Raw genomic sequence first — 72,089 nt, 5'->3', positions numbered from 1 at the left:
ACATATTAAAGTGAATTTGTCGTCTCTGAGTACCCACCAACAGAAGGTGGTGGAAGACATGGGCCAGAAATCTGCTTTGTGATGGAGGAGATACTGATAACCTATAACTGGGTCAGGAGGTGGTGACTGTAGATTTTTATTTCACTTCCCATCACCATGTAGACATTCCGCCTTTGCCTTCCTATGACCTCCTCTCCAAAATCTTTCTGAGAGGCATTCCATCGAATTTTCCTCCCAAACCAAAGTTTAAAATAACAATACTGCTCTGTAAGGAGAGAAGAAATCATTAGCATCCCCTCTATTTATAAAGTAAAAAGATTAGGGTATTTTTCAATTAATATGTTCCACATGGACAACTCCATTATTCCTGCCTAGTGAAATGTGATTGTCCAGTACACTGATTCCTCCAGGTACACAGTTTAACAAGTAGGGCAGAAGCCTTAGGCAGACAATGTGGAAAGCCCTAGGTCACTGGTAAGAAGGCATTGCTTTACAAAAATATTTTTTGTTTGTTGGGTTTTGTTATTGTTGTTGGGCATGGAGCTGATGGATAAGGCAAACGCTGCCAAAGGTGAAAAAAATGAAATCCCTTTTCCTGACCACCACCTACCTGACAGTGTGCCAGGCACTTCTAGACCTGGGACCTTGTTTCAGCCTCACAAAGACCCCGTAAATAAAAGAGGTGAGGGCTCGGAGCAGCTGCATGGGGCAGAGAAAGAAATGGTGACGCCCCCTAGATTTCTAGCTTGGCTGACCGGGTAGATGTGATGCCTTTAACAGAGATGGGGAACACAGCAGGAGCTGAAGATTTGGGCATAAGTTAGGAAGAGTTAGTGAGTTCCATTTTCCACAGGATAATTGGTGGGTCACTAGGTCCTGACGGGTCACGTGGTGCACGGTGGGTCATAACCTTTAAGCCAGTGAAAGAAACAAGCCATCCTTTCTATCCCTCTGAAAATCTTAATTCCCACCATATGTTTTACTGCCTATGGCACATTACAGATCACTGGTCTATTTTTTAAATGCCAGAAAACTGTATTTCTATTGTTCTTGTCTTTATACGTTTACTGCTTATGTTAGCAATAGAAAAGTTTTTTTAAGTGCAAGTAACATAGAAGTGTGTTTCATTTACCATAATTGCTGTGTTCTCCTAAAGTGTATATACATCCATTCATTTTCAACTCTCTTTAGCAAAGTGTTTCTTTAAAGAAATACAAATATCCAGTAAAACATAAGAAAACGCTCAACATCACTCAGAGTTCAAGAATGCACATTAACGACTTCCCAGGTGGTGCAGTGGGTAAGAATCCGCCTGCCAATGCAGGGGACATGGGTTCGATCCCTGCCCTAGGAAGATACCACATGCCACGGAGCAACTAAGCCTGTGTGCCACAACTATTAAGCCTGCGCTCTAGAGCCCGTGAGCCACAACTATTGAGCCCATGTGCTGCAACTACTGAAGCCCACGCACCTAGATCCCATGCTCTACAATAAGAGAGGGCACTGCAATGAGAAGCCCATGCACCACAACGAAGAGTAGCCCCCGCTCGCTGCAACTAGAGAAAGCCCGTGTGCAGCAACGAAGACCCAACACAGCCAATTGAATAAATAAATAAATTTATATATAAAAAAAAGAATGCACATTAAACCAGCATTATTCACCTTCCCATGTTGGCAGGAGTGTGGGGGAAACCCATAGGCACGCTCCAAACAATAACAGTGAGAATATAAATCTTGGCAACCTCTTTGGGGCCAACGTCCATGCACGTAATCACTCTATACCACCCTGCTGTCCAAGTTTTGTGATTTTTCTCCTACAAAGCTATGCCCACCAGTACAGCAAACATTGTCTAAGAATGTTCATTACAATGTTGAAATAGCAAACAGCTAGAAAGAGCTTAAATACCCATGAATAAGTGACTAGTTAAACAAATTAAGGTCCATCAGGCAATGGAATAACATGCAGCTGTTAAAAATAATGAGATCTATTTGTATTAGACTCTATGTTTAGTGTGATCCTATTGGCATCCAAACAAAACAAAAATAAGCAAACAAAAAAACCCCTTACTTTCTCTGCTTGTATGTTGTAGAAAATTTGGGGATGAATTCGAAAGAAACCATTAATGATGGTAATACCCGGGAGACAAGATTATAGTGGAACAAGGACAAAGGAAGACTTTTCATTTTTTCCCTTACTCTATTGTTTGACTTTTTAAAAACGTGTATGTGTCTAAAACAATAGAAAAAGAAATTCTGAAAAAGTTCTTTGAAAATAAAATACCATAATTTTGTAACTTTAAAAAACCTATAGGGAATTCCCTGGCCATCCAGTGGTTAGGACTCCGAGTTTCCACTGCAGGGGGCAGGGGTTTGATCCTTGGTCAGGGGACTAAGATCCTGCGAGCGTGGTGTGGCCAAAAAAAACAAAAAACAAAAAACACAACAAAAACAAAACTCCTGTTCCTCTCTTTTGGTACATCTAAAAATGTCATGTCCTCCTTTAGTGCTATTTGAAATTTAAAAATAAATTGGACATTGTAACTACAAACAAATCATGGCAATGCAACAAAATGTCTTGTTTTCAAAACTCACACATGCCCCTCCCTAGAGATTCTAACACTATCTTATCCTACAATCTCCCTAAATTCTCTCCAGAATGCTCAATGTCCTTATACCTCTTCTTTTGTTGCTTATTTTATTTCTTATTGAGATATAAGTGACATGAAACATTGTACAAGTTTAAGGTGTGCAATGTATTGATTTGATACACTTATATATTGCAATGTGATTACTACCATAATTGCCATTTCTTTTTGTGGTGAGAACACCTAAGATCTAGTCTCTTAGCAACTTTGAAATATATAATACAGTGTTGTTGACTGTAATCACTATGCAGTGCATTAGATCTCCAGAACTTATTCATCCAGTTGCAACCTTTTGAAAATACTTGCTAAACAGCTTTATTGAGGTGTAAGTGACATAAAACAAACTGTACATATTACAAATGTATCATTTGATAATTATTGCCATCCGTATATACCCATGGAATCATCACTGCAATCAAGATGATGAACATATCCATCACTGCCTAAAGTTTCCTGCTGCCCCTTTGTAGTCCCTCCCCTCTTCACCCCAACCTTGAAAAGCTCTGACCTGCTTTATGTCCCTATAGACGAGTTTGCATTTTCTAGAATTTTTATATAAATGGAATCATATAGTATATAGTCATTTTGTCTGGTTTCTTTCATCCAGGATGATTATTTTGAGACTATCCATTTTTTTGTTTGTTTGTTTATTTTGTTTTTTTGGCTGCTTTGGGTCTTCATTGTTGCATGCGGGCTTTCTCTAGTTACTGCGAACTGGGGCTACTCTTCGTTGCACTGCACGGGCTTCTCAGTGCAGTGGCTTCTCTTTTTTGCGGAACATGGGCTCTAGGCATGCGGGCTCCAGTAGTTGTAGCATGTGGGCTTGGTAGTTGTGGCATATGGGACCTAGAGCACATGGGCTTCAGTAGTTGTGGCACATGGGCTCAGTAGTTGTGGTGCATGGACTCAGTAGTTGTGGCACATGGGCTTAATTGTTCCACATCACTTGGCATCTTCCTGGACCAGTGATTGAACCCATGTCCCCTGCATTGACAGGCAGATTCTTAACCACTGTGCCACCAGGGAAGTCCTATCCATGTTGTTATATGTAACAAAAGTCATTTCCTTTTTATTGCTGAACAGTGTTACATTGTGTGAATATACCAAAATTTATTTATCCACTCAACTGTGAATGGACATTTCAGTTGCTTTCAGTTTTGGGTTATTACAAATAAAGTTGCTATAAATATCTACGTACAAGTCTTTGAAATGGACATATGGTTTCATATCTCTTGGATAAATACCTAGGAGTAGAATGGTTGGATCATATAGTAGGTGTATATTAAGTTTTTTAAGAAATTGCCAAAATTTCTCATCACAAGAAAAAAAATTCTGTAACTATGTATGGTGACAGATGTTAACTAGACTAATTGTGGTGACCATTTTGCAATATATACAATTATTTAATCATTATGTTGTACACCTGAAACATATAATGTGGTTTGTCAGTTGTACCTCAATAAAAATAATAGTAATAAAATACAAAAGAAATTACCAGATTCTTTTCCAAAGTGCTTGTATCATTTTACATTCCCACCAGCAGTGTACAGGAGTTCCAGTTCTTCTACATCCTTGCCAACATTCAGTACAATCAATCAGTCTTTTTAATTTTAGTCATTCTAATAGATGTGAAGTAATATCTCACTGTAGTTTTAATTTGCATTTCATTAATGACTACTGACACTGAACATCTTTTACATGTGTTTATCTGCCATCCATATATTTTCTTGGGTAAAGTCTCGATTCAAATCTTTTGCTTTTTTTCTTTTTCATAATTGGGTTACTTGTCTTTTTGTTATTGAGCTGTAAGAATTCTATATATTCTGTATACAAGTCTTTTATCAGATACAAGATTTGCAATTATTTTCTTCCAGTCAGCACCTTACCTTTACATTACTTTTTTCAATTAATTAATTACTTTATTTATTTATTGGCTGTGTTGGGTCTTTGTTGCTGTACATGGGCTTTCTCTAGTTGTGGAGAGCAGGGGCTACTCTTTATTGTGGTGCGCGGGCTGCTCATTGCGGTGGCTTCTCTTGTTGTGGAGCACAGGCTCTAGGCACACTGGCTTCAGTAGTTGTGGCACATGGGCTCAATAGTTGTGGCTCATGGGCTTAGTTGCTCCACAGCATGTGGTATCTTCCTGGAGCAGGGATCAAACTTGTGTCCCCTGCATTGGCAGGCAGATTCTTAACCACTGCACCACCTAGGAAGTCCATGTTTACATTTCTTAAACTGGGTCCCATGAAGAGCAGAAGATTTAGATTTTAATGAAGTCCAATTTATAAATTTCTTCTTTCATGGATGTGCTTTTGGTGTTATATCTAAGAAATCTTTGGCTCATCTAAGGTCAACAAAGATTTTCTCCAAGGTTTTCTTTTATAAGTTATATAGTTTTAAGACTAGTTTAGACTAGGTCTGTGACACATTTGCAGTGAATGTATCTGATGTGAGATATAGATAAAAATTTTTTTTTGCATATGGATATTAAAATATTCCAGTCCCATTTGTTGAAAATACAATTCTTTCTTCACTGAGTTGCATTTGCACTTTGGCAAAAATCAGTTGTGCGTATATATTTATACATCCCATATGAATTTTAGAATCAGCTTATTGATTTTTACCAAAGAAAATTTGTGGGGTTTGAATTGGGATTGTGTTGAACTTATAGATCAGTTTGGGGGAGAATTGATATCTAAAGTGTTAAATCTTTCAATCCATGAATGCAGTGTCTCTCTCCATCTACTTAGGTCTTATTTGATTTCTGTCAACAATTTTTTATATTTTCCAGTGTACAGGTCTTTCAAATCTTTTGTCAGATTTATCCCTAAGTATTTTTATCGTATTATAAAAGATACTATTTATTTCAATTTCCTGTTGTTTGTTTCTACTATATAGAAATACAATTGTTTTTTTGATATTGTTCTTGTATCCTATAGCCTTGCTAAACTTACTTATTAAGTTGTAATAACTTTTTGTAGCTTCCATAGGATTTTGTACAAAGATTATCATGTATCAAAGAGTAAAACCAGTTTTACTTCTCAATCTGGAAAGATTTTATTTCTTTATCTTGCCTAGTTGCACTCATTAGAAACTCTAGTAATATACTGAATATAAATGGAGAGGACAGACATCCTTACTTTGCTCCCATTCTTAGTGCAAAAGCATTCAGCCAGGGCTTCCCTGGTGGAGCAGTGGTTAAGAATCCACCTGCCAATGCTGGAGACATGGGTTCAATCCCTGGGCTGGGAAAATCCCACATGCCTCGGAGCAACTAAGCGCACATGCCGCAACTACTGAAGCCCGCACACCTAGAGCCTGTTCTCCACAACAGGAGAAGCCACCACAGTGAGAAACCCATGCACCTCAACGAAGAGTAGCCCCTGCTCACCACAACTAGAGAAAGCCCGTGCACAGCAACGAAGATGCAACACAGCCAAAAATTAAATAAATAAATAAATAAATAAATAATAAAATAAATATTTTTAAAAAAGCATTCAGACTTTCACCACTGAGTATGATATCAGCTGTAGATTTTAATAGAAATCTATTCCTGATTTACTGAGAATTTTTATTAGAGATGAATGTTGGTTTTTGTCAAATACCTTTTCTATGTCTATTGTGATGATCATATTTTTTTCTTTTCAGTTTAATATCCTGAATTACATTGATTGATTTATAAATGTTAACCCAAACTTTCATTCCCAGGAAAAACCGCACTTGGTGAATTATTCTTTGTATAGTTTAATTTGATTTGTTAATATTTTATTAAGGGGCTTCCCTGGTGGTGCAGTGGTTAAGAACTTGCCTGCCAATGCAGGGGACACAGGCTTGAGCCCTGGTCCAGGAAGATTCCACATGCCGCCAAGCAACTAAGCCTGTGTGCCACAACTACTGAAGCCCGCGAGCCTAGAGCCTGTGCTCCGCAATAAAAAAAGCCACTGCAATAAGAAGGCAGCACACTTCAATGAAGAGTAGCCCCCACTCGCTGCAACTAGAGGAAGCCTGCACACAGCAACGAAGACCCAAAGCAGCTAATTAAAAGATAAATAAATAAAATTTAAGAAAAAATATATTTTATTAAGAATTTTTGTATCTATGTTCATGAGGGCTTGTGGTCTGTAGCTTTTATTTCTTGTGATTCCTTTGTATGGTTTCAGCATCAGATTAACACTGACTTTATACGAATGAATTGGGAGGGATCCCAACTTCTTCATTTTCTAAAAGAGTTTGTGTAGAATTAATATTTCTTTCCTAGATGCTGAATAGAATTCACAAATAAAGTCATCGGGGATTGGAGTTTTCTTTGTGGAAAGCTTTTCAATAAGTTCAATTTCTTTAGTAGATAGTTACTCAAGTTATATATTTCTTCTTGAATGAGTTTCAGTAGGTAGCTTCTTTCAAAGACTCTATTTCATCTGTCATTGAATTTATAAATGTAAAGTTGTTCATAACATTCCCTTTCTGTGTTTTTAATATCTGTAGACCTTGTAGTGATGTCATCTGTCTCATTTCCTATTAGTAATTTGTGTCTTCTATCTCTTTTCCTGATCAGTCTGGCTAGAGGTTTATAGGTATTATTAGTCTTCTCAAAAAGAATCAATTTCATTGATTTTCTCTGTTGTTTTTATATTTAAAATTTTTACTTATTTTTACTTTGATTTTTGTTATTTTTTTCTTTAGCTTAGTTTGAGTTTCATTTGTTCTTCTAGATTTTTAAAGCAGAAGTTGAAGTCATTGATTTGAGAACTTAGAACTGGCTTCTTTTATAACATAGGTATTTAGTGCTTTAAAGTTTTTTTCTACACACTGCTTTAGCTGCCTATAATAAAATTTTATGTGTTGTGTTTTCATTTTCATTCAGTTCAAAATACTTTTAAAATCCTTTTGGGCTCTGCTTTGACCCATATGTCATTTAGAAGTGCGTTATTTAGTTTCCAAATATTTGAAGATTTCCCAGATGTCCTTCTGTTATTGATTTCTAATTTAATTCCATTGTGATCAGAGAACATGTTTTGTTTGAAACCTTTTAAATTCATTGAGACTTATGGCCAAGAATATGTTCCATCTTGGACAATGTTTGTAATTAAAAACAAACAGTATTCTGCTGCTACTGGTGGAATGTTGTATAAATATTAACTAGGTCAAATTAGCCGATAATGTTGTTCAGTTCTTCTATATTCTTAATGATTTTCTGTTTACTTGTCCTATCAATAATTGAGAGAGGGGTATGGAAGTCTCCAACTATAATTGTGGATTTGTCTGTTTCTTTTTGCAATTTTATAAGTGTATGCTTCATGTGCTTGATATTAGGCACAAAAATATTTAGGCTTCTTATCTTATGTAGAAGAATCTACTGCTTTATCATTATGCAATGACATTCTTTACCCCTGGTAATAGTTTTTAATCTGAAATATACTTTGTCTGATATTAATATAACCACTTCAGCTTTCTTTTGTTTAGTGTTAGCACACAGTATCTTTATCCATCCATTTGGTTTTATCCTGTGTGTCTTTATATTTAAAGTTTCTTTAAAGTGACATATATTTGAAACTTTCCTTGTTATTCATTATGACAATCTCTGCCTTTTAATTGAGGTGTATCAACCATTTATATTTAATGTGATTATTGATATGTTTGGGTTTAAGTTTACCCTTGTACTATTTATCTTTTATTTGTCCCATTTCTTTTTTGTTCCTTTTTCTTCCTTCTTTTGGATTGAGTGTTTTCAATTATTACTTTTATCTCCATTGTTGACATTAGTTATAACTCTTTGTAGTTGTATTTTAATGGTTGCTTTCTAGGGCTTATAGTACAGGAAGTTGTCTCTCCGCATGGTACTGCTGGACTATCAAAATGACCATATAAGCTGAGCTATAAAAAGAGATCTTAATAATGAGAAAGAAACAATAGTTCTGTGAGTTTGAAAATTTTTATCAAATATTAAAACTCTTTTACTGTTGTTTACAAATGTATAGAGAAAAAATATATATGTATAGAGAAAAGAAAATGTAGTAAAGTAAATGTTTATTTAGCACACTGTAATTTAAAATATTAAAAACATTGAGAATTAAAATGTTTTGTTTGTTTAAAAAAAAAAACTTATCAAGAAGACTTCTTCTTCCAGGAATATGGTATAGACATACTTTTCCCTATTCCTTCCTCCAAGTACAACAGAAGAAGACTGAAAGTTGGACTGAAACAGACAAACTATACTGGTTAGGGACCTTGGGCCCTGAGGAATAACATGGCATTGAGTTTCTTGGGTTTTCTTTTTTGCCTCATTTTTCCCAGACGTGAAGATGAAGAAGTTGGCAACCCAGAAATGCCAACAGGAAGAGTTGGCATTGCAGTCCCAGTAAAAACCTGCACTCTTTAGCCAAAGGGGCAGCCTAGCAAGAAAGAAAACATTTTGTAGTAACTGCTCTACTCCAGCCAAATACCACAGAAAAATCTATGATCCCACCCCTAGCTCCAGCAGCAAATGCTCAGATGCTGGCTTAGAATTCCACACTAAGCAGGCAATAACAAAGTGCTGCAACACACCCACTAGGGTGGTGTCAGAGAAAGCCAACTCAGGAGCCAGGACTTTCACTCTGCTGACCCATAAAAAGCTTCCCCTCTTCCTCCCTCCCACAATAAGGTATCAGTGGTCTCCACTTGGACTTGGCATTCCTGGCAGCAATGAGATGCTCCTTCTCCTTCCCACTGGAGTGGTAGCAGAGGTAACACTAGTTTCATAAAGTGAATTGGGAAATGCTCCCCTTCTATTTTCTGAACGGGATTCTGCAAAACTGGAGTTAAATCTTTAAACATTTGGTAGAATTCTCCAGTAAAACTATCTGGGTCTGAAGATTTCTTTGGGGGGAATTTTTTTTATTATAAACGTATTTTGTACATAGAAAATCCTGAAGAATTCACACACACACACACACACACAAAACATATTACAGCTAATAAACCAGCATAGCAATGTAGCAGGATACAAGGTCAATATACAAAAATCACTCGTATTTCTATACACTAGTGAAAAACACTCCACAAATGATATAAAGAAAATAATCCTATTTACGATAGCATTAAAAAGAGTAAAACACTTATCAATAAATTTAACACGAAAGAAGTGCAAAACTGGAAACAGCAAAATGTTACTGAAAGAAAGGAAAGACCTAAATAAATGAAAAGACCTCCACGTTCATGAACTGGCAGACAATATTGTTAAGATGGCAACAGTCTCTAAACTTGAAGCTTTATTCTATGAAATTTTGAATATAAATTATGTTAAGTTTAAACAATTCCCTCAAATATTCCCTCTGATAGTCATAGCCTGAGACTGAAAAGTAACTTTATTTTATCTAAATGACAGTGTAGTGAATACTTTAATTACCAAAAAATTATTAGCACTCATTGACTAAAAATCCTTGATTTTGGGGGGTGAAATTTTATAAACACTTCAAAATAAGGAGGTCCTGTCTCATCAGAAGGAATAAAAACTTCTTATAAGAATGAATTTATGGGGTTTCCTAGGTGGCGCAGTGGTTGAAAATCTGCCTGCCAATGCAGGGGACAGGGGTTCGATCCCTGCTCCAGGAAGATCCCACATGCCTCGGAGCAACTAAGCCCGTGGGCCACAACTATTGAGCCTGGGCTTTAGAGCCCGTGAGCCACAACTATTGAGCCCATGTGCTGCAACTACTGAAGCCCACGTGCCTAGAGCCCGTGCTCCACAACAAGAGAAGCCACAGCAATGAGGAGCCTGCGCACCACAGCAAAGAGTAGCCCCCACTCACCGCAACTAAAAAGAAAGCCTGCGCACAGCAAAAAGGACCCAACACACCCAATAAAAGAAAAAGAAAAAAAAAAGAATGAACTTATTATGGACAGCTTGAGTTCATATGCTCATCCCTTAGCCTGGTGATAATCATTTCAGCTATGTGAACCAAGTAGGGCCTCCACCTTCTTGACATTTAAAGATAATTGGGTGGGGGACTTCCCTGGTGGCTCACACACTCCCAATGCAGGGGGCCTGGGTTTGATCCCTGGTCAGGGAACTAGATCCCACATGCATGCCTCAACCAAGAGTTTGCATGCCACAACTAAGGAGTCTGAGTACCACAACTAAGGAGCTGGTGAGCTGCAACTAAGGAGCCTGCCCACTGCAGCTAAGACCTGGTGCAACCAAATAAATAAATAAATATTTTAAAAAAATAAAGATAATTGGGGGAATAGGCCTTAAATAAATAAGCCCACAATAAATACTTAATTGCAAATTAGGATAAATTTCTAAAGGAAAAGAACAGGGTGCCAATGGATTAGATGGTCAGGAAAAGCCTCTGAGAAAGTAACAGTTAGGCTGGGATATGAAGTATGAATAGGAGTTAGTCATGTAAGAAGCATGGAAACAAAATCCCAGGAAGAGGGAATAACAACTGTCAAGAATCTGAGGTTAGAAACAGTTTGACATGTTTGAGGAACTGAAAAAACATCAGTTTGTCTATAGCATTATATAAGGGGACAATTAGGAATATATAGGCCCGAGTTAGATCATACAAAGTTTGTGGTTGTAGGTAATGGGAAACAGTTTGGAATTTAAAGTTCAAATGCTTTGAAGGGTTTGACCCAGGCAAAATGACATGATCTGATTTTCATTTTTATTTTTATTATGTTCTGAAAAACTTTATTTTTTTAACAATTTTATTGAAGTATAGTTGATTTACAGTGTTGGGTTACTTTCAGGTGTACAGCATAGTGATTCAGTTATATATATACATGTATCTATTCGTTTTCAAATTCTTTTCCCATTTAGGTTATTACAGAACATTGAGTAGAGTTCCCTGTGCTATACAGTAGGTCCTTGTTGGTTATCTGTTTTATATATATTAGCATGTGTATATTAATCCCAAGCTCCTAATGATTTTCATTTTTAAAAGATCACTCTGGTTGCTGTGAGGAAAATGAATTGGTTGGAGAGAAGAATGGGCAGAGGACATCACGAGGAACGAGTCTATTGAAGGCAGAATGGCAGCAGAGGAAGTGTAGAACTGAGAAGAGCCACGTGTGAGACCTGAGGATCCTGTGGTCATTGAGGAGCTGTATAGGAAAGTGAGGTGCTGTGAAAGCACAAACTGATTCCAAGAGAGAAGGAATATAATCAGGTGTGTCAGAAACTGTGGAGAGGCTGAATTTGACACGAATGAAAAGTATGTCAAATCGATATGGCAGCTTAGTGATCTTTTCTGACCTCTGGAAAAGAAGTTTTAGTAAATCCAGAAGCTATGTTGAAGTGGGCCAAAGAGGGAGTATAGGCTTTCTGTTTCTGGCATGTCATCACTGCTGAAAACAACAAAAAGTACGGTTCATAGATGGGAAAACATCTACTGGAAAGCCCTGAAGTTCTGCAAGGTAAGGAATTATTAGATTAAACCTCTGAGACTGTGAGAGCATAGAGAAGTGAAGTAATGAAATCAACTTTGTCTTGAAAACTATTGAGGAATTTGGGTGTTTGAGGATTTCAACTTTGCAAAAGCCATCCAAAGCATAGGGTAAAAGACACAAGCTCAGTGTCCAATGAAAGGTGAACAGTCTAATAGAAGTCCTTTTCCTGTTAAATTGGTGCCCCAAAGGAATAAACCATCAGTGAAGGAGAACTTAACTTGCTTTCCCACCCATTCCCCCAGGGACTACAAAGGAATATTTTCTTGGTAGTGCCAAGCAGGACAAGGAGGAAAAAACTGACCTAGAAGCTGTCATCAAGCAGCCCCAAATCACACTGCTGGGGTGACTCAAGATATCTCTAGTCATAAATTTAAAGTGATTCTGCCTTTATTATACAGGAACTTCCCACTAACTCTCTATTTTACAGTTGGTAGTATATATATGTCCATGCTACTCTCTCACTTCGTCCCAGCTTCCCCTTCGCCCCCCGCCCCCCAACTCCCTGTCCTCTAGTCCATTCTCTGCATCTGCATCCTTATTCTTGTCCTGTCACTGGGTTCATCAGTACATTTTTTTTTTTTTTTAGATTCCGTATATATGAGTTAGCATATAATATTTGTTTTTCTCTTTCTGGCTTACTTCACTCTGTATGACAGACTCTAGGTCTATCCACCTCATTACATATAGCTCCATCTCATTCCTTTTTATAGCTGAGTTATATTCCACTGTATATATATGCCACATCTTCTTTATCCATTCATTTGTTGATGGGCATTTAGGTTGCTTCCATGTCCTGGCTATCGTAAATAGTGCTGCAATGAACATTATGGTACATGTTTCTTTTTGGATTGTGGTTTTCTCTGGGTATATGCCCAGTAGTGGGATTACTGGATCATATGGTAGTTCTATTTTTAGTTTTTTAAGGAACCTCCAAACTGTTTTCCATAGTGGCTGTATCAACTTACATTCCCACCAACAGTGCAGGAGAGTTTCCTTTTCTCCACACCCTCTCCAACATTTATTGTTTCTAGATTTTTTGATGATGGCTATTCTCACCGGTGTGAGGTGATACCTAATTGTGGCTTTGACTTGCATTTCTCTGATGATTAGTAATGTTGAGCATCTTTTCATGTGTTTGTTGGCCATCTGGATGTCTTCTTTGGAGAAATGTCTATTTAGCTCTTCCACCCATTTGTGGATTGGGTTATTTGCTTTTTTGGTATGAAGCTGAATGAGCTGCTTGTATATTTTGGAGGTTAATCCTTTGTCTGTTGCTTCATTGGCAAGTATTTTCTCCCATCCTGAGGGTTGCCTTCTTGTCTTGTTTATGGCTTCTTTCACTGTGCAAAAACTTTTAAGTTTCATTAGGTCCCATTTGTTTATTCTTGATTTTATTTCCATGATTCTAGGAGGTGGGTCAAAAAGGATCTTGCTTTGATGTATGTCATAGAGTGTTCTGCCTATGTTTTCCTCATGGAGTTTTATAGTGTCTGGCCTTACACTGAGGTCTTTAATCCATTGTGAGTTTGTTTTTGTGTATGGTGTTGGGAAGTGTTCTAATTTCATTCTTTTACATGTTGCTGTCCAATTTTCCCAGCACCATTTGTTGAAGAGGCTGTCTTTTTTCCATTGTATATTCTTGCCTCCTTTGTCAAAGATAAGGTGCCCATATGTGCTTGGGTTTACCTCTGAATTCTCTATTCTGTTCCATTGATCTTCCTTTCTATTTTTGTGCCAGTACCATACTGTCTTGATGACTGTGGCCTTGTAGTATAGTTTGAAGCCAGGAAGCCTAATTCCACCAACTCCATCTTTCCTTCTCAAGATTGCTTTGGCTATTCAGGGTCTTTTGCGCAACTCGATAATGGGTGATGCCTTGGAGGGCCGGGACAGGGAGGGTGGGAGGGAGTCGTGGGAGGTAGAGGATATGGGGATACGTGTATAAATACAGCTGATTCACTTTGGTGTACCTCATAAGCTGGTACAAGCGTGTAAAGCAATTATATTCCAATAAAGAGCTAAAAAAAAGTGATTCTGGCCTGTCAATGGTCCCAGACACTTACCAAAAGCAAACATAAATTCTTTGTGAAGAAATTCACCTTTGTCCTAGATCTCAAAAAATTTGTTCAAATTGTTTTATAAGGAAAGTGAGCAGCTCAGAAAAAAAGTTAATAATCGAATAAGGAATTGAATTACCATAAGTGAAAATTAACAACAGTAACAGACAGCAGAGCCATATGCTGAAATGATATAGATTCGGGAATTATTAAATGCAGAATATGAAGATCTATACTTACTATGTTTAAAGAAATAAAATATGTGTGAGAAACAAGATTCTAAAGAATGACCATATTTGGAAAATTACTTCATTGTACTTCAGAAAGTAAAAAAAAAATCACGATTGAAATTAGGAACTCAATAAATTGAAGAGATTAACAGCAAATTAGACAATTAATTAGAGAATTACTGGATTGGAAGACATTTCAGAAGAAATTATTTATAAGACAATCAACTTTAAAATTCTCACAAGAAAAAAATTGTAATTGTGTGGTGATAATAGATATTAACTAGACTTATCATGGTCATCATTTCACAATATATACAAATATCAAATCAATTTGTTGTATACCTGAAACTAATATAATGTCATATGTCAATAATATCTCAATTTTTTAGAAAAAGAAATTATTCAGAAATCAGCACAGAGAGGCAAAGAAGTAGAATATATGAAAGAGGTTACAAAGTGACTTTATAGACAGGCTTTGCTATTGTTTTGTTTCAAACCAAGTTGTATAATATAACACCTAGTAGATGTTATAATAAAGCTTTTTTTTCTGACCAAAAAAAAAAAAAAGATAAAAGAAAGCAAACAAGAAAGAAACTTGGGGACTTCATAGGTGGCACAGTGGTTAAGAATCCGCCTGCCAATGCAGGGGACACGGGTTTGATCCCTGCCCCAGAAAGATACCACATGCCACAGAGCAACTAAGCCCGTGTGCCACAACTATGGAGCCCATGTGCCACAACTACTGAAGCCAGTGTGCCTAGAGCCTGTGCTCTGCAACAAGAGAAGCCACCATAATGAGGAGCCCACGCTCCACGGTGAAGAGTACCTGCTCACCGCAACTATTGAAAGCCTGTGTGCAGCAATGAAGACCCAACACAACCAATAAAAAAATAAACAAATTTATTAAAAAAAGAAAGAAAGAAACTTGGAATTTAGAGCGATAGACTCAGGTCTAAAGTGTACACTTAATCAGAGTTCTAGAGGGAAAATAGAGAGAGGCAATAGCTGAGAGATTTGCAGAACTGAGCAGAGACACCAGAGTAGAGCAGCCAAAGAAAAAACACAGATTACTTTCAAAGAAAGGAGAGACATTAGACAGCTGACCACTGATTCTCAACAGCAACAGGGGAACCAATAGACAGTCAAATTATAGCTTTAATGTGCCAGTGGAAAAGAACTATCAACCTACAAGTGTATGCCTTGCAAAAATATCTTTCAAGCAAGAGGGTGAAATATAATGAGAGGAACTGGGACTTCCCTGGTGGTCCAGTGGTTAAGACTCCACTCTTCCACTGCAGGGGGCATGGGCTCAGTCCCTGGTCGGGGAACTAAGATCCTGCATGCCATGCAGCGAGAGAAAAAAAAAAGAGAGAGAAAGAAAAATGAGAGGAATTGCCACCAGTAGAATCTCATTAAAGGAAATTCTAAAGATAGAATAAAAGTTATTGCAGATGCCAGAGATGCAGAAAGAACAGAGCAAAGCAAGTGAAAAATATATGGATAAATCTGAATAAATATTAACTGTATAAAAAAGTGATTGTCTTGGTTAAAGTATATAAATATATAGAATTAAAATATGATAGCAGTGCAAACTGTAAGGGAGCAGTAAATGAATCTGGTATTTATTTTTTGTAGTTTTATTTTTTAATTTTTTAAATTGTTTTTGAGGTACACCAAGTTCAGTCATCTGTATTTATACACATATCCCCGTGTTCCCTCCCTCCCTCGACTCCCCCCCACCCTCCCAGTTCCAGTCCTCTAAGGCATCACCCATCCTCAAGTTGAACTCCCTTTGTTATACAACAACTTCCCACTGGCTATCTATTTTCCAGTTGGTAGTATATATATGTCTATGCTACTCTCTCACTTCATCTCAGCTTCCCCTTCACCCCCCGCCCCCCCAAACCTCGAGTTCTCCAGTCCATTCTCTGCATCTGTGTCCTTGTTCTTGTCTTGTCACTGAGTTCATCAGTACCATTTTTAGATTCCGTATATATGAGTTAGCATACAATATTTGCCTTTCTCTTGAATCTAGTATTTAAAGGTCTTTTGTGTCTGAAGAGTATTGATTAGTTCCAAATTTTTGTAAGTTTTCATATTGCAGTCTCAGGAATGGATAACCACTTGAAAATAAAATCAGAGGGCATAATCTTGAAATTAAAAGAGAACGAAACTGTGGAATGAAAAAAAGATGAGAAAAAAGGGAAAGAAATGTGGAAAAGAGGAACTTAAAGAACAAAAATAAGGCTGTAAATTTAACCCAAATATTTACGTAGCTGAAATGAACAAAGATTGTCAGACTGGTCTTAAGAAATGTACAACCAGTTAAATTATTTACTGAGACATATCAAAAAACATAAGAAAGCAAAAAAGTTGAAAGGAAAAGAATAGGAAACATATACCATAAAATAGTATGCAACACAACTCCATCTACAGATTCAAGGCAATTCCTATCAAAATCTCAACTGGCTTCCTTGCAGAAATTGACAAGTTGACCCTAAAATTCAAATGGAAATTCAAGGAGATCAAAATATCCAAAACAGGTACTTCCGTGGTGGTCCAGTAGGTGCGAGTCCGCTCTGCTCCCAACGCAGAGGGCCTGGTTCAATCCCTAGTTGGGGAACTAGATCCTACATGCATGCCACAACTGAGTTCACATGCCACAACTAAAAGTCCGCATGCTGCAACTAGAGATCCCACATGCTGCAACGAAGATCCTGCATGCCATAACTAAGACCCGATGCAGCCAAAATAAATAAATAAATAAACAAATAAATAAGTAAATAAAATATTTTTAAAAATACCCAAAACAACCTTCAAAAAGAAGAACAAAGTTGAAGGACTCACACATTCCAATTTCAAAACTTACTACAGCACTACAGTAATCAAGACAGTGTGGTACTTGTACAAGATAGACATATAGATCAATGGGATAGAATTGAGAGTGCAGAAATAAACCCTCAAATTTATAGTCAATTAATTTTTAAAATTTATTTTAATTGAAGTATAGTTGATTTACAATATTGTGTTAGTTTCAGGCGTACAGCAAAGTGATTTAGTTTATATATATATATATTTTTTCAGATTCTTTTCCATTACAGGTTATTACAAGATATTGACTATAGTTCTCTGCACTATACAGTAAATCCTTGTCGTTTATTTTTTATATAGTGGTGTGTATCTGTTAACCCCATACTCCTAATTTATCCCTCCCCCCACCAATAGTCAATTGATTTTTGACAAGGGTGCCAAGACATTCAGTGGGAAAAGAATAATCTCTTTAATAATTGGTGTCAGGAAAATTGGATGTCCACATGCAAATGAATTGTTAGCCAATTCTATCTTTTTCTTATCCATTTTAGTAAAATGTCACTTGGATTTGCCACTGGGATTCATGGAATCAATGCAACTACATACTTTGCTGTCTGTGCATGAACTGAATACAGCTGTGAAGTGACCAATTACCAGCAAACTCTGAACAAAGTGCTGTGATTGATTACTGATCATAACGCACATCTGTTATTTACATAGTTGTTTATGTATTGAAGAGCTAGCAGCAAAGTCTGTAACTTTATGCAATAACAGTTAATACACTGTGGTAACTAAAATTTTCACCGTGTTGTTGGGAGACTGGTGTTATTTAATGAACTGTGGTAACTGAATTTGTGCATACTGAAACCAAGCAAAATGCGAACTATCTGTGTACACACTTTATTTACTAAAGAACCTTCCAGTGATATATAACACTCACAGATAATATCAGAACCTTTCAATATTATGCTTCCATTTCTTCCCTCCATCACCTGTGCTATTTTTGTCATACATTTTACTTTTACATATGTTATAAACCCACAAAATATTGATAATTTTTGCTTTAGAAAGTCGACTATCTTTAAAGAGACTCAAATAAGAAAAGAAGTCTATACTTACCTACATGCGTACTATTTCTGGGGCTCTGCATGTCTTTGCATAGATCCCAAATTTTCATCCTCTATCAGGATCAAAGGACTTCCTTTAACATTTCTTGGAGTTCAGGTCTTCTGGTGATGAGTTCTTTCAGCTTTTGTGTATCTGAAAAAGTCTTTATCTGCTTTTGCTTTGAAAGATATATTTACTGAGGAAAGAAATCTAGGTTGACTTTTTTTTTCTCTTGCACTACCTTAAAGATGTTGTTCCACTGTCTTCTGGCTTGCATTTTTTCTGATGAGAAATCTCTTGTCCTCAGTATATAATATGCCTTTTTTTCCTCTGGCAGCTTTTAAGCTTTTCTCTATCACTGGTTTTAAGCAATTTGATTATCACGTGCCTGGGTGTAGTTTTCTTCATGATTTTTGTGATTGGAGTTTGTTGATCTTACTAATTTTTGAGCGTCCAGTGCTTAGCAGACTACCTGATGTATTGCAAATAAATCAATAAATATTTCCTAAATCAAGAATGATTTTGTAAGGCAAATCAACTACATCAATGCATCTATTTGGACTTCCAAATCTGGTTTAATTTGTTAAACCGAAATCACTTTCACCAACAAATCTTATTACCTTTTTCTGAGGGCTCTTATTTTCACTCCAGCTCCTCCCACCTACTGCTTTGTACTGTAAATTCCAGGAAATCTGAATTATCTTAGATTTTCTAAACGGTCATGCTGTTCTGTGTTTCTGTGCCTTTGCAAATGCTATTTCCTCTGCCTTTACCTCCTTGGTCTGCCTGGAGAACTGCTATTCATCTTTCAAGACTCACCTTAGGGGTTCAACTTCTGAGGAACTTAAGACTACCTTGACTCAAACCCCTTTCCCACTTGATTGACCACTTTTTCATCTGAGCCCATCCTTATTTTATAAATATTACCATCATGCCATTTATCACATTTGTCTACCTGAGTGCTTCTAGAATTTAGCCCAATTCCAGGCAATTGTTGCTTGAATAAATGGGAGTTGGGGGAAATTTAAGAAAAAAAATAGAGAAATCAGAAGAAAGTCATGTAAAGCTGGATTCAGTTGTTTTTATTTATTTATTTTATTTGTTTAAAGTGGAAGAATTTTATTTTTAATTTTTGGGAACGTTGGATCTTTGTTGCTACGCACGGTCTTTTCTCTAGTTGCTGGGAGCAGGGGCTACTCTTCTTTGTGGTGCGTGGGCTGCTCAGTGTGGTGGCTTCCCGTTGCAGACCACGGGTTCTAGACGTGGGCTTCAGTAGTTGCAGCACGTGGGCTCAATAGTTGTGGCTCATGGGCTCTAGAGTGCAGGCTCAGTAGTTGCGGTGCATGGGCTTAGCTGCTCCGTGGCATGTGGGATCGTCCCTGACTAGGGTTCGAAACCATGTCCCCTGAGCTGGCAGGCGAATTCTCAACCACTGTGCCACCAGGGAAGTCCCTGGATTCAGTTGTTTTTAAATTGAAATTTTATTGAGGTACACAAACAGAAAAAATTTGCAAATCTTAAGTGTACAAATCATGATTTTTTACAGGTAAAAGCATCCATATAACCAGTGCTCAGATCAAGAAATAGAACATTACCAAAACCCCAGAAGCCTGCCTGGTGCCCTTTCTCAGTCACTATCTCCCCTAAGATAACTATTATTCTAACTTCTAATACCAGAGATAAGTTTTGCCTGTATATCAACTTCTATATTACAGGCAAGACTGGATCAAAATCTGATAGTGTTATTATACACAACTACCATTACCAATGGCTAAAGCTTGCTGAGTGCTTTCTATTTACCGAGCACAGTTCTAATTGCTTTACATATATTAACTAATTTATCCTCAAAGCCACCCTGTGAAGTATGTACTGTAATTACTCCCCATTTACCAATGAAGAATCTGGGATACAGAGAAGTTAAGCAGTTTGTTCAAAGACCCATAATAGCTTAGTGGTGGAGCTGGTATTTGAACCCAGATAACAAGTCTCCAGAGTTTGTGCGGTGCAATGTACAAACAACATCAAACTCTATCTCAGCAACATACAGTATGTCAACATTTTAAAACGGTTACCGTTCATCACCTGCATTTGCAAAATGTGAATGTCAGAACAAGAGATACAGGGTCTCCCAGGCACTTGTGGTCAGATGCCCTTTATATGTCAATGCTGCATAGTTGCTAAAAACCAGACTTGACTGAATTCAAACGCCCGCTCCACTACTCCCTAACCCTGTGACTTCAGGCAAGTTACTTAACCTTTTTGTGGCTCAGTTTCCTCACCCAAAAATATAGGTAATAATAGTACCTATGTCCTAACATATTCGTGAATGTTAAAGGAATCACTCCTGGCACAAGGTATGAGCTTCATTCATTCATTCATCTCTTCAACAAATATTTGTTCAGTGCCTACCATGTGCCAGGCACTTTGTCTGGTGCTTAGGATGTATCAGTGAACAAATCTAAGACCCCTGCCCTCTTGGAGGCTACAGAGTAGCACGACCTGCAAGGGGGGGTTGGATGGAGAGAACAGAAGAAAAACAACATAGTGTAGTATGTTCGAAAATGATAAGGGAGGTAGTTTTTTCAGAATCCCACAAACTAATTCTGATGGGGTCCATAACAAAATCCACGTTGACATTAGGCCCCGTCCTGGCTCCAACTCTTATTAACATTGGTCCTCTAAGGAGGAAAAGGAGACTGAGAACTAGGCCTCCGGGCACCTGAATGCAACCTTGCCAGCCACCAGACACCTGTTGGATCTGGTTCCCAAGAAGTTTTGAAATGTATCCTGGTCTTGTTTCTAAGTCACTCGCTTGCTAGGGCTTGAAAAATTAGACTGTCACTTTTTAAATGTGTGTAAACCTCCTTTCACTTGAGATTCCAGAGCCAATGTTTCCTTTTACCTTCATGCTTTCTAGAAAATACCAGCTTTCCTAAAGGTCACTATGATTACTATTTTGGACACTCCAGTTCCTCTCTGTTTCAGGCCCCACAACCTTTGTCAGGGCCATCTTTCGGTCAGGCCCAGGCTAGGTCCCAATCAGACTATAGCCAAGGTACGTTCGTTGTCAGTGTGTGGCCAATTTGATGATGGAAGAATCATCACTGGGTAACCAGGCTAATCAAAGTCTGAGAATGTCATTTATTTACTTAACAAAATAGTAGGACTGAAATCTATAACAAGACGAAGAACGTGGGCTTGTTCCCCCAACCAAATCCTGGAAGTTGTGAGCAACCTTTGAAGCTGGAAGAGTAGTTTGGGGACTGATCAAAGGAAATCACTTGACACTGCCAGTAGTGTAGGACTAGTTGCCTGCAATAGGTTTTAAATTCAAATAGGTGCAAGGGTGGTTTAGAGAAATTCCTGAGTGATGAATGAGGAAATCATGGGCAACCCGGGATACAAGCCCAGTCTCCCATAGGGGCATGACCAGGGGACATGCTCTTCTGACACAAGCGCTTGGAACTTCGGTCAGAGGCAGAAATTCTGACCAGACCATTGTGCCGGGGGGGCGGGGGTGTGCGTGGGGGTGTGCGTGGGGTGGGGTGCAATTCCCACTTTGTCAGGGACTCAGAACCAAATCCAGGCGACCTTGCAGAGCTCACCGTCCTCGATGTGAAGTTACTAAACTGCAGGCCGAGGGATTATCCCTGTGCCACTCCCTCCTCCCCCACAATTGCAACGTCCAGGTGGCTTTGTGAGTCACCCAGACCCTCCGTCATAAGCCCACCGTGGGTGGGGCTGCCTCACTGTTTCTCGCCCCTTCCCGCCCTGACTCAGCCCTCTTGCTCTTCGAACTCGGCTTTCGTGCAGACAGAAACCACCGCGGCTCCCGCCCCCGCCCCGGGCATGCTCAGTGCTTCGGCGGGCTGTGACCACCGCCAGGCAGCGCCCGGCTGGGCAGCGGCGCGCGGGTCCCTTTAAATCGGGACCGGCCGGTTGCCAGGCAACGGCGCGGCCCGCGCTGGCGCTGCACTGCGGAGGCTCTGCCCCGAGCCAGCCCGGCTGGGTCGCGGTGACCAGCACCGAACCCAGGGCAGCCGCCCGCCACTGCTGGCCGTCTTCGGGGAAGAGGGGCCAGGGCCCACCGGACCCCACCCACGCCGCCTGGTACGTCTGCGCCCGGCCCGGCTGGGCCCCCCCACCCCGCCCCGGCTCGCCCCTCGCCCCCCTGGGTGACCCCGGCGGAGGCACCGCGCTCCCCGCCTGGACGCCCACTGCGGCTTTCTTCACTCTTTAGGGCCCGGGCTGGGAACTGGCGGGCGTTTGGGAGGGAAGGGGACAGGGCGTGGGAGTCGGGGTGTGGAAGGAGGAGTGGGATCAGGCCTCGCCCCTGCTCTCTCCCCGCTGGCCTGCCAGGGGAGGGGAGGGACTGGGGAGGTGTCACCTTCGGTGGCTACCCGGGCAGCACCCTGACCCTAGCCACCTCCTCTCCACTGGAAGCAGCGGTGGCAGTAGTTTAGTTAACCATTTACAGAGAAAACCCCCAAACTATGCATGCTTAGATACAGCTTTATAGCAAGAATGTGACTTCCATACTAATAAAGTACTCAGCCTTTTGGAATTAAGGTGACTTCGTATCTTTTTTTCTAGAAGGAATAATTCCACACTAATAACAAAGAATTGGGGGTAAGAACCGTTCACAGGGCCCAGTTTTCAATGGTACTTTGCTTTACTCTCAATTTCTGCCAAACAATAGGGAAGACAGTTTGTCCCGTGAAGTGGACGCTTGGCTCATATGTGAGGACCCTGAAAGATTAAGGCAAAAACCGGGATCACTTCCCTTTTTAATGACTTTTCAAAATAACTGGACTCTGGGGGAGGGAGGCAAGGCCTTGGCTCCAGCCTCTGCTAACGTGGCTCTTGGCATGCTTCTTACTAACAAGCGTGTTGCTGTGGCCGCTGGTGGTGGCTCATTTGTTCAATAGTTACTAAAGGCGAGGAAGTACGGTGTTGAATAAGATGCCACCATGATTCTTGTCCCATCTGATAACTGCATTGCTTGGGGAAGGAAGACTTAGTGGTGTAATAGTTGGGAAATTGGGTTGACAGGTTAAAAAGAAAACTTGCTTCAAAGTATCTGACATCGCATTTCAGATAAGCCAGACAACATTAAGGCTATCACTTGTAATTTTAAGCTACATCTCAGATATGAACACAGATTTGGGCATTCTGGTTAATTATATATTCTAATTAAGCTGTGGCATTTACTATTTCAGTTCAGTCTGGAGAAGAAGAGCTGCATCCAATAGAGGACCTTGGATGTCAGGAACTGTAAGTACCACTCTTCTGGCTGATAGCTGATTATGGGTGTTTAAAAGCACAGCACCTCACCCAATGTAAATCTTCAACCTTTTAACTAGACCATTAGTCTGCACTATCAGTACACTATCAAAAGAAGCCTCTTAAAAATGCAAAAGAAAAGTGTCCTGAAGACTTTAGCTGAGCCAAATAAACTTTGAGGGAAAAATAAATGTCCTTTCCCTAAAATGTCACCCAAAAAACCTCATAAACCAAAAGAGAAATTATAAGTATTTACAGAAACTCAATTAGAATCAAAACATTATAGGATTTTCAGGAAGAATATTGAGTCATTCATTCAACAAATATTTATTTATTTATTTATTTATTTATTTATTTATTTATTTATTTATTTACTGGCTGTGTTGGGTCTTTGTTGCTGCGCACAGGCTTTTCTCTAGTTGTGGTGAGCTAAGGCTACTCTTAGTTGAGGTGCATGGGCTTCTCTGTGCGGTGGCTTCACTAGTTGCGGAGCACGGGTTCTAGGTGCTCGGGCTTCAGTAGTTGCAGCATGCGGGCTCAGTAGTTGTGGCTTGCAAGCTCTAGAGCATAGGCTCTGTAGTTGTGGCGCACGGGTTTAGTTGCTCCGAGGCATGTGGGATCTTCCCGGACCAGGGATGGAACCCAAGTCCCCTGCACTGGCAGGCAGGTTCTTAACCACTATGCCACCCAGGAAGTCCCAACAACAAATATTTGTTGAGGGCTACTAGGTGTCAGGCAACAGCAAGGGATACAATGATGAATAAGATGCCAGGGGATATAGCATATCGGTAGAATGAAACTGTGTATGAAATGATGTAGAAGCATAGGAAAAACTCAGAGTGCAGAGTCATCCTTGCTAATCTTCAAACTGATACCCCACTTGTAATATTTCTAAGATGTTATTGGTGGCTCTGAAAAACACTGGGATATTTGGAAAGTTCATGGTAAAGCAATTGGTGATTAAAAATGCAAATCTCTTCAGCTGTGGAAAAGACTGCTACTCTTCTGCTTAGCATCAATTTACCTTTGGAAATTTGGGGGCATCAACAACTTCTAGGATTAGGGCTAATGCTTCCATGAAGATGCAGGTTGAATTAATGTAAAATTCAACTTTAGTTTCCCCTCTACTTACCTTAATAGTATTTCCGTTTGTTTTTGTTTTTTTCAAACCAACTTTTTCTGAGGTCCGATGACTTCAGGCTGGCAACTTTGAAGCACGTATCTTTGGAGAAGGGTTGGGTTGCTTGGCTAGTTTATGTTCCAAGGGAGGGTAAGGAGGATCTAAAAAAGAACAAAACCCATTGTGTACAGTTTACTTTAAAATTGCTTCCATTTTCATTTTCATTAATTTCTCTTAACCACCTGAAAATAGGTATATTGTCCCTATATTACACCTGAAGAAACTGAGGTTCACAAAAGGTAAGTTTTCACATAGTTCTAAAGTATGGGAGCTGAGATATCTGACTCCTTTAGTCTTTTTTTTCACCGTAGTCCACACTTAATTCCTTTCTCAAGAACTTTCTTTTCCTTCTTCCCCACAATTTTGCATGGTAAAACATGTTTACCCACCTTCCTTCACATAGCTTTGGGGAGTCCTCATTTTTGTATTTAATAGTTTCTGTAAGCCAATGATTTTCAAAAGTTTGGGGAATGGAGAGGCTCCCCTAGAGGGGGCCTGTCAGAATCTTCTGGAGCAAGGAGAGAGGGTAATGATGGCAGTGTTTTGTGCCTGGGAACAGTGGAAGCAGAAAAATAGGTTGAGAACTACTGCTTTTATATGAGAACAGATTGGACAATTGAGCAAAGAAACAAGGCCAGTGACTTTCTTTGTAACAGATTTTTTTTTTTTTTCCTATTTTGGCCAAGCAGTTTTTCTGAGGGTTGAGAGAACCGAACCATCCATGAATAATGGGAAAATTTCCCTGGGCTAAGAAGGGCCTTTTGTCTTCCCCTTACTGCCCCTGAGCTGTGACTAAAAGCCACGCTTCTAGTTGAGGGTGGCTGAGGGGCTGAGGGTTGTGACAGAAGGTTGCCCATCACACGTTGGAGATGACCTTTTCTAAACATCACTCCCAATTTACTAAGTTTGGGATGAAGCACTGTTGTAAGCTGGGAAAAAGCCTCTGGAGGTTTCACAGTCCCTGCCTACCCCTGCCTGGAAGAATAATTGCATTTTGCAGACAGATCAAGATTTATACAAAAGAGATGGTCCTGAAATTTTGAAATCAAATCTAATGTAAATGAGATAAGGCAACAGAGAAAAAAGACCTTTGATTTTGATGCCATCAAATTTCCCCGAAGCATGGGATTTAAAGTATGAATACTTTGGAAAATAAATAGATTTCCCGTATTCGATCACTTATCCATCTTAATATGAGCATATCTCCCAGGGCCCCATACCTTGAAAATGAAAATGAGATGGTTTTGTGGGTTTCTCCTTTCACAATAAACAGTGTATTAGTTTCTGGAGCTGTTTGAAGACAGATATGCATTCACCTAAGATTTGAAACAGTTTACCTAAAGATCCATAGTAAGTGATCACTCTTTGCTTAGCTCTCAACAATTACATTATATTATACTACATTATGAATCCATTTTCAATTTATCAGTGGTTCCCAAATTCTTTAAGTGAATAGAAACCATTTCCATGAGTCAAGAAATTTCCTTACTCCACCAAAATGCCCTACTACTTTGCCACTGCAAAAGTAAGAAAGTCACCAGAGTATGAATGGTGATGTTTTCAGATGGGACACTAACTAGAACCAGCAGGAGTCTATTATCAATTCATGTCAGATGCAAATGAATAGATGTAGCCATATAATGGACAGCTATGCCTTAACGGTGCAGTCCCAAGGACTTCTGGGGGATCAGTGGCTTAAGAGGACCACGAATGTTATTTTTGTCATAGGATTTTATATTGTTTTCCTGTGGTCTGGCTATTTGTTTCTTTAAAATTTTCATTTCTCTTAGACCTCCTTCCCCTACCCTCAGTCCTTCAACACCCAATATGGTGTTGGGTAGGCACTTGTCATAATAAATATTCGCAATTGACCCACCGAAAAGGCATGCTTATACTTTCAATAATGGCTCTGGTTTGATTTGCCTTATGCTGTGACAAATTACCTAATCAAGTTTATTGAAAGCAAAATGGCTGCCATGCCAGGGCAGAGGAAGGAGTGTCATTGTCTCAAAGCATATTTCTTGTCTTTGCCAGAAAATACTAATGTCACACTGGTTCTGTGTAAAAAAACAAAGAGCGCAACTTGTGAAGAGAAAATGAACCTGGCACCTTGTATCCCTAATCTGGGCTTTGCCATACTCTGTGACTAGATTTGGGAGAAAGCCCTTAAAGGGCATCTTGCCAATGAAAGAGAAAAAGAAGAAAGAAAAAGAAATAAAGAAAGGAAGAAAGAAAGAAGGAGGTAGGAAGGAAAGGAGAAAGAGAGAGAGAGAGAGAGAGAAAGAAAATAAAAGAAAGAAGCTCAGAGACCTCTGACCCTGACCTGTGTAAGCCATGGGAGGGAAATTCCAAAAGGCTTTTCAGACCTTTCTCTTTCTGTCCTTTGATATGTGACCTGCAGTTCTCCTTACCCTCCCCCTTCATCTTTCCTCTTTCCTTTTGTGGCCCTTTAAAAATACCTAAGTTTTGAAAATAGTGGAATTTGTGGAGTGAAACCTAACAGAAAAATAAAGAGGAATTTTAGAATAAGCACTGACAGAATCTCACTTTTACCGCTACAGGCTGTGTGGGCTTGGACAAGTCACTTAACTTCTCTGAGCCACATTTATAAAATAACTCTTCCAAGTTCTGTGAAAAGCATTGGCTGTATCATGAAGTTGTACAGAGGCCCAGGAAAGAAAGGTAGTCACACTGAAAAAATACGTATATATGTTTTTAGCCAGAGATTTATGGGAGGGTTGGAGATAGAAGTCACTTTTTCAGGGTGCAAAAGCATTAATGAAAAGAGCTTTCTCTTTTAACCTTTCTCTACACCCCAGACCTCTAGCTCAGATTTATCATTATTGTTAGCTCCAGGTATAAAGTGGCCTCATCTTGCTTGCCCCTCAGCGCACCTCTTTCCTGATCAATCTCACTAATGCCCTTCATCCAGAATTAGGTAGGAAGAATAACAATCTCTCTCCCATTGCTGCCTGATTAGGAGCCTTTTTTAATTTTTACAGAGTTGTCTGGTAAAAATTTGATTGCTAAAAAACGTGACTGGCAATTAGCATCACCATCTTTTCTCTTTCCTCTGTTCCTTTCCTTTATGACCCCTGTAATAATTCCCAGCATTTGCATTCAGATTTCTAGAGAGGATTAATATCAAATTGTGCACTTTAAATATATGCAGTTTATTGTATGTCAATTATATCTCAATAAAAGTTCTTAAAGAAAAAACATATAGTTGATGTACCAAAAAAAAAAAAACAATTTCTAGAGAGGAGAGCAAGTGGAATTATGATCATCTTCCTCTTTAAGGACAGGTAGATCATCGATGCTTCTGATTGACTAAACTTAAAGCTTAGGTTATGGCTTTTGAACCAATCATTTTAACACCTTCACGGAATATTTGTACCCTGCCCTTCCCTCAAAGCCAAAGAGTTGTCAATGGAGATGTATCCTTGGGTATAGTGAGTCCCCTCCCTCTACTTTTAGGGGGAAGGTGTCAGGCATGTAGGTATCGAATTTACTCTCTCATTGTCTGTAGCAAGAAAAATTTGTTAGAGTTTAAACTATACTTGTTAAAAAGAAAATAATTGAGAGATCATATACTAAAAAGTGGTTATCTCAGGGCCATGGGATTATGAGGAAGATTTCTTTTGCTTTTTTGTGTGTGTGTGATTTTCTGTATTTTTCAAAATTCTACAGATAACATGCACTACTATTAGCATCTTTATATAATATGAAATATTGCAATTATTAAATATTATAATATATTATATAATATTACAACATTTATAATCTTTAATAATAGTAAAGAAAATATTAATTAAAAAATAAACACAACTGCCATTTTTTGTTACCAAGATAAAATTACATTTGTGTGCATGGGAAAAATAGATGCAGGCATACTTTGATTTTTCTCGGTGGTAATGTTACAAATACATTACAGTAAATTAATGTATAAAATGAATAAAGTGACCCCCTCCTTCTTCTTCCCACCCTTTAGCAGTAACTGCAGTCACCAGTTTGGTGACTTCAGATGCCAGCAGCCCTTTAGCATGTTGCTTGGATCCTTCGTTGTCCCTTCTTTCAAAAGTAGTTACTGATCAAATATTTCCATGATTTAGGAAAGCTGTATGTTGTGGACTCTCTTTGAATAGGGAAGAATCCTTTTGAAGCAAAATAAATATCCTCTAATTTTTGTAAATTTAGAAAGTTGGTGGTGATTTAGTATGCTAAGTTTTCACCTAAAAGCTACACTTGGAATCAGTATCTTGAGAAAAACCCATTTGGTGGCGTTAATATTTTCAATTGTTGACATTCGGTTCTCATCATGAAATTGCTGTCAAAACGGATAGAATTCTGTACACTTGGCAGTCTTGCCTGAAAGCAAAGCCCAAGACTGGAATAGCAGGAATTTACAGGTCAAGACAGAAGGGCGTTTGGCAGAGTTAGTCATAAGGAAGTCTGCATGGTATACTTTACCCAAAGCAGCTCACATTGCATTAAGCACTGATGTTTTAGTCACTTTAAAGAATGAATAAACGGTAGTCCAACCGAAAAGAACTAGAAAAAAAAATCAGGCGCATTGGAAGCACAGGTTTAACTTATTAACATTAACCTATTAATTTAAAATCGCTTTTACTGTTTTGAAGCAGTCTGTTTTCATGTTGTTCTCATAGAATTTTTTTCTCTACAATAAGTAGCCAAATGTGTCCACTTATTGGTTATATTTCATAGGATCAGAGAATTTTAAAGCTGGAAGGGTCTGTAGAACTTAGCTAGTTTAGCCCTTTCCATTTATAAATGAGGGAACTGAGGCCCGAGTCACTTAGTGAGTTAGAGGGAGTGCCAGCCCTCAAATATTTAGGTTCTTTCACCCATGAGCCAGGATTCTTAGTTCTTTCCACTACCCCAGCTGCCAGTGTAAATATGTGCCTTGATTTTAAATTTTGTTTTTCAGGAATTGGAAGAGGTGCCCGAAGAAATGGACACTAGAAGAAAACACTGGAAGGAGAATATGTTTGCTCCTTTTGTTAGTGCACAGGATATCCTAGATGAGGCTTCTCAGCTTGACTCTTCTTCTGGACAAATGACTTTAGATAAGGCCAAGAGAATGGAAAGAATTTTTAATTTGTTTAGTAGAAAGTTTCAAGAAGAAAATAAATTTAAAAAGAAAGAATTTATTTCTCAACCAAATGAAAATGAACAAGAACCAAATTTAAGAGAGAGAAAGATAAACATTTCAAAGAATGAGGCAGGCACAAATTCTGTCTCCTGTGAATCATCTAATTTGGACATTGCAACTGAAGAAAGCTTTAATAGCACAGAAGAGCCTCCTACCTGGGGTACAAAGGAATTACCAACTCCACCAGGAAAAGACAAGAAGAAGAAGTTCACCAAAGGAATGTCTCCAAAACTTCGCCTGAATCTTTTGAATGAAGAGCTGGAAGTGCTTAATATGAAATGCAGAAAAATAGAAGAGGAATTCGAAAATGCGGAAAAAGAACTTTTGAACTCCAAAAAAGAAGTCTCCTCAAAACCCCTAAATTTTCAAGAAGCAGGGATGGAAACTTCCAAGAAAGACTGGGAACTTCAGGCTTTAAGAAATGACCTCTCTGAAAAAGCAACAAACGTTAAAAACTTAACCGAAGAGCTCCAGCAAGCCAAAGAGGTCATCCACAAGTTGAGCCTTGAGAACAAGGATTTAAAAGAAGCCATTAGGAAGTTAAAGCAGCAAACTGAGGTTGGAAATGCACTCCTAAAGGAAGAAATGAAGTTGTATTATGAAGTAGAAATGGAAAAGATTCACGGAGAGCTCAGTGCCATCAAGAATGAACTGAAAGCAGAGAAGACCCTACAAGCAAGAAATAACAGAGCCCTGGAGTTGCTTAGAAAACACTTTGCTTCTGTAAGGTCATCAGGTACCCCTGACAGCTTTATGGGGGATTTTTTTTAAAACAACAACAAAAAAATTAAAAAAGCCTTTTATTAGGCAAATCATTGAGCCAAATCAGTGTTTCTTGTGCTTTCTTTGTGTACAACTTAAAACGTGGGTTCTAGGATGTAATTTTCATGTTCAGTGAATCAGGATATCCGTAAAAGGTGTAGATGTTAACTTCAAAGCTTCTGCTTTCTCTTTCTAATGAATTTGTTGCCAGACTTCAAAAAGAAATGAAATTTCAGAAATCTCTTTATACATACACATATATATATATATATTTTACTCAAGGACATGTAGTGATTCCCAAATCATTGATGAATACGAATCAACAGACATTTTGTGATCTTGTGAGCAATATGTCCTTGGCACGTGACTATTCTTCCATCTGTATGCATTGATATTAACAATAAAAATCTCATGTATGTGTGTAAGCATAACATGTGGATATGGGTCTTAAAACAGTCTGTTCAGACTCAATGGGATACTAAAAATGTATCTGCTTTCTCTGAGATCTAGCTCAATTAGGCATATATAAATGTCTCCCCCCAAATGCATGTTTTTCCTCCCTCCTGCTATATTCCCCATGTTTTCTCCCTTGACCTGGCCGTGGTTCCCATAGACTAGAAGCCAGCTTAGAGACAAGGGCTGTGACCTTGGCAGGAGCCCTGATTTTGACAGCAATAGCTTTTGCCTTTTCTTATGTTGACCAGCAAGGGGCGTTGTTGACACGGTTCTTCCAAAATTCTACCAGGGGAAAATTTATAAGCTTCCTGCCCAGTTTACGTCACCAGCTGGCCAAAACTGGGGTGAAAGGTGTTGGATGTCATCTAGGTAAGCTGTTAGTGAGCTGGCTTGATTTATACAGGAATCCAGATGTGTAAAGAGCCCGGACAAGGAAAATTTCTTTTTTACTTAAAAAGAACAAAAGGCCTTTGGTAGAAACTATGGGCCACTTGATTCTGTGCATTCATTTGTATCAATCAAGATTTATTTTTGTAATTGGAGCTCTATTTGCGTGGTATTTTTAAGTCCAGTGAACCAAATGTAATTATAAACTGTGACGGTGGGATACAATTGAAAGGGTTCAGGTATTTTCCCTGATGGGAAATGCCCAGACTGGGAGTCTGGACACTTAGGTTCTAGGACCCACTTTGTTATTAACTAGCTATTTAACCTTCTAGGCCTAAAAGTCCTCATCTATAATATGAGGGAGTAGATCTATCATCCAGATTCTGTTCAGTTCTAATGTTCTGTGATTTCACCACAGTGATTTTAATCACAAGTGTAACTACCTGTGAGGAAGTAAAACCCCTATGGCATTGGAGGCGTTCGGCTCTAATACTTCGGGGGACCTACTTTACAGACCTTCTTTCAAAGGAAATATGCAAAGGCTCCTTTTTATAGTTTGAGCATCTCCAAACACTTTTCCACAGGGTGCGCCTTGCTGGGGCCCAGCATCCCAGGTGTCAATAATAAATCAGGAGCGGGAGTAAATGAGGTTACTTCTCCTTTCTCGTGATTCCTTTTTACTCGATAAGGTCTGGGAAGGCACTGAATGGAGACAGACTAGGCTGACCTGGAGCTGAGCAAGGCTTGCCTGGCCTGGGAAGATTGGACTAAATTGGAAGATAATAATCTTTGGAACTTTCTGACAGCTTCCTGATAATTTCACCCAGGAGCTGGCAGCCTGCTCAAAGAGGAAGATGACTTTCAGGGTTTTGATGGTCACTGCTTCCCACCCAGGATCTAGGCACAAAAGCAGACTAGGAACTCTTTGCCCTGTTTGACTCTCTTCCTCATCACCCCCTTAAAGATTGCCCCTTGGTCCTTGCCTGAGAAAGACCCTCAGCCGCTAACTGCTAGCGTGCAGAGCAGCTTACATGTTTAAAATACTTCACAAATTGTATTCAGCTACTAGGCTCCATCCTCTTAGTATATTTCAATTTTTAAAAAGGAGCTTTTACTCCAGAATTTCTGTCAACCAACCATACATCAAAAGTCTTTGATGACAACTTGGTTTGTTTTATCTTGCATGAGTGTGTGTGTGTGCTTGGGGGTCGAGGCGGGAGTGTGGTGTTGGGACGTGCAGAAAAGATAAATGCATGGCTTAGCCCAGCTCTTGGGTGGGGAGTTTGTATTTCTAGGATGGAAGTGAAACACAGTTTCCTGCTGAGACAGCCTGGGATGCTGAGCCCCAGCAAGGCTCACCCTGTGGAAAGGCCCTTTAGAAAGCCTAGATCCAGATACTATCCAGGGAGACAATATACAATCACCAAGTCCAGAGGGCTAAGGAGTGCCAACAGTTTGGAGCCGGAAAGGGATCACGTCTTTTTTTTCTTTCCTTTTTCTTTTTTCTTTCTTTCTTTCTCTCTTTTTTTTTTTTTTTTTTTTTTGGCTGCCCCACACGGCATATGGGTCTTAGTTCCACCGCCCCCCCACCCCCCATCCCTGGACCAGGGATCAAACCTGCGCCCCCTGCATTGGAAGCGCAGAGTCTTAACAACTGTGCCACCAGGGAAGCCCCAGGATCGTGTTTTGATGCTTTCATTTTTAAAAGCAGGGCTGCAACAAGCTGGGAGAAAGCTAAGAAGTTCCTGTTCATCTTCATGGGCAGATGGGAACAGCAGTGGGTTGAACTGGCTTAAAGAACCAGAATCGAGGCAGATGCAAATACTCTGTCCCATTATCTCTGTAATCATGCTCACTTGTGTGATTGTGGGCATTACGTGGCCGCCAACTTAGGTCAGAACATATTGTCACTGTACCTTCTAGTCTACTGAATAGGCGATATGGAGGTGTTTTTTTTTTTTTTTTTTTTTTTTAACGGGAATGGCACATCAGGCCACAATTCATCCCTTTAATCTGTTGGGTAAAATATTTGAAATCAGCAATGCAACTGTACACCATTCCCAACCAACTCTGTACATATTCAGAAGCATGGGCTCTAGGAATATCTGCTCCACCTTGAGTTTACAACCCAGTTCTGAAAACATTTGCTGAGCAGTTATTACCGTAGTTAATCACTTCTAAGACACACTTTAAATATAACCCTGAATTTGGGACACATCTTTAAATTGACAGCCTTTGTAGTATAATTGTCAGGGTTTGGTTTTTTAAAATCTCTCTTAGTGGTTCATGAAATAACAGTATCTTACAATCAATGGGGTTTTGGATTTGATGAAATGTGGTATGTGCTAGGCCATGGATATGGGGATAAAAGGATTTGTGAATAAGACAGGTCCCTGACCTCAAGGACCTTACTTATACAACTAACTAAAACAACGTGGCGAGGGCTGTACTAGCGGTGCTAATACAAAGTGCTGTGGGAGCGCAGAGGAGGATCGATTAATTCTGCCTGTGGGGCTGGGAAGGACTTCATAAAGGAGGTGACATTTGAGCTGGGCCTTGAAGGATAAGAAGGATTTTTCCAGGCAAAGCATGGGGGCAGGGGTGGGGGCACTTCTGGAATGTAAATGTGGAAGGTCTATTTGGCTTCAAAGAAAACTCTTAACAGCAATGAATTACAGCGCGCCGCTACTCTGAAAACTACCTGGATTCCAACTCTCTGCAGATAAAGTGGAGAATGAATTTCTCATGACATAAACATGAGGTTCCAGATAACAAACCGCAGGAAAAAATTTTGCTGGTTTCACTGTACCTTTGGCTGCCATCATTTTTGCTTTGGAAACAAAAGAACTAAGAGATTTTGGTCATAGTATCCAGCTAAGTCCACTGTGAATGGTCTGGTTTCAAAGAGATGTATGAAAGAGTAACACCACAGTTGCTCCTCTCTCCAAGAAGCAGTATAGCACAGAGATCAAGTGCACCAACTTTGGTTATCCACTTACTAGCCATGTGACCTTGGGCAAGTTGTGTGAGTCCCTGTAGTTCAGTTTTCTCACTTTGCAGGATGGGGTTAATACATAGTGTTGTTGGGAGGATAAGATGAGATGACATACAGTCAATAAATGTCACCATTATTGTTATTATTATTACATACCTGACAAGGGGAAGTTGACTAAGTCCATCTGTCTCCTCCCAGCTATTATTCTCACTAAGCTTTTTACATTTATTGACCCTCAAATCGTGTTCTCTGGAGAGGATATGATAAACCCATTCATAAGATGTGTATCAATGATGTGTGATATATTTGGGAAGATAGAACAAGTTGCAGGGAGGATTTTTTTATTTTATTAGTATATGAAGCCTTAAGCCAAAGTAGTGAATCTGTCAGGATAGACTTTCTAGCCTCAAGACAGATCCTATAAAAGGAATTTTCTTGGGTCAGAGCCCACCCAGCCCCCCTCCAATCAGGTCAGTGTAAGGTTAGCCCCTGGCCTTGGCAAGCAGAATACCAGAAGAAGGAAGAAAGCCCTGCTCTAGTGCTCCAATGGGAAAAAGCTCATCTAGGAAGAGGGAATGGAGACAAGAGAGGCTATTATAGTATTTTTCATTTCCCCTTGGCACAGGGAGCCATGCAGCTGGGAACCCACTACTACAGCTGCTCAGATAAGAATAAGTCATTGTCTTCTTCTTTGTACTCATAAGACACTGAAGCTGTGGTTCCCCATGTATTGTAGGTGTGCCCTCCTTTCCATACTGAGTATCAAGGTGGTGTCTCCCCTGTTGAGCGGCCAGAGCTGCGTTCACAGAGTCTTTCTCCCTCTCTCTCTTTCTCTGTCTGTCTCTCTCTCCCTCTCGTTCTCGCTCTCTCTTTCTTGCACATTCTCTTTCTCACCATTGATCACACCCAAACTTTTGATGATTGAAACATTTCAGTGGGCTCAGGTTGCATTTCCCAGGAGATTCAGTTTATACCTGGTTCTCTGAGGATGTGTTCCGGGGTAACCTTGAAGCATTTCTTTGGGCTTTCAGCCCATGCCTGTTGACTCCACTATAGGTGCTGTCATGTATATTCCAGACCACGATAGGAAGCATAACCTGAGAGATTCTTCTTATGTCACTAGTACTGTAGCCTGCACTTGGACTGTTGGTTACAGCCTAGTTTGTTAGGTGCCACACACTTCCATGTACATCATCTTCTGTTAACTGCACAAAAATCCTTGATCATCAGATGAGGAAACTGAGGCTCAGAGATACTAAATGACTTATTCAATATCACACAGTAAGTAGTAGATCTGGGATTCAAACCCAGCCTGTCCAACTCCACATACGATGTTTGTTCCATTATATCAGGCCACCTTTTGTATTAAAATTAATGAACCAAATGTTAAATCACCATAGAGGTTATTTAACTTTATCAAAGATAAACTGGTTTATTGCTGCAATCTGGGCTCAACTTGAGTCAGCCATCTCTTAAACGGATAGGCCGAGTAGTGAAGATGCATCTCATTATTGGAAAGACCATAAAGTATGCATATTCTGATGGTGGGTTATTAGCTCTACGTGAAGGACACAGCACCCAGTAACATAAACAAAAACAGTTGAAATATGAAGCCCAATTGACAGCTCTCTAAAACAAACTCCAGAGTGATGGAACCAAATTAATAAACAACAAGAAGTCTTTGACACTCATTGTAGCTTTGGGGTCTGATTTTTTATTCTTTATAATTCAAAATTATCATATTTCACCCATTTTTTTCCATTGGAGCTTTGCTTCCTAAAGTGTTTTTATTGAAAGTTGACTACTTTTTAAGAAAAAAATATGCCCTAAGCCCCTTCACTGCTTAGAACTTGTTAAGTATGCTTGATGATTTATATATTTCCCTCTTATTCTTTCCTTGTTGCCCTGGTAAATTTCTCAAAGTTACAACAAAAGAATCATATTCTGTTCACTCATAACTGAAACAGTTCTTGGAAAAACCATTTCAAGATCTCTTTATTAAATATCTTCAATAACAAGACAAAATGTTTTCTTTACATTTGCAAATTTATTCAAGATTTTACAAAACAACATCTCCCCTTCATATAATGAAGTAGAAGAAAATCTGGAGAGCTGCTCTTGGCGTTCATAAACGTGGGTAATGTCAGCAGAGTGCCTGGAGGGAATTTCTGGTTTTAAGGTAATCAAGCTTTTAAAATGCATAATGTACTTTTATGTGGTTTTAATGAGTACAAAAAATATATTTGCATGTAACATAAGGACTTTCTCCCATAAAACATGAGTTATCTGAAATCTTTTCCTTTGGGTATATATTAGGGCATGTTTATAAATAAGCAGCTGAGAGCTGAAGGGCTCCAGTTCGTACGTCTGTGCCAGGGCAGGGCAGTGTACTAGAAAAAGCATGAGATGTGGAGTTTGCCCCATTGGGTGCATGTAGAAGATGCAGTTTGGGGTGCCAGAAGTTTATGAGGGATCAACACCTGTGAAGGAAAAGGGGAGGAAGCAGGGTTGAGCAGAGAGGGAATTGCCATGCGAACGACAGAATCTCAACAACTGGGCAAGGAGCTTTGGAGTCTTACCCATGAGTGACCCCCATTTGGTGGAAATGGCTGGGCCCTTGTACCCTGCCTCATTCAGTCACCAAATGCGGGCTTCCTCTGGAAAGCGGAGTGGCTCTCTGTGGATAAGGCAGCCCCTTGAAAGAGCTGACGGCTGGAGACGGTCTGCTGCCTTCACTCCCCTCTGTTGGGCAGTGAGTCCTTCCTTTAGGGAGACCTGGGAGGAGGGGTGCATCTTTGTGTCCACCACCCTCCCTCCCTCGCACCTCTCTTTCTGGCTTTTTTCGGGCCTCTCTTCCAGAGGGGAATCTTAGAAGAGTGATGTTCGTGGGAGTAACTACAGCCTCCACTTCTGCAGCTGCTCTTGGGGCTGCAATTGTCACTCGTCACCTCCTTCGTTTACTATCCATTCTAGATCACACTTGCCTTGAGCTACCGCCCTCTGGTGGACTCAGTGCCTTACTGGCAGGTCTGACCCGGACCTTCATCTTTGAAGTGACTGAGCCCCTGGTCATCATGCCCTTCTCAGGCTGGGGCGACCATACCTGTCCACCTACAGTCACCATGGGGCACGGGAGTACCAACGTAGGCCCAAGTGGCAGCATAGTTCCACACGTGCTTCTTCATGTCCCCATTGTGTAACAGCAGCTCTGCCTCCTGATAATCAGAGTCCATCACCCCTGCCACATCAGTGACCCCTCTTCTCACCTGCTGGGCACTGGACATAAGGAGCCCAAAGGGTTTAGGCAGCAGCTGTAGCTTAGAATTCAATAGGATACTTGCTGTGACCCCAGAGAAGTGTGCCTCCTTTGGCGACCAGGTCCTCTAGTCCTGCAGAGTTACAGGGAGGGTAGGCACAAAGTTCCTGCATTAGGCAGGATTCAAGCAGAGAAGTAGAACCATTAAGAGATTTTACTTTTATATCTATACCTATATCATCTACATTTCCCTATCATCTATCTATCATCTATCTATCTATCATCTATCTATCTATCTATCTATCTATCTATCTATCTATCTATCATCTATCTCTCATCTATCATCTATCTACCTACCTATCTGTCATCTATAGATAGAGACATCAGAGATTTCACCTTACTCGATTGTATGAGCTGGTCAAATAGTCTCTGTAACTTTCACACCTAATGCTGCCCCTTGAAGTCTGTAGAGTAGGCAGGAGGGGCAATGAATGTGAAGTGGGGGAGCTCAAAGAGAAACTAGAACTCAGAAGCATGAGCTGGAACCCAGGAGGATGAACTGGAGTCTGTATCAGTCTCTCATTTCCTCCAAATTTGATGAGGTGGCTATCCTGCAGAAGCTGGTGCTCCATGCCCATGACCACACACATGCTTGGCCCTGGTCTAAGAGTCTGAGAAGCTGAAGTGGGGTTGAGGGAGGGTGTAGCGGCAGCCGTAGGCCAGGTGATTGCCCCACACCAGAGAGGTGAGCTGATAGTGACAGTGTGCGTGAGCTAAAACTGTACCTGGTACCCCTGCACTGAATTTCCAACAGAGAAGCTCTATGGCTCCGGCTTCACCAAGGCCCATCAAATCTACAGAACCGCCCACAAGTAAAAGAATTCTGGGAAATGTAGTTCAATCTAGGCAAGTCGTCACATTACAAACCTACCGCATCTCTCAGTGGGTCACTGAAAGTAATGGTGATTGGAACCACTCTTGCTTCTACCACTCGATTCCCAGACCGTGGTATTCCTTCAACTGAGAACATAGTGCTACATAAAATTCTTTGACTCAGTGCATATACCGCATCCTGGAAGGTGGCACTCCTTTCTCACAAAATATTGCCTTCAAGCTGGGGCTTCAGCTGTGCCTTCAGCTGGCTGTTCCAGTGCTCTGTCAGAAAAGCAGCTTCTGGATAGTGTGGTATGTAATATGACCAGTGGGTCCCCTGGTCCTGAGCCCATTCTTTTTTTTTTTTTACTATTTATTTTTTATTTTTTTTATTTTTTTTAATTTTAAGTTTTTTATTTTTTAAGCTCTTTATTGGAATATAATTGCTTTACCTTGTTGTGCCAGTTTCTGCTGTACAACAAAGTGAATCAGCTGGATCTATACATATATCCCCATATCCCCTCCCTCCCACGACTCCCTCCCACCCTCCCTATCCCAGCTCTCTAAGTCATCACCCATCATCAAGTTGATCTCCCTGTGTTATGCAGCAGCTTCCCACTAGCTATCTATTTTACATTTGGTAGTGTATATATGTCAATGCTACTCTCTCACTTCGTCCCAGCTTCCCCTTCGCTGAGCCCACTCTTGCACTGCCTTTCTGCCAAGTTGGTCTTCCTGGTCTGACACGATGTCATATGGAATCCCATGCTAAGTCCTGAGAAAGAGGTGCTGGCTGAGGCCCTGCAGGCAGGAAAGCTAAGCCCATACTTGAAATATGTGTCTATTCCTATGAGAATGAACCATTGGCACTTTCAGGATGGAAGGGACATAATGTTGTAAACTTGCCACCAAGTGGCTAGTTGGTCTCCTCAAGGAACGGTGCCATCTTGGGGGCTCTGTGTTGATCTCTGTATTTGGCAGGTTGAACGTTCGGTGGTAGCATTAGCTAGATCAGCCTTGGTCAGCGGGAGTCCACGCTCTTGGACCCCTGCGTAGCCTTCATCTCTGCCACTGTGAGCACTCTGTTTATGTGCCCATCATGCCATCACTGGGGTGGCCAATGACAAAGACTGGCTGATGTCAACTGCCCGGGTCGTTTTGTTTATGTGGTTGTTCAGTGCCTCCTCTGAGCAATGTGCTCTCTGGTGGATGTTAATATGTGATACAAAGATCTTCACTCTTAGAGCCAATTCTCACATGTCTATTCACATGCCTCTGCCTCAGATCTCCTTGTTCCCCATCTCAGTCTTTTTCCTTCCAAACCTCTAACCAGCTAGTCAGGACATTCACCACTGATCATAAATGTATAAATATTTTAACCTCGAGCCAGTTCTCTTTCCACATGAGGTGGGTGATTAAGTATATCACCCAAAGCTCTGCCCATTGGCAGGATTTTCACCTGGCACTGTCTTGCAAGTCCCCCACTCCCCAAGTGAGGCTATATAGTACAGCCACTGCCCATTTTTTACTTGTGCCCGCATACTGACCCACCCCACCATAAACCAAGCTTTTCCCTCCTCCTTCAGTTGATCTGCTGGGGTCCCCATAGAGCTGTAGGCATGAACTGAGGGAGGAGCTCTGTACAACAGTGGTGCGTGCCAGGGGCGTCTGAGCTACCTGAGCTGGCAGTTTGCTTGTGCCCTTTAGTGCTATTCATGATCACCCCTGGATACTCCCCTTTCATCTTGTGATGGATTGTTGCTGGGTCTGCCTGACCTTAGGATTTAATGCCTCTAATAAGACCCAGTTCATGACAGACAGTTCTAGTTGCATGGTTACTTGGTGTCCCATGGTCAGGTGTTTCATCTTCACCAAGGCCCAGCAGCATACCAGAAGTTGTTTTTCAAAAGGTGTGTGATTCTCTTCTGCAGATGGCATGGTCTTGTTCCAGAACCGCATGGGCTGGCATTGTGATTCTCTCATAGAGGTTTGCCACAGATTCCAATGGATTCTATCCTGTGTCTTTTCCCGCTGCGACCTCTAATACTGTAGGATCTGCCAAGACTGCATGGCCGGGCAGCTTGCATGGCAGCCTGGACCTGCTGCAGAGCCCTTCGCTGCTCTGGGCTCCAGGCATAGCCGGCAGGCTGCCTTGTCACTTGGTATAAGGGATGGAGTAGAATCTCTAGATGTGAGATACGCTGGCTCTACAACCCAAGGAGGCCCACTAGGTGTCATGATTACTTCTCTGTGACAAGAGGTACAATGTGCAAGAGGTTGTCATTTGCTTTGAAGGGGATGCCGCAGCATACGGCTCACTGCTGGCCTTCTGAACATTGTATGGGTCTTTGTGGGGTTTGTCTTCCATCCTCAGGAGTACACGTGACTTACCAAGAGGTGGCACAATAGCTCCCTCTTGCGCTTCCAGTCTGATCAACAAAGCATCATCAATGTAGTAGGCAGTAAGATGTTCTGCAGGATGCCCAGAGGGTTCTGATCTTTTCAGATGTAATTACGACAGAGGACAGTGGAGCTAATATAGCCCTGGGACAAAACTATAAATGTATATACTATTTCCTATTGCATTTGAATGCCGACTCTTTTTGATTCTCTTTCTGATTGGGACAGAAAATAAAGTATTTGCCAAATCTGTGGCCATAAAGATGTCTTTGAGGTTATGTTCATCTGTTCCTACAAAGACATCACATCTAGCACAGTGGCTGTGATTGGAGCTAATACTTGGTTAAGCTTGGGGTTGTCTACAGTCATCTCCCAGATAATTTCTGCAGGCACAAGACTAGTAAATTAAGTGGAGATACGACAATCACCACCCTGCATCCTTTAGACCCTTAATGGTGGTATTAATCTCCACAACCATGTCTCACCATGTGATGATTTACTGTCACAGCCAGGTGTTGTGGCAGTGGTGGTGGTGGTTTAGTGTCAGAGCCTTCTACTTGGCCTTCCTCACTGTGATAGCTCTTATCTCACTGGCCAAGGACACAAAGTGGTACTTGTGCCACATACCCAATTGTACCCTTGGAGACTGGAGTGATGACCACTGAGTTCTTGCACCCAGTGGACCTCCCAAGAGCTGGATCTTGGCCAAGACTGCATTTATTACCTGATCGTCATATGTTCCTACTCTCACAGGAGACCATGATGATATTTTGGGTCTTCAGGTATCTATGTCAGCTCAGACTCTATGTCCAATAGTCCTCAAAATGTCTAAGTGTACTCTTTCTCCAGTACACAGTTACCCAAATAAATGACCAGAGGTCCCTTTGCAGAAGGGGAATCACTACAGTGCATACTTGCTGTGATATTGCAGGGTCCTTTCTCTGAGAGATTCAGCCACATCTTCTATCAGTGAGTTGAAAACTGGCTCAGGTCTGGAAACTGGACGGGGGATTATGAATGTTTATTGAAACAACTGCCCTTGGTCTCCCAGGTTTTTTCTGTTATTGCAAGCTGAGCAGTACCCTTTTCAGCTGCCCATAAATTTTTCCCCTAGGGATGCCACGTTCTATTCACCATCTCCATAACTCTCAGTGGGTTGGACCCCTTGGCTGCCATGTTCACTTTGTCATATTACAATAATTGCAATCTCCTAGCATCTGGATGATTAAGCACCACCACCTGGCCTCTGTTGTCATGAGTTTTTTCATCTACAATGCTATCAGTAACCTAAGTTTATGACAGCTTTTTCTACCCTCAGTCCTGGATGGCAGAGGAGGCCACGACTGAACTTTTGAGTGATGCTGGTGTCCCTCTCACTGGTGCTTTCCTGATGGCTTTGTTAAATAGTGTGCCCTCTAGCTCTTCCTATGGAAGACAATCTTCTGCTGGGCCTTGTGGCTGTACATGGGGATATCCATTTCAGCACGCCCACTTCCTTGAGCCTTCTAATCCCATCCTCAACTATTTGGCACCACAGTAATTGACATTTCAACTCCACTCAGCATAGGCTATCACATTTTCCATCCAGAAGCCATCCTAATAGAAAATTTACACCATTTCCTGGGGTCCTTAACAGGGTGTTAAACCTGTATCTCAGGAAAGTACTCAATAAATTCAATTACCTCTATCTGAGTTTATCCACTCCTACCTTGATCAAGCAATCTCAAAATCCAGTCTTATGTATATTCTCCCTTTTCCTGCTGGCACATGCCATCTACCTCTTGCAGCTTCTTTGGAGCATACTTCCTTTCCTCCATTATCAGGCCCAGCACATCCTCGGCTGAATTATGCTTAGACTTAGCCAAACTATAAGGGAAACAGAAAGGGAGGTTTTGGGGAGGTCATGAGAGGGAGCACATGCTACTGTTTGGGGAGAGGCCTCTGCATGGTCTTCCAGCATGAGGCTGGGAGGGTGTTAGCTCTTCATAGGGATGGGGTGTCCCCTGTCTACTGGCTCAGATGTTTCAGGGAAGTCTGGGGAGTCAAAATCCTTGTGAGTACTCATCTAGAAGATCCCATTGTTAGGATGCCAGGTTTTCCCAACCAAGGGTGTTGTCTTGGTTGGGTGTTTAACATTTGTTGAATGTTCAGCCACTTGGACTATTAAGTCCTGGGTTTGGTTCTGAGAGTTCTCAGCGCTCTCCATATAGGAGATGAGAACTCTTTTGTACTTAACCAAAGAGGCCTTCTTGGCTTTCACACATGGCTTTCAATTGCCTGTTAGCCTCAGCAGTTCATCAAATCTGTAGTCATATGATCTTCTTAACCACATAGTTAATATTCCCTCCCTAAATATATATATTTTTATTATTTCAATAGAATATAGGCATTGTTTTAAATTTATTTATTATTTTTAGGGTATACAACATGATTTAATATATATATACATTGTGAAATAATTACCACAATCAAGTTAATTAACATATGCATCAACCTGCATAGTTACCTTTTGTGTGTGTTTGGTGAGAACACTTAAGATTTACTATCTTAGCAAATTTCAAGTATATAATCCAGTATTATTAACTATACCCACCATGATCTAAAACTTATTAATCTTATAACTGGAAGTTTGTACCCTTTGACCAGCATCTCCCCATTTCCTCCACCCCCTAGCTCCTGGAAACCACCATTCTACTGTTTCCATGAACTTGGTATTTTTAGGTTCCATATATAAGTGAGGTCATGTTGGGCTTACTTTACTTAGCATAATGTCCTCTGGTTTCATTCATGCTGTCACAAATGACAGAATTTTCTTCTTTTTAATGGCTAAGTAATATTCTCTCTTTCTCTCTCTCTCTATGTGTGTATATATATATATATATATATATATATATATATAGAAATAGATGTAGAAATAGATATAGATATATAGATATAGATATATCATACTTCTATTCATCAGTTGATGGACATCATTAGGTTGTTTCCTTATTTTGGCTGTTGTTAATAATGCTGTATTGAATATGAGAGTGTAGATAGCTCTTCAAGATACTGGTTTCATTTCCTTTGGATATATATCTAGAAGTGGGATTGCTGGATCATATAGCAGTTCTGCTTTTTAATTTTTTAGGAACCTCCATACTGTTTTCCATATTTACATTCCCACCAACAGTGTACAAGGGTACCCTTTCCTCCACACCCTCACACTTATTATCTTTTTGATAATAGTCATCCTAACAGGTGTGAGGTGATATCTCATTGTAGTTTTGACTTTCATTTTCCTGATGATTAGTGATATTGAGCATCTTTTCATGTACCTATTGGCCATTTGTATGTCTTCTTTGTAAAAATGTCTATTCAGGTCCTTTGTCCATTTTCTAATTGGGTTGTTTTGTTTGTTTGTTTGTTTTTGCTTTTTTCTTTTTTTTGCTATTGAGTTGTATGAGTTCCTTATATATTTCAGATATAAATTCCTTATCAGAAATATGGTTTGCAAATATTTTCTCCCATTCTGTAGGTTGCCTTTTCATTTTGTTTATTCTTTCCCTTGCCATACAGAAGACTTTGAGTTTAATGTAGTACCACTTGATTATTTTTTTGCTTTTGTCACCTGTGCTTTTGGTGTCATATCCAAAAAATTATTGCCAAGACCAACATCAAAGGGCTTTTTCCTTATGTTTTCTTCTAGGAGTTTTATGGTTTCAAATCTTTACATTTAAGTCTTTAATCCATTTCAAGTTAATTTTTGTGTATGGTGTAAGATAATGGTCTAATTTTATTCTTTTGCATATGGTTATCCAATTTTCACAGTACCATTTATTGAAGACACTATCCTTTCCCCATTGCGTGCTCTTGGCACCCTTGTCAAAGATTAGTTGGCCGTATATGCATAGGCTTATTTCTAGGTTCTCTATCCTGTTCCATTGATCTATGTATCTTTTTTATGCCAATATCATACTGTTTTCATTTCTTTTTTTTGTTGTTGTTTTGTTTTTTTATTATTTTATTTTATTTTTTTGGGGGTACACCAGGTTCAATCAACTGTTTTTATACACATATCCCCATATTCCCTCCCTTCCTTGACGCCCCCCCCCCCTCGAGTCTTCATACTGTTTTGATTACTACAGCTTTGTTATATAGCATGAAATCAGGACGTGTCATGCCTCCAGGACTGCTTTTCCTTCTCAAGATTGCTTTGGCCATTTGAGGTCTTTCGTGGTTCTTGTGAATTTTAGGACTGTTTTTTCTCTACTTTTGTGGGACTCTGGAGCAAATAATGCTGACCTAAGTGCTCTGTATCATGCCAAAATAGCTACACCTTTATTTTCCTGTGTCTCTGAGTCACCAGATGCAGGCTGTCCCAGAAAAGGTGCGACCTGGCTGTGAGGTGACTCTCTGTGGCTGTGGAAGGAGCTGACAGCTGGAGACTGTTTGCTGGCTGAACTCCCCACAGCTAGGCAACATATCCTTCCTTGAGGTGGACTTCTTTGTGCCTACCACAGAGAATATGAGGAGAATCTGAGTCCTGACTCACTGTGTGACACTGGACAAAGTGCTCTACGTTGCTGAATCTCCATGGAAATACTTCCCTCATGGGGTAGTTATGGGAAGATTAAGTGAAGCAATGCACATATAATATCATTTTGTAAACTCTAAGATGTGTTATAAATGTCCACACATAAAAAAAGCCCACATTAGCTGGGATTCATAGCTGATTTTTTTCTTTTCTCTGACCTACTTCCACTTCTTTCAGCCACCTAAATTAAGACAAGTGATGCACTGGATAAAGTCTATGCATTTTTTCCGGTATTGTAGTATTTAATACCCTTTCATGTGAAGATCCATGTTTGACTTAATTTGGATATCCAATAGTGCCTAATACAGAGCTTGGCACTCAATAAATATTTATTCAATGAATGAGTGAATGGAAAGGGATGTGCCCACTTTTAGAGGAGAAAGAAAATGTTATCAGAAATGAATCATTATCTGGAAAATTAGATTCAATAATAAATCCATAATATTTTATTTTTATGATATAGCTAAATTAGTAGACCAACAGGTTAGGAAATCCTTTAGTTTGCATATGTCGTTACCAATGGGCTGAGAATTTCCCATCAGATGAGTCCTGCACAGTCCAAGACAACAGTCATTGGCTTCCTTGTGACAGGCACATATTGTTAGCAGGATTTACCTGGTGGGTCTACAATCAGGTTCATGCATGTAAGATTTACAATGCTTATTTAGATTGACAATGCTTCTTGGTATCCTATGAGGATGATATGTAACCATATACATAAGAAGCTTTATAAAGTACTGTGTACATACTTTCATTTCTATTAATATTATTTTCTGCCCAATCAGTCCCCCCTTGAAAGGCAATTTCAAGTCACTGTCAAGAAGTCCTATCCTTAAGGCCTTGCTCAAAAGTGTCACTTTCTCACTGAACACTGGACTTTAAGTAATTTCCTCTTTCTTTCCTACCAAAAAATAAGCTCCTTGATTAGCACAGCACAGATATTCAATAATATTTGTTGAATGATTGACCATAAAATATTTTTAGAAGGCAATTTTAAAATGAGGTGTTTATTGCTAAATGGAAGGCCTCATTTCCCCCCATTCTATTAAATGTGCTGGTTCCAAGAGAAGAACTGAGCTACTTAATTTTCACTCTAAGCTTTCCTCAAGTTTGGTAGAAATTTATATAGAAACTTTTTCTTTTTTATAGTATGATTTCAGTTTTATTTATGCTGCTATATATGTGTATACGAAAAGAGAGATATACACATATATAGGGAGAGAGAGATTCAATCTATGTTATAGTCAATATATTTGTAACTTTTTCTGCTTAAATTTTTCTAATTAAATTTTCCATACAAAGTCATTGCCAATTAATATGGTCATTGATGCACTGATGACATAGAGCTTAAACAACCAAAAAACATTTAGAAAGCTGCAGTCTTGGACCCCCTCCCTCTCCAAAACTGAATAATTAAAAATGTCATAACTTACATGCGTAAATAGTATTTGAAAAAAACAGTCGCATCTCAAATCAAGTACAAAAATATCCATACCATCTACTTTGAATCACAATATTTCCATTACTTTGTACAGTGTTTATAATAGATTATAATAGCTTCTGAAATACTCGTTGTTTAGTTTAATTATTGTTACCTTTCCAGAACAGTGTGACATTATAGAAATTGATTTGGTTTTATTATGGAAAATTTCAAACATACACAGCAGTAGACAGAATAACATCATGAACCCCCATGTACACACATCACTCAGCTTCAATAATTGCCAACACATGGCCCAATTTTAAAGCAAATCCCAGACAGCATATCATTTCACCTATAAATACTTCAGTTTATAGAAACTATTTTGAAGGAAGTATTTGCCATGTCTTGTTTGTTTATTCTACTGGTGTGTATAACAATATTAGTCCCCTTGAGGAAGATGTAAAATCAAATATTCTCAACAAGGCAGTAGTGGAATTTAGACCTGTATTTTTTTTAATTAATTAATTTATTTATTTATTGGCTGTGTTGGGTTTTCTTTGCTGTGCGCGGGCTTTCTCTAGTTGCGGGCAAGTGGGGGCTTCTCTTGTTGCAGAGCGTGGGCTGTAGGCACATGGGCTTCAGTAGTTGTGGCACACAGGCTCAGTAGTTGTGTCTCACGGGCTCTAGAGTGCAGGCTCAGTAGTTATGGTGCATGGGCTTAGCTGCTCCGCGGCATGTGGGATCTTCCTGGAGCAGGGATTGAACCCATGTCCCCTGCATTGGCAGGTGGATTCTTAACCACTGCGCCACCAGGGAAGTCATGAGTCCTGTATTTTTTAGAAGCAGCTTGGGGACTTCCCTGGCAGTCCAATAGTCAAGACTCCATGCTTCCACTGCAGGGCGCACGGGTTCAATCCCTGGTTGGGGAACTAAGGTCCTGCATGCCACGTGGCCAAAAATAAACAAAAAATGCAGCTTAACACATATATTTATTATCTCACAGTTTCAGAAATCCAGGCTTGGTTTAGCTGGGTCCTTTGCTTCAGGGTCTCTCACAAGGTTGCAATTAAGTGTTGACTCGTTCTGGGACCTCTTCTAAGACTCAACTAGGAAAGAACCCATTCCTAAAATCTCACGGTTGCTGTCAGGATTCAGTTCCTTGTGTTCTGTTGGACTGAGGGCCTCAGTTCCTTGCTGTCTGATGGCCAGACACACCTCGTTTCCTTGTCACCTAGGCTTCCCTAACGTGGCCACTTGCTTCATCAAAGCATGAAAGCTGAGAAGGCAACAGAGTCTGCGAGCAAGACAGAAGCTACCATTTTACGTAATATAATAGTGGAAGTGATGTCCCATTACCCCTGGCACATTCTACTGGTTAAAAGCAAGTCACAGTCCACACTGGAGGGGAGACAATTACACAAGGTGTGAATGTCAGGAGATGGGGGTCATTGGGCGCATCTGAAAGCCAAGATATCACACCTCAGACCTAAAGAGTGGTTGATAAGATCAGAGTCCAAAACAGCCTTCAGAGCTAGGCCCAATCACTCTGGAGCAGGGCTCTATTCAGATTGGCTGTGGCCAAGAGGAGAACTGGGTACAACAAAAGGTCTCTTAGACAACCTCCACTAATCTGACTAGATGAACTAACAGATGCTTTCCAGTCTCTGTTGATGTGCTCACTAATGCCCATGGTGACTGCCTGCAGGAGGGTGGAAGGTTTCCCTCAGGCCAGCCCTGGGTACTTCAGTCTCATCCATTTGGGTGGCATGCCTTCCACAAGTCAGTTCATTTTGTTCCTGTCTTAGCCCATTCTGGCTGCTATAATGAAACACCAGAGACTGGGTGGTTTATGCACAATGAATTTTTCCTCACACTTCTAGAGGCCAGAAGTCCAAGATGAATGGGCCAGCATGGGTGCATTCTGGTGAAGGCCCCTTTCCAGATTGCACACTGCCAACTTCTCACTGTCTCCTCACATGGTGAAAGGGGTGAGGGAGCTCTCAGGAGCCCCTTTTATATGGGCACTAATCCCATTCATGAGGGCTCCACCCTCCTGACCTAGTCACCTCCCAAAAGCCTCACCTCTTAATACCAGCACCTTGGGGGTGAGAATGTCAACATATGAACTTTGGAAGGACACATTCAAACCAAAGCAATTCCCAAACCTGATAACACCAGTTATTGTGATTTTATTATAACTAAATACTACATAAATCGAATAGATATGGCTATTAAAATGTTTTTATAAAAACTAAGTTTAATGCTTATAGGAATTATTAAAAGACTCAAATTGCTAAAATATCATTGTCAGTTTGTGGTCGAGATATCTGTAAAGATGGGAAAAATATGAAAATCTAGAATTATTCTGCTTTCAGATTTCTCTACCCATGTCTCTAAGTCCTTTATTCATTTTAAATAAATAGAAACTAGAAATCAGACAAAGCATAAATGTGATATTTAAACAAGAAGGACAAGAAGAAAAAACCCATCAGCATATTCACACTTGGAAGAAAAAGCCTGGGCCTTAAATCAATAGTTTTGGTGAGCAAGTGTACAGGTTTTAAGGTAGAATAAAATGTTCATGTATCTTTTTTCTCTTTTTTTAAATGATTTTGTAGTTAGCATGTATTGCTCTCATGTATCAGAACTGGCTGTTGACGGTCTCCTCGTGTATCCCATGGGCATTCCGGGTAAGGGCTCACTTCCCACCCACCTTCTGCTGTGCTCTTCTTCCAGGAGGTATCACCCTTGCTTGAGCCTGTGACTTCCATTCCCCAGCACCCTGTGGTTGGTGTTCCCTGCCGGATAGCTGACTTCACTCACCTATGGGCTTAGGTGGCTGGAGATCTGGCTGATTGCCATGCAGACCCAGCACCCTGCTTCTCTCAGCTCATGATGCTTCTTTAGGCCTGTGACGGACTGAAACTGTTGGAGCCATTCACGTGCTTGGCAAACCATGTCTGTGGCTCCTTCCAAAACCCAAGGGTCTGAGAATAGAAACCTGAGGGACTTCACATCTAGCCATGTTCACAGGTTCACCTGACTTAGATCAGCTTGTCTACAGGCAAGTCCTAGCTGTCAGGTCTCCCAGGGAGACTTGCTGCCCTCCTCTTATCTGTCCTAATTGCGCCTTTCTTTTTAACAGTTTTACTGATATAATTTACATACAATTCACCCATTTAATGTGTACAATCCAGTGTTTTTTTTATTCTTCTTTTTTAATTAATTAATTAATTAATTTATTGGCTGAATTGGGTCTTTGTTGCTGCGTGTGGGCTTCCTCTAGTTGCAACGAGTGGGGGCTACTCTTCGTTGTGGTGTGCGGGCTCCTCATTGCCGTGGCTTCTCTTGTTGTGGAGCACGGGCTCTAGGCAGGTGGGTTTTAGTAGTTGCAGCACATGGGCTCAGTAGTTGTGGCTCACGGGCTCTAGAGCACAGGCTCAGTAGTTGTGGCACACAGGCTTAGTTGCTCCACGGTATGTGGGATCTTCCTGGACCAGGGCTCAAATCCGGATTCTTAACCACTGCACCACCTAGGAAGTCCAATCCAGTGGTTTTTACTATATTCATAGGCTTGTGCAACCATCTCCACCAAATAACTTTAGAACATTTTCATCATCCCAAAAGGAAAGCGTGTACCCATTAAGCAGTAGGTTCCCATTTCCCCATTCCCCAACCCCAGGCAACTATGAATCTGCTTTCTGTCTCTGGATTTGCCTATTCCAGATACGTTAAGTCAATGGAAACATAAAATATGTGGCCTGTTTTCTTTCATTGCACATAGTGTTTTTGAGGTTCATGCAGATTGTAGCATGTATCAGTACTTCATTCCTTTTTATGGCTGAATAATATTTTCATTGTGTGAATATACCACTTTTTGTTCATCCATTCATCTGTTGTGGACATTTGGGTAGTTTCCACTTATTTGGCTGTTATGAATAATGCTGCTATGAACATTCATTTACAAGTTTCTGTGAGGACATATGTTTTCATTTCTTTAGGAGTAGAATTGCTGGGTCATATGGTAACTCTATCTTTAACATGTTGAGGAATTCTGGATGCATTTAACAGAAAATTGCTTCTTAATTCTCAGCATGTAAATTTTTTTACTTCATGGATTATTCACCAGCCAGTTTAATCTCACATCCTTACATCCCTGTTATTCATATAACCCATGATCATTTGGTGTCTGCTCAGGGAATAAAAATAAATTCAATTATTGGCCTAATCACAAATAGAATTAGGCAACTGAAAATACAAAAAAAATACATAAATTTTGGATATTTAGGAACTTGCCATTACTACTTAATTTATCCACTGTCCTTTTTGTATTTAGGTCAAACATTTTTACACTAATCTATTTGAAAAACGATGAAAAATCGAGTACACTACTTATATCTCACTAGTTTTTTTTTTTAATTCTTTCTTTCTTTCTTTCTTTATTGGCTGTGTTGGGTCTTCGTTGCTGCACGTGGGCTTTCTCTAGTTGCCGCGAGCAGGAGCTACTCTTTGTTGTGGTGCGTGGGATTCTCATTGTGGTGGCTTCTCTTGTTGTGGAGCACAGGCCCTAGAGCATGCAGCCTTCAGGAGTTGTGGCCCATGGGCTTAGTTGCTCTGTGGCATGTGGGATCTTCTTGGACCAGGGAGCGAAACTGTGTCCCCTGCATTGGTAGGTGGATTCTTAACCACTGCACCACCAGGGAAGTCCCTAACATTTTTTTAAACTTTCTTTCTGTTGCAGTCTAGACTACCAGCCTCTTTAACTTCCTTAGTTGGCCTCACAAGGATGTACTTGGCTTCCTAGCTCAAGACGGTGTTTTAAATAGGAATACAGGGACTTCCCTGGTGGTCCAGCGGTTAAGATTCCACTCTTCCACTGCAGGGGGCCTGGATTTGATCCTTGGTCCCACATGCCACTCAGGAAGACCAAAAGAAATAAAAAAGCACCTACTTCGTCTGTGCTGGGTGCTGTATCAATGAGAATACAAAAGGAACTGGCTGGATTAGCCAACAACTGGCCTCATCCTCTTCCTACCTTCACTTCAACTTGAGCACTAACCCTCGTACTCACCCCAATTCTAAACTCCCCTGTTTTCCCACAATGATACTCTGGAGAAAAGGGCGAGGGGGAATGCATCATTGAGCCATTCTTGGATACGTTAGCATGATAGAAAAATCTTGAGTAGCTTCCTGCCTCAGCTTCCCATCACTTAGTTCCAATCTCTGGATAAGACTATCTAGGTTGTACCTGTTTCCTGGTTGTAACTGTTTCCTGGTTGCACCTGTTTCCTGGTTGCACAGAGGAATTTATCTTTGGAGACCTGTAATCGCCAAAGTTTTATTTTAGAAGTTTTCTTACACTGCATCTACATAGGCAACAGGGAAACTGGATTTGAGAGCTACCCTGATTATCTTGGTAATTCAGGCAAAATACCTGGCTCTTGGGTAAAATGACAATGTTTGCATTAAATTTTTCTAATTCTCTATAGTAACTACATGCAAGTGACTATAATGATAACATGGTCCTTAGAGTACACATGGGGGGCATTATAACTTGGGCTTTTGGATCTTTTAGCACGCATAATTAGAACCCAACTGATAAAATAAGACTTTTACCTAATCTTACTCAATGTTAAACAAAGCGAACTTTCATAAACATAGCAGATAATTACTTCACTTTTTTTTACTTCATTTTAGAGCTGTAGGTTTGGGGAATGCCTTAAAATTTTATTAAAACAAAGTGAAATGCTTTCTACCAAAGCATTTTCCTCCCCCAGACATATGTGTGTGTGTGTGTGAGGGAGCCATGGCTCTTTATAGTTTACAATGAACCAGTTATGACAAGTCACCATGATCTATTTCAGGCCAGGCCCTCTTCCTTTGCCTCACATGGAATCTGAAAGGTTAAAAACTTGTACATACTACAATACTAAGATACCAAAAAAACAAGACCTACACCCTACAGTTAATTTTTTGATTTATATTGTTCCGATTATAAAAGTAGTACATATTCATTGTGGAAAATCTAGAAAATAGATGTGTTCTTTGACCCACCAATGCCATTTCTAGGAATCTATTCTGGCAAATGATTTATGATGTGCATGGATGTTTACTATAGCATTGTTCACAGCAATAAAATATTGGAAACAACAAATATACATCAAAAGGGAAAGAGTTTAGTTACAGTATCCTCATGCTTTGGAAACCATGCAGCAGCTTAAAAAAATGATGTTAATCTATACGTACTGACATGGAATGGTTCTGACACATAAATTTCTTTAAAATTAATTGTATCTTTATCACAACCAACCACTGCTTTTCCTGTTAAAGAAGCTGTCTTGATTGTTTTAGTAAAATACATCGTAATAACCCAGCACTGGAGAGAGAGTTTTGACTAGGAAAGCTTACAGAGTAAACACAGTCTTTCTCTAAGACTGTAGATATTTTCTCTTTACCAATATAGCTTCCATTTACTGCTTTTCTTTTTTTTTTGCAGGGGTAGGCGTAGGTGTTCTACTTTAATTTTTATCTAAGTGACATAAGCATAAGGTTAAAATGTGAAATAATACAGGTTTTTAATGAAATGCAATACCTCCCTGCCCCCCTCTTCTCCATTTGATACATACTTCCTAGAAGCAAATATTTTTAACCATTACTCTTTTTAATTCTTCTGCTGGTCACCCACTAAATGCTAAATAACACATGTATTGTTTAAAGAACTCAAATTTTGCCCAAAACACTTATACTGCAAAAGTCTCCTAACATCACCTCTACTTCTACTCCTCCAGAAGTAGATTTGTTGTCCTTTTCCCTATTTTATTTAATAAGGTAGTATAGTCACATAGTTCAAAAATGAGAAGTATTTTAAAAGGTACACATTGACAAGTCTCACTCCCTCTCCCCTTCTACACCATTTTTATCTGGTTCTTTTATGCTCTTCCAGTATTTATGAAATATATATTTGATTGTCCTTTGTTACACAAAAGTATCACACTAAAATAAAACCCCACAAAAAACAGACAAAAATAAAAGTATCATACTCTAAACACTGTCCTGCATTTTTTTCTTTCTTTCTTTTTTTTTTTTTTTTTTGGAGAAGAGAAAGTTTTATTGCAGGGCCAAGCAAGGAGAATGCGTGGCTCGTGTTCAGAAAACACGAACTCTCCTGTACTTTGTTTCTTAATATTTGACAACATATCTTTTCGTGTCAGTACATAGACAGCGTCCTTATTTTTTAATGACTGTACAATATTTCACTGGGTAGATGCACCAGGCATTGGGTAGATGCACCAATTTAACCAGGCCCTTACTGATGGACACTTGGATTGATTTTAGTCTTTTAACTGATTTAGAATGTTTTGAATACAAGACCATAAGACCTGGAAACTTTGGGGTTATGACTTTGGCCATTTACTTTAAAAAAAAAAATTGCTTTCAGGAAGAGGGAAGGGGAGTAAGGAACTCCCAGGCAGAATTTAACCAGATATCTTTTATACCTGAGCACAATCTAAGATTTCTCCCGTAAACGTTTTCAGGAGTAGTTTTAAGATCCATGGGAAAGGCAGGCCTTTGCCCTTGAATGTGAACTCATTTAAAAAAGTTGATAATATATATTTGAAAATTGCATACATTTTGAAAACAGGAGAAGAAATATAAACCAGGTAAATTATACTTTTAGCAAAAGACTCAAAAATATTTTTTGAAAACAAGAGGAGTCAGAAGAACCAAGGGGAATATAATAGCGAATATACTAAAGAGTTTATAAATTTCATTCAAAATAAGGCTTCTTTTGTTTGTTGGGTTTTTTAAAAATTGAATATATGATTTTGGGGTCTGCTTTCATTTTCAAAAGATAACCACTTTCAAAATAAACTAATCTTGACTGTATTTACCATGATATTTCCAAATAATAGTATACGCATGTTATCATTTCTTGATTTGCCCATTTGAGACATTATCCATTCCCTTTTTTTTTCCTTGAGAAAATTATTTACATAATATTTAATTCCAGGAAGCACACTCTCACACCATCTCATACCTGAGCTAACCTCTAAAACATAAGAAACAACTAAAGCAAACAATATGAATACAGTTCCAGTTAGCCAACAACATAAAATTACCTTTGTCTCTGGTATAAAATAATGTCAAAAATCAGGTTCTAAATATGATAAACTATTTCTCCTGTCCAGCAAACTTCTGTACCACTATACAGAGGGTTTTTAAAATATTAGTTGTAAAAGTAATATTTTCATTGAATTCATTTATAAAGTTGAATTTTATAGATTTCAAGTAATTACTTTTACTTTTTTTTTTAGAACTTTTATTGAGATACAGTTAACATACAATAAACTGCATATGTTTAGAGCGTACAATTTGGTATCCCAATCTCCCAGTTCATTCCCCCCCAACCCTCCCCGCTTTCCCCACTTGGTGTCCATATGTTTGTTCTCTCCATTCACTTTTCTTTTTCTTAGTAAAAGTATATATTGAAGGTTTATTATATTTACTGTGCTAGAGCTTAAATGTAACATAAAAAATAAACCATGGTTTATCACGGTTTTTATAGTTTCAAGGTCTTTATAATTTAGGAGCTGAGTCAAGAACACAAAAGTTAATACATTAAAAATATAGGACTTCCCTGGTAGTCCAGTGGTTAAGACTCCACGTTTCCACTGCAGGAGGCACAGGTTCAAATCCTGGTCAGGGAAGTTCCGCATGCCATGAAGTTTGGCCAAAATATATATGTTACATATTTATATATATGTAATTATTATACTTTAATGTAAGGCATATACATGTTCTTTAGCACTATTCCCTAAATGCTTCTTGCATTATCCTTTCTTTTTTTTCAAATAGACTTTATATTTTAGAGCAGTTTTATGTTCACAGCAATATTGAGCAGTAAGTACAGAGATTTTCCATATATCTCCTACCCCCACATACGCACATCCTCTCCCATTATTAACCTCCCCCACCAGAGTGGCACATTTGTTACAACCAATGAACCTACGTTGACATGTAATCATCCAAATCCATAGTTTACATTGCCATTCACTCTTGGTGGTGTATACTCCGTGGGTTTAGATAAAGGTATAATGATACGTATCCACCATTATAGTACGATACACAGTATTTTCACTGCCCTAAAAACCCACTATGCTCTGCCTACTAATCCATTTTCCTCTCACCCCTGCCCCACCTCCTGGAAACCACTGATGTTTTTACTGTCACCATAGTTTTACCTTTTCCAGACTGTCTTATAGTCGGAATTATACAGTATGTAGCCTTTTCAGATGGACTTCTGTCACTTAATAATATGCATTTAGGCTTCCTCCATGTCTTTTCATGACAAGATAGCTCATTTTTTTTAACAATGTTAAAAATAGTATTATGATATTAATAATATCCCATTTCTCTGATGACACATGATGTGGAGCATCTTTTCATATGTTTATTTGATCTTTATATCCTCTTCAGTGTGGTGTCTGTTAAGGCCCTTGGCCCTTTTTTTTTTTTTCTCTTACTGTTGAGTTTTAAGAGTTCTTTGCATATTCTGGATAACGACCCTTTATCAGATGTGTCTTTTGCAAATACTTTCTCCCATTGCATAGTTGCCTTTTTACTGTTGTTATTGTCTTTTTTTTTTTCCTGGAATCTTGTAGAAGCTTTTATTTCAGTGATTAAAAGAACGCAGTAAATGGAAACGATACTGATTTACATTAGGCATGCACCTCTACCTGAAACTGCTGTCAGTTTTGGACTGACTTAAATCTTTATAACATTTTTTTTCATTTAGGCACATCTTTAAATTTTTGTGGACCCTGATATACAGGGTAAGTTAATGTCTTCCTTGTGGCAGTTTAGTATGAGAATTATGTTCACTGGCTTGATTCCTTTAACTAAAGGCCTCTAGACTCTCAGACTACCTGTACTAGCTCGAGACTGTAGTTTATATAGATATTTAAGTGAATCACAGTATAAGGGAGGGAGATAATCTAGAAAGGTAAAATGTACTGTATGAATATTCTATACATTTTTTCTAGCACTGATAGTCAAACACTAGAGAAGGAGGCCTACAGTTAAGTACTAAATTACTCTTTCCCCCACTACTGCCCTTTCTGAGAGACACAAATATGTATATTGATCTCCCCAGAAATCTGAAATGAATCCACACAAATAACAGATTATTACCTATGTAGTCCCACTATCAAGTTATAGAGCAGTTCAACTATTAAAATTATAGGAAGCAGTTAATGGGATTATGAGAAAAGCATCATCCCACCATACAGTAATATGCATCTAATAGAGTTTTCCATTCATCTGTCAATTGTTTTCACAAGATTAGCATTGAAAAACACAACCCCAAACACATTTGACCCTCAAACCTCCCTACACAAAAATTGGTCTTTGTACTTTCTCAGATGACAGGATGTCCCAAGAGTGACAAAAGTGGGAGTCAATACCCCCATAGCCTTTTCTTCAACCATCCCATCAACTGCTCTTCATGAACTGCCTTCCTTTTCCAAAGAGGTAATGCTGTGTTATTGTCTTTTGATGCACAAAATTTTAAAATTTTCTTGAAGTTGAACTTGTCTGTTTTTTCTCTTGTTGCCTGTGTGTTTAGTGTCATATCCAAGAAATCATTTTAAAATTCAATGTTGTGAAGCTTTTGCCCTATGTTTTCTTCTAAGGATTTTACAGTTTTAGGTCTTACATTTAGGTCCTTGATTCATTTCGACTTAATTTTTGTACGTGGTGTAGGTAAAGATCCAACTTCATTCTTTTGTATGTGGATATCCATTTTTCCCAGCACCATGCGTTGAAAAGACTGTCCTTTCCCCAGTGAATGATCTTGGCATCCTTGTCAAAAACCATTTGACTATATGTGCAAGAGTCAAAGGACCGTATCAAGAATATTAAAAGACAATTCACAGAATGGGAGAAAATTTTTTTTTTTTTTTTTTTGGCACATGGGCTTAGTTGCTCCATGGCATGTGGGATCTTCCTTGAGCAGGGATCGAACCTGTGTCCCCTGCATTGGCAGGCGGATTCTTAACCTCTGCGCCACCTAGGAAGCCCTAGGGAGAAAATTTTTGCAAATCATATATCTGATAAAGTTATAGTATCCACAATATATAAAGAACTCTTCCAACTCAGCAACAAAAAGACAAACAGCCCAATTTAAAACAGGCAAAGAAGATGTATAAACTTCTCCGAAGAAGATATATAAAGGGCCTAAAAGTGCATGAGAAGATGCTTGATGTCATTACTCATTAGGGAAATGCAAATCAAAACCACAATGAAATACCACTTCACACCCACTAAGATGGCAATTATAAAAAAGATGGACAATAACAAATGTTGGTAAGGATATGGAGAAAATTTGAACCCTTGTACATTGCTGGTGTGTAGCAAAATGGTGCAACTGATTTGGGAAACAGTTTGACAGTTCCTCAAAAAGTTAAACATACTTACTATATGACCCAGTAATTCCACTTCTAGATATACACCCAAGAGAAATGAAAATATACAATCTCACAAAACTTGTCTGTAAATGTTCATAGCAACATTATGTACAATAGCCAAAATGTGGAAACAATCTGTGTCCATTGATATATTGATAAACAAAATGTGGTATATCGATACCGTGGAATATTAATTGGCCATAAAAGGAATGCAGCACTGACACGTGCCACGACATAGATGAACCTTGAAAACATGATATTAAGTCAAAGAAGCCAGACACAAAAGGCCACATATTGATAACCCCATTCATTTGAAACACCCAGGATAGGCAAATCCATAGAGACAGAAAGTTAATTAGAGGTCAGGGTTGTACAACTTTGTGAATATACTAAAAAGCACTGAACTGTACACTTTAAAATTGTATGTGGCATGTGAATTATATCTTGCGGGAAAAAAGAGGAAGAAAAGGAGGAGGGGAAAAAATACCACTACCAAGCAAATGAAATTGCTGATGTTGTCACAGATTCTCCAAAGGTGCCAATTATTTTCTCTGTGAAGGGAAGGGGCAGGCTCTCGATAAAGCTAACATCTAATTGGGAATGGCTGTGCTCCAGGACCCTGCAGGACAAATTTTAATAACACTCCTCTAATAGTTACTCTGGTAATTTGTCCAGAAATGTGTGCAGTACATTTTGCTTTCCCCAACAATTTCTGTTAAAAGCACAGTGATGTTTTCTGTTCCATGTTTTATCCAAAAGTTAGATGCATAGGGTTGTTTTGGAAAGATGTTTTCTTCTTCAGCTGGGTTATAGACACGCCAGTGAGCTGATCATGTCTGATGAGAAGCTGAGTCTCACTTATACACATTGCTGGCCTACAAAAGAGGACTGATGCTCTGTCAGTTAAGTGACATTCTCTGGTTTGTAATTGAAATCCCATAAATTTGTGATCATGGCATTTGTTTTTACACTGAAATGGGAGACTATAAACACTCGGGTTTGTGTGTAATGATTTTGTCACCTAGTTTGCCAGTGAAAAGTTTTTCCTTCACTTGTTTGTTGTTAATGCTGCTTGGCTTCCTGCCAATTCAGTAACAATGACCCCACATTGTCATCTTGTTATCTGAAAGAATTCTGCAATAGTAGATTCTGAACAAATGTCTAATGAATGAATTGAATGAACGATGTGTTTTTCTTGTTTATTTTTCATGGCGGGTACAGAATCACAAATACATGATTTACGTTGTAATTCAGCCACTAAGAAATTAGGCCCAATATTGTTTATTTTATTTATTTTAAAAAATTAATTAATCTATTTATTTATTTATTGGCTGCGTTGGGTCTTCGTTGCTGCATGCAGGCTTTCTCTAGTTGTGGCGAGCAGGGGCTACTCTTTGTTGCGGTGCACAGGCTTCTCATTGTGGTGGCTTCTCTTGTTGCAGACCACGGGCTTCAGAAGTTGTGGCACGTGGGCTCAGTAGTGGTGGTGCACGGGCTTAGTAACTCCATGGTATGTGGGATCTTCCCAGACCAGGGCTCGAACCCTTGTGCCCTGCATTGGCAGGCAGATTCTTAACCACTTAGCCACCAGGGAAGCCCCTGGAATGTAGTTTCTTACAGGAGCCCACAAAGATTGGGTTTGTTGAGCCTAAGCTAACACTTACTGCTTTCTGTTGCCCCTTGGGGTGCTCCAAAGGAATACAGCCTGATAAAATGATAGAAGGAACAGACAGCTTCACCATGGGAGAGGAAATAATCAGAAGTCGAATAGTCTTAGCAACAGTTGGCAATGAATAAGGGCAACCCCTGTGTTAAGGTTGGAAGTTGCTTTGATTGCGCACTTGCAAGTGACAGCACTCAGCTCACAGGAGTCCTTGCCCTGACTATTTTGTCTTGCCCTGTTTCTAGACCATTTGTCAGCCCTATTTTTCTCCCCTTCTTTGAAAGTGTATTGAAAGGTCTGTGAACTGCAACCTGAACAGTACCCACACTTGGACAACAGGGATTGTCCCTGGTAATTACTCAGGAAATTACTGAAGTAACCAAAAAAGCTTTCTGGCACGTCCAAATTCCTTTCTTGCTGCAGAATCTTCCTGTCTAAATTTCTCACCTGAATTTGGAAGTTTATATGGATTTTTATCATCTACTCCGCATTACAATTAGGTCCCATACACCCACCGCTTCCAAGCTCATGTGTAACTTTTATCCCTATCTTTCAGGCCTAGTCCACTACTAGGCCCACTTCCCTTCAAGCCTTTCTGTGTGTGTCTTGTTTCTGCCAGAAGGTAGGTTCTAAGCATTAGGGTCACATCATTTCCATGCTAGCTGGCATACAACTAAGAACATATGAATTATTTAATAAATTTATCTGAAGAAAACAAAAACATTAGTTCGAAAAAATGTATGCATCCCCATGTTCATTGCAGCATTATTTACAATAACCAAGATATGGAAACAACTTAAGTGTCTATCGATGAGTGAATGGGTAAAGAAATTGTGGTGTACACATACAATGGAATAGCAGTCAGACATTTTGCACAAAAGGAAGGGATTGGGAATTCCCTGGCTGTCTAGTGGTTAGGACTCCGAGCTTCCACTGCAGGGGGCACAGGTTCAGTCCCTGGTTGGGAAACTAAGATCCTGCAAGCCGTGCGGGTCGGTCAAATATATATATATACTTTTATTACCCTTCCTATGATCAATTCTCAACTCCAACTATAAAGACAGGAAATATGTGCCACCTTTAAATATATATATAAAGGAAGGGATTAGGGGATGGTAGACAAAATCCTAGCACCTTTCCTCCGCTTGTCTCTGCAAGACAGTTATCCCCATACTTCCAACTGGAGAATTCTCTACACCTAACAGTAATAACAAAAAGAACAACAGCTACCATTTATTGAATGGGCACTAGGGACTAGGCATTGGGCATACAGCCCTATGAGGGAGGTGTTATTAGCCTGATATTAATGTTGAAGAACACGTAGCTCAAAGAGGATACAATGCTTGGGCAAAATCACACAGCTAGCTAGCTTGTGGCAGAGCAGGGATTCAAAAGTAGGTCTACCTGTCTCAAGAGCATATGTTCCTTTAACCATAGTACACTGCCTCATTTTTGGTGCTATAATAAGAAAGAGGTGCACTGGGTAGGGGGAAGGGATGTAATCTGATCCTTGGAATATACATTCTATTTACTTTTATTATCCTTCCTATAATCAATTCTCAACTCCAACTATAAAGGCAGGAAATATGCCCCTCCTAAAGCTGAATCTGTATTACACACCTGGGGAAAGGTACTTTTATACTAATTCAAATCACAGAAAATAACAAAATATGGTTTTCTTTCTCTCTCTGTTTTCTCTTTGATTCCACTTACCTTTATTAGAATTTTCAAAGGCAAACTTTTGGCTAAATTTTCTTTTGAAGTAAAACCTATATACTACATAAAGTACACAAATCTTACATGCACAGCCCAGTGAATTGTCACAAAGTAAACACAGCCATGTCCTCCCCACCCAGATTAAAATAAAGAACATGACCGACATCCCAGAAGCCTGCCTCATGCCCCCTTCCAAGTCACTAACTAGCTGTCAACAATTATGACTCCGCTTCTATTATTATTTATTACTTTTGACTGTTTTTGAACTTTATGTAAATGGGGTCATAGAGTATACTCTTTTGTGTTAGCTTTCTTCGTTTCAACATTATATCTGTGAAACCAATCCACATTATTGCTTGTAGCATAACTTTAAAAATACATGTGTATATAAAAATATACATGTATATTAATATATATAAATATTAATATATATAAATGTATATATATTATGTATGAATATATGCGTGTATATACATACATAGACATATATGTATATATAAAATTCTTTTGTATAAATACAAAATATATTTATGCATTCTACAATTGATGGACATTTGGGTGATTTCCAGTTTGGGGCTGTTCTGAGTAACGCTGCTGTGAACATTCTTGCAGGTGTCTTTTGGTGGACATATTTCCTTACTTCCCTTGGGTATTTATTGATTTATTTTTAAAATTTATTTTATTGAACTAGAATTGATTTACAATGTTGTGTTAACTTCTGTATTGGGTATATATTTAGCATCAGGATTGCTAGGTCATAGGATACACATGTTCGGCTTGGTAGATACTGCCAAACAGTTTTCCAAAATGGTTGTACCAATGTTTACCACAGTGAGTAGAGTATAAGAATTACTCCCCATACTTGCCAAACTTGCCATCATCAGGCTTTTAAATGTTAGATATTTCAGATAGATTTGTTATCACATTATGGATTAAATTTGATAATATTTTAAGCACTTTTGCATGTGGTAATTGGCCATCTGTGGATCCTATTTTTTGAAATATCAGTTCATTCTTTTTTATTCATTAAAAAAATGAACTTTCTTTTTCTTGATATGTAACAATTCTTTATATAGTCACACTAGGAATCTTTGGTCAGATAAATGGATTTCAAATGTTATCTCTCTATGGCTTGCCTTTCCACATTTTAAATGATGTCTTTTGGTGTACAGAAGTTCTTCATTTTTAGGAAGACCAATTTAATAATCTTTATCTTTTCACTTATTGTTTTTTATTTCCTATTTAAGAAATCTTGGACAACCCTCAAGTTAATGAAGGTAGTTTCTTATTTTACCTTCTAGAAGTTTTGTCATTTTACCTGTTACAGTTAGTTCTATAATTGATCTGGAATAAAAGTTTGTGTGTTGTGTGAAGTTCAGATTCCAAATTTGTATTTTCCCATATGGATTCCAAAGAAGGTACTACTTCTTGAAAAGATCATTATTTCCCCCATTGATTAAAATAACACCTTTGTCAAAAAATCAGGTGGCTAAATATTTATAGATCTGTTTCTGGATTCTAGAGAGGTTACAGGAAAATTCAGCTGTTCTCGTTGCAGGAAGGGGAGCCCCATCCAGGGCCTCAGAGTGGGCTTTTGTCTAACACTTGGAAATGAATTGTCCCAGGAGACACACATGCTAACCAAGCAAGAGATTATTAGGAAGGGGCGCCCGGACAGAGAGCAGCAGGGTAAGGGAACCCAGGAAAAGTGCTCTGCCAGGTGGCTCTCAGTCTCAGGTTTTATGGGAGTGGGGTTAGTTTCCAGGTTCTCTCTGGCCAATCATCATGCTTGTGCCCATATTTGGTCTGACTCAGGGTCCTTCCTGGTGGCTCACGCATCTCTCAGGCAAGATGGACTCCAGCGAGAAGGATTCTGGGAGGTTGGTAAGATAATATTATGGGCTGGCATTGCCTCCCTCCTTTTGGCCCCTCCTGAATTCTCCTGGCAGCAGCACCATGTTCCTTATCGGGACCTCCTATTGTGAGACAACTCATGCAAGTGCTTATTATTGTGCCCGGCCAAGGCGGGAGGTTTTGGTCAATGGTTCCCTAACAAAAGCAGGAGTGTAATGTAGACGTCAGAGAAAATATTACCAAGGATAAAGAGGAACATGGCATTATGATAAAAGGTACAATCTACCAATAAGACATAGTGAGCCTAAATGTGAACACCAAAGAACAGAGCTTCAAAAAACATGAAGCAAAAACTGACAGAATTGAAAGGAAAAATAGACCACAATATAGCTGAGGACTTTAACAACGTCTCTCTCAACAGAACTACTAGAAAGAAAATCAACATGGATATAGAAGAACTGTTAAACACCACTGTGGTAGGGAGAATGATAGCCCCCTAAGGATACTCATGTTTTAATCCCCAGAACCTCTAAATGTGTTATATTACATGGCAAAGTGGTGGGCAGAATAACAATACCTTCAAAGTTATTCATGTTTTGATCCTCAGAACCTGGGAATATGTTGCCTTACATGGCAAAGGGGAATTAAGGTAACAGATGGAATTAAGGTTGTTTATCAGTTGATCTTAAAATATGGAGATAATTCCAGATTATCTGAAAGGTTAAATGTAACCACACGCACACAATGGTCCTTAACCATGACACAGGGAGGTAGAAGAGGTCAGAGTGATGTGAAGTGAAAATAATACAACCCACTGCTGGCTTCAAAGATGGAAGAAGAGGGCTATGAACTAAGCAATGTGAGCAGCCTCTAGAAGCAGGAAAGCGGAAGATAATGGATTCTATCCTAGATCCTCCAGAAAGGAATGCAGCCCTGCTAACAAACTGGTTTTTGACCCAATGAGCCCCATTACAGATTTCTGAACTACAGAACCATAAGATAATAAATTTGTGTTGTTTTAAGCCATTAAGTCTGTGGTAATTTGTTGCAGCAGCCACAGGAAACTAATTATAACCATTAACTAAGTGGCTCTAACACTCCACCCAACAACAGCAGAACATACATTCTTTCTAAAAGCACATGGCACGATGACCAAAATAGACCACATCCTGGGTCATAAAAGAAACATCAAAAAATATTAAATTAATTGAAATCATACAGAGATTGTTCTCTGACCATCATGAAACCATACCAGAACAAAGAGCTAATAGTAAAATCTTCAAACACTTGGAAATTAAACAGCACATATCGAAATAATCTAATGGCTAAAAGAGGAAGTCTCAAAGGACTCAAGAACTACATTGAGCTGAATGAAATTGAAAATACAACATATTAAAATTTGTAGGATGCAGCTCAGGCAGTGCCCAGAGGGAAATTTGTAGCACTAAATGGTTAGAAAAGAAGAAAGCTCTCAAAACATTAATCAAGTCCTCACCTCAAGAACCTAGAAAAAGAGCAAAATATGCTCAAAGAAGGAAGGAAATAATAAAGAGCAGAAATCAATGAAGTTGAACAAAGAAAATTAGAGAAAATTAATGAATCAAAACTCTAGTTCTTTGAAAAGACCAGTAAAATTGATAAACCCCTTGACAAGCTAGCAATGGAAAAAGAGAGATAGCACAAATTACAAATATTAGAAATGAAAGATAGGCTGTCACTACAGACTCTACAGACGTTAACTGGATATTGAGGGTTTACTGTGAACAACTCTTTTTTAAGATATATTATTTTATTTTTAAAATTTTATTTGTTTATTTTCATTTGTGCCATGTGACACGTGGGATCTTAGTTCTGTGAACAGGGATCAAACCTGCACCCCGTGCAGTGGAAGCACAGAGCCCTAACCACTGGACCACCAGGGAATCCCTATGAACAATTCTTTGCACAGAAATTTAACAATGCAGATGAAATGTACTAATTCTTCAAACCTACAAAATACCAAAACTCACTCAAGAAGAAATAGATAATATTAATTGTGCTATAACTATTAACATGAATTTGTCATTCTAAAACTCCCATAAAATAAATCTCCATTGTGGTTTTCATTTGCATTTCCTTAATGATTAGCAATGTTGAGCTTCTTTTCATGTGCCTGTTGGCCATCTGCATTTCCTCTTTGGAAGAATGTCTATTCTGTTCTTCTGCCCCTTTTTAAATTGAGTTGTTTGTTTTGTTGATGTTGAGTTGTATGAGCTGTTTATATATGTTGGGTATTAACACCTTATTGGTCATATCATTTGCAAATATCTTCTCCCATTTAGTAGGCTGTCCTTTCATTTTGTGAATGATTTCTTTTGCTGTGCAAAACTTTTAAGTTTAATTAAGTCCCACTTATTTATTTTTGCTTTTGTTTCCTTTGCTTTAGGAGATAGATCCAAAAAAATATTGCTGTGATTTATGTCAAAGAGTGTTCTGCCTATATTTTTCCCTAAGAGTTTTGTAGTATCTGGTCTTATATTTAGGTCTTTAATCCATTTTGAGTTTATGTTTGTATATGGTGCTAGAGAATGTTCTAATTTCATTCTTTTATATTTATCTATCCAATTTTACCAGCACCACTTATTGAAGGGACTGTCTTTTCTCCATTGTATATAGTCTTGCCTCCTTTGTTAGAAATTAATTGGCCATAAGTGTGTGGGTTTATTTCTGGGCTCTCTATTTTGTTCCACTGATCTATGTGTTTGTTTTTGTGCCAGTACCATAATATTTTGATTACTGTAGCTTTGTAGTATAGTCTGAAGTCAGGGACTGTGATTCCTCCAGCTCTGTTCTTCTTTCTTGAGATTGTTTTGGCTAGTTAGGGTCTTTTGAGTTTCCACACAAAATTTTAAATTATTTATTCTAGTTCTGTGAACAATGCCATTGGTATTTTGATAGGAATTGCATTGAATCTATAGATTGCCTTGGGTAGGATGGTCATTTTAACAATGTTGATTCTTCCAATCCAAGAACATGACATATCTTTCCATCTGTTTGTGTCATCTTCAATTTCTTTCATCAGCCTCATTGTTTTCCTTTACCTCCTTAGATAGGTTTACTTCTAGGTATTCTATTCTTTTTGATGCGATGGTAAACGTAAATCAAAAAAACAATGAGATATCACCTCACATCTGTCAGAATGGCTATCATCAAAAAGAACACAAATAACAAACGTTGGTAAGGATGTGGAGAGAAGGGAACACTTGTTCCTTGTTGGTAGCAATGTAAATTGTTATAGCCACTGTGCAAAAGACTATGGAGATTTCTTTAAAAACTAAAAAGAGAATTACCATATGACCTAGCAATTCCACTCCTTGGTATATATCAAAAACACCTCAAAACACTAATTTGAAATGATACATGCACCCCAATGTTTATAGCAGCATTATTTATGATTGCCAAGATATGGAAGCAACGTAAGTGTCCATCAACAGATGAATGGATAAAAAAGATTGGTGTATATATAGTGGAATACTACTCAGCCATAAAAAAGAATGAAATTTTGCTATTTGCAGCAACATGGATGGAACTTGAGGGCATTATGCTAAGTGAAATAAGTCATACAGAGAAAGACAAATACTGTATGATATTACTTATATGTACAATCTAAAATATACAACAAACTGGTGAATATGACAAAAAAGAAGCAGACTGACAGATATAGAGAACAAACTAGTGGTTACCAGTGGGGGGGGGGGGGAAGGGGGGAGGGGCAATATAGGGGTTGGGGATTAAGAAGTACAAAATATTAGGTATAAAAAGAAAAGGAAAGAAATATCCAGCCCCAGAGAATCCTACCAAGCATTTAAATAAGAAATAACATCAGTTTTATAGAATATCATCTAAGAAAAATAGAGGAACAGGGACCATTTACCAACTCATTTTATGAGGTCACTGTTGCCTTCATACCAAGATTAGGCAGAGACAGTACAAAAAAAGAAAACTACAGACCGGTATCTTGCATGAACTTAGACACAAAAATTCTCAAATAAATATTAGCAAATCAAATTTAGTAATATGTAAAAAGAATTATGCACCACAACCAAGTGGGGTTCATTCCAGGAATTCAAGACTGGTTCAGTAGTCAAAACATAACCTACCATGTTAACAGCGTTTAAAAAAAAAAAGGATTACAGAAAACAATTCAGGTGATACAAACAAACTTTATTTGACTCTTCATGAAGTAGACAATCTCTCTTCAGAGAACTGCAAAATGGAGTGGAAAGCAAGTTTATAGAATAAAAAATAAAGAACAAGACAGAGACAATTAGAAAACATCTGATTGGCTGGAGTCACATCACCAACCTTTTGTGGGTGAGAAAGCCCAGAGTTTGCTTGGCATTTGGAGATTAGCTGACTGAATGTACTGCAGTTCTGGTCAAGTGGAACATTTATGGGGGACTCAAAAGTTACCCAAGTTTCAGTTTGCTGATGTGGCACCCCAGGCAGGAGTGACTCCACTTTGGGCCTAGAAAGTTATTTCAACAACAGACAAAAAGAAGTCATCATATTAACTGATTCAGAAAAAGCATTTGACAAAATTCTAAACTCATTTAGTACCTTCGCTTGGGCTGCTATAACAAAATACCATAAACTGAGTAGGCTTCAAAGTCCAAGATCATGGTGGTAGCTGATTAGATGTGGAACTTCTTTGTGGCTTGCAGATGGCCATCATCTCACTATATTCTCACATAGTGGAGAGATTTTGTGTCTCTTTCTCTTTTTATAAGGGCATTAGTCCCATCAGAAGAGTCCCACTCTCATCACTTAATCTAACTCTAATCAACTCCCAAAGAAAGACCCCACTTCCAAATATTATCACATTGGAAATTAAGGCTTCAACATATGAATTTGGAGGGGGACATAAACATTCCGTGCATAACATTGATGATAAAAACTCTCTCCTAACTAAAAATTGAGGGGAACTTGCTCAACTTCATAAAGATCATTCTACAAAAACCCCTACAGCTAACACTATACTTAATGGTGCAATACTGAATGCTTTCCCCAGAAAAAAAGGACAAGGCAAAGATGCCTTCTATTCTCACCACTCTTATTCGTCATGGTACCGGAAGCCCTAAACAGTACAAACATGCAAGAAAAAGAAAGACATACAGATTAGAAAGGAAGAAATAAAACTGTCCCTATTTGCAGATGTCATCTTGTCTAAGTATAAAATCCCACAGAATCCACCAGAAAGCACTAAAAATAAGTGAATTCAGCAAGGCCAAGGGTCACTGGGTGCAGGATAACACACAAATATCAACTGTATTTTTATATGCTAGCATTGAGCAAGTGGAAACCAGAATTAAAAACAATACTATTTTCAATCATCAAATAAAATGAAACAGGTAAAATTTTAACAAAACATGTACAAGATCTGTGTGCTGAAAATTACAAATAAGCAAATAAGCACATGAAAAGATGTTCAACGTCATTAGCCATTAGAGAAATGTAAATTGAAACCACAGTGAGATATTATTACACACATATCAAAATAGCTAAAATTAAAAATACTGATGCTAGCAAGTGCTGCTGAAGATGTGGAGAAACTGGATCTCTCATACATTGCTGGTGGGAATCTAAAATGGTACAGACATTCTGGAGATAGTTTGTCAGTTTCTTACAAACTTAAACATACACTTGCCATACAGCCCAGCAACTATACTCCTGGCATTTATCCCAGGGAAATGAAAATTTACGTTCACACAAAAACCTGCATGCAAATGTTTGTAAAGGCTTTATTCACAGTCTCTAAAAACTGGAAACTACCCAGGAGAACTTCAACAGGTGAATGGATAGGCAAACTGATATATTCATGCCATAGAACACTGCACAGCAATACAAAAGAAAGAACTTTCCATATACACAGCAACTTGTATGGGTCTGACAGACAGGTTGAATGAAAAAAATCCAATCTCAAAAGGTTACATAGGGCTTCCTAGGTGGCGCAGTAGTTGAGAACCCTCCTGCCAATGCAGGGGACACAGGTTCGACCACTGCTCCAGGAAGATCCCACATGCCACGGAGCAACTAAGCCCGTGTGCCACAACTACTGAGCCCATGTGCTGCAACTACTGAAGCCCATGCGCCTAGAGCCCGTGCTCCACAACAAGAGAAGCCACGGCAATGAGGAGCCCGCGCACCACAACGAAGAGTAGCTCCCACTCACTGCAGCTAAAGAAAGCGCATGCACAGCAAAAAGACCCAACACAGCCAATAAAATAAATTAAAAAAAACAAAAAAACCCCCAAAAGGTTACATACTATATGATTCAATTTATTTAACATTGTAAAAATGACAAAATTATAAAGATGGAGAACAGATCAGTGATTCTGAACCATTTTTTCATTTTTGGCCCCCCTAAGAAGAGATTTTAGACGTTTTTTTCCTAATTGCTTCACCCCAAATAAAATACCAAGGAATAAGATTTTATCAAGCGGGGCTGAGTTTTGGAAAGCTACAAATCATTGGCTAAGATTCTTTTTCAGGGAGGAGGGGGCAAAGGCAGGTTGGAAAGGATGCGGAGGAAGTCACACTTCTCTGAGGACACATTTTTGTACAGTTTTGACTTTTGAAATCTTGCCAGTGTTCTACATTTTCCAAGATAAAATTGAATCAACAGGATTGGGGGAGAAACCTAGAACTGAATGCAAACTGAAACAAATGAACCCAACTGTATTTCAAATGAATAATATAACCACTTGGTAAATAACGAGTCCAAATAACGTTTGAACAAAGTACTTGGTTTATATATCCTTGTGGGACTTCCCTGGTGGCGCAGTGGTTAAGAATCCACCTGCCAATGCAGGGGACACGGGTTCAATCCCTGAGCCGGGAAGATCCCACATGACATAGAGCAACTAAGCCCATGTGCCACAACTATTGAGCCTGTGGCCTAGAGCCCACAATCCACAACTACTGGGCCAGCATGCCACAACTACTGAAGCCCAGAAGCCCACACACCTAGAGCCCGTGCTCTGCAACAAGAGAAGCTACCACAAACTACCACAATGAGAAGACTGCACACCGAAATGAAGAGTAGCCCCTGCACTCCACGACTAGAGAAAGCCCACGTGCAGCAACAAAAACCCAACACAGCCAATCAATCCATCAATCAATAAATTTATAATATATATATATATATGTATCCTTGGACTAGGGATAAAAAAAGAACTGCATACAAATCTTCAACCCATTTAAGTAGATTTGTTTTCTATAGTAGTATGAGTGCATCAATTCTGAAACTATTTTATGTGTATTGGAGAAAACGAGTTAATATTGTTGCAAATCAGACTTCTGCTGGAAGAAGGGAGATAAAAATTTTAAATGGATAGAAGCAGGAAATATCTTGCAGAGTTGGAATGGAATTAGAAGTATCAGCATGCACGCACAATTTCTCCAAAATTAAGGAAAAAAATCGGAATGTGGACTAGAAAGTATTAAAGTATGTATGTACATATGTATATGTTTACATTAATGCTACACAGATATATTTTATTGTACCAGAAATTATTACTTATAGAGAGAAAATGAGAGATACCGATATAACTACTGATTAAGAAATGATCCCAGATTGGGATTGACATATACACACTACTATATATAAAATAGATAACTAATAAGGACCTACTGTAATGGCCTATATGGGAAAAGAATCTAAAAAAGAGTGGATATATGTATATGTATAACTGATTCACTTTGCTGTACAACTGAAACTAACACAACATTGTAAATCAATTATACTCCAATAGAAATTTAAAAAAAAAATGATCCCTAAAAAACTGTTTTCAAAGTAATCCGGAATTTAACTGTGTTCCTGCTTCTATTCTTCTTTTTTTAATCTCCTTTTATTTTTTTAGATTTATTTTTTCTTCTCTCTCTTTTTAAAAAATATTTATTAATTTATTTATTTTGGTTGCACAGGTCTTAGTTGTGGCACATGGGATCTTCGTTGTGTCATGTTTAGTTGCGGCATGAGGACTTCTTAGTTGGAGCATGTGAACTCTTAGTTGTGGCATGCGGGATCTCAGTTCCCTGACCAGGGATAGAACCTGGGCCCCTTGCTTTGGGAGTGCAGAGTCTTACCCACTGGACCACCGGGGAAGTCCTTGAAATCTCCTTTTATTTTTGAAACCGTATATGTTTTCATACTTCTTTTATGTTAGAAGTGGTGTCGTTTATTGGTTAATAGAATGAGCTTTGAAGTCAGGGAGTCTGTGTTTAAATTCCAGCTTTTTCAGTTATTAGCTATGTGGTGTCAATCAAGTTGTTTAACCTCTATGAACCTTGGATACCTGATC

The 72,089-nt window shown here is 39.2% G+C and overlaps 1 protein-coding gene across 3 annotated transcripts; it reads left to right on the top strand.

The window, feature by feature from the left end:
* Positions 1–22,228: 22,228 nt before the first annotated feature.
* Positions 22,229–30,726, top strand: CCDC160 (coiled-coil domain containing 160). Of its 3 annotated transcripts, none has more exons than XM_057718973.1 (3): positions 22,229–22,395; positions 23,505–23,559; positions 29,697–30,726. In XM_057718973.1, exons 2-3 carry the CDS (start codon positions 23,548–23,550, stop codon positions 30,690–30,692), a joined length of 1,008 nt encoding a protein of 335 aa, XP_057574956.1. In that variant the 5' UTR covers positions 22,229–22,395; positions 23,505–23,547; the 3' UTR covers positions 30,693–30,726. The 3 variants fall into 3 exon arrangements, with proteins under 3 accessions (XP_057574956.1, XP_057574957.1, XP_057574958.1); XM_057718974.1 differs by lacking the exon at positions 22,229–22,395 and adding an exon at positions 22,885–22,914; XM_057718975.1 differs by lacking the exons at positions 22,229–22,395; positions 23,505–23,559 and adding exons at positions 24,767–24,786; positions 24,941–24,987.
* Positions 30,727–72,089: the final 41,363 nt, after the last annotated feature.

Source organism: Hippopotamus amphibius, chromosome X (assembly GCF_030028045.1).
Source record: "Hippopotamus amphibius kiboko isolate mHipAmp2 chromosome X, mHipAmp2.hap2, whole genome shotgun sequence".
NCBI lineage: Eukaryota > Metazoa > Chordata > Mammalia > Artiodactyla > Hippopotamidae > Hippopotamus > Hippopotamus amphibius.
Note: the sequence above shows the minus strand (reverse complement) of the source record. Positions and strands in the feature narration are given on the sequence as shown.